The sequence below is a fragment of the Arvicanthis niloticus genome, unplaced genomic scaffold, assembly GCF_011762505.2.
Source record: "Arvicanthis niloticus isolate mArvNil1 unplaced genomic scaffold, mArvNil1.pat.X pat_scaffold_70_arrow_ctg1, whole genome shotgun sequence".
NCBI classification, from domain to species: Eukaryota; Metazoa; Chordata; class Mammalia; order Rodentia; family Muridae; genus Arvicanthis; species Arvicanthis niloticus.
This window is the reverse complement of record NW_023046322.1, coordinates 78,599-150,687: the sequence shown is the minus strand read 5'-3', so window position 1 is coordinate 150,687 and position 72,089 is coordinate 78,599. Positions and strand designations below refer to the sequence as shown.

Genomic DNA, 72,089 nt, shown 5'->3' with positions numbered 1-72,089 from the left:
TTAAACTACACTATTTCCCCGGCTATGAGAGCTCTTAACAACTTGCGGTTTCCTAGGTCATCTTCGTCTTCTCTCTCTTTCGACCAACTGCCCTCTAGCTTCGACCAACTGCCAACTCCGCGCCGCCTTTTTTCCCCCTGGCTCTCCTCGTCTTCCCCTCTTCCTGCCTCTGGCTCCTCCCACTCCTCTTCTACTGCCCAATCACTGGCTGTAGCCTTTATTTAACAAATTTGATTGGACAGAAGGTTTACAAGATTCACTCCTCCTTCGCAGCCCCTCCCAGGAGTGGAGTTACCATGACAACAAGAGGCTAGGGCTATCCACCACATTTCCCCCTTTTTGTCCAATAATAAAAAAATTTTTTTTCTTTTCACATATTAATTGAACACTAACTATATTACCATGTTGTGATTGTTAAAGTACAAGATAAACCTAACACCCAGTCCATCATTTTTGTTAACTAAATAGAACCTTTGCCATCTCTCTCAATTAATAAACTTAGTTCTGAACCTGGCTTATGTCCTGTCTTCAAAATGAATAGCATCTGAAAATCATCTTCTCAAAGTAAATAGCCTGGGTTGGCTGTGAGATTATAAATCTTCAACCCCATCAGAAATCCAGGATGACTAGTTAATTAAAGATATGGGAAGCACAAAGCGTGGCTTCTAAAACTCAACCAATTTAAATAGACCACTGAACATCTAGACAGTTCCTTATTTCAAAACGTTGGAGCATCTGGTCTTCAGCCTTCTGGCCCAGGAATCATCTGACAGACCTAGTAATGCAGAATTACTAAGGGCTGATTACTCTGTCTTGGCAGATATAATCAGTCGACTATTCTGCAAGTGTGTTTCTTTTTTGCACACTATTTTGTCTGTAGATTAAAAGAGGCAATTCTTGCCTAGTGGCTGTCATACCACAACTGGTGTAACTCCAAAGATGCTCAATTTCTTCTTAGAATCCAAGACTGGGAAGCTGTCAGGATCAGATAGGTCTCCAATAAAATAAATGTTTATATCAGAATGTTTGTAATGTCAATTCTATGGATTTCTGACGTTTTTAAAAATCAACTATGTAAGGCAATCTGAACAGTTGTCTGTTAATTCCTTTCCACTAATTTTTTTTTTTTTTGATTAAAAAGGACTGGGTCTAAGCCTTGTATTTCTAAATAATATATATAGGTACAATGCCTACATGAGAGTAATATATTAATATAAATTCCATATCAATGTAAGAGATTATAATTTCAACCTTGTAATTATTATAAAGATTTCTTACCAATGTAAGATATACCTATTTTTTTTAACTGGGTCTAAGCTTTGTATTTCTGTATGAGTTATACAGGCACAATGCCTATATAAGAGTAAAATATTAATCCCACTTAATTCCTGAGATTTAGCTCTCTAATTCCCTTCCTGTCTGAAGCTACATTTGTAAAGTATTCCTTAAATTACAACACATGTATAATTTACAAAGTAACCAGAACCATCCACCCCAACATAAGGAACTGGGGCGATGATCTCCTTTTGTCTGCTTCCAGCTGAATTGGGGCGAAGAATTCCCATCTGGGGGCCCAAAGGGAAACAGGAAAATTGGCTTAGTCAAAGGAGAGCTAGCTGGCATCATTTGCCTTGAAGTCACTGTGTACTGAGAAAGTTCATAGCAAAGCTGACACCATAACTGTTACAGTCAGAAAGGTTGGACAGGCAAGCTAGATGTTCTGGAAAAGTTCTGGAAGCAAGTCCTTAAAAGAAGAGGCTTCGATGCAGTTGCAGTAGAATCAAGCACGAAGCTGGAATAGGAGGTCCTAGTGACTCAGAATCCCTGAGTATAAATCATGCCAGGGCTGAGTTTCTCTTCTTTCATCCTGTAACATATAAAACTTAAAAGCAACAGGTAGTTTTATAAAAACATTCACATGGAACATGTAGGGCAGACAGCTTTGTCAATGAAGATCAATAAAGAAAGGCCAGTGCCCTCTTCAGGTTAGTTTGATTACTTAATCAAACTATATATAACTTATATACATGCCCTCATAAAGGATGGCATGTATTAGGTCATGAGAAATTATTACCCAATTAAATGTTCTTGGCTTTGTATTGACATTTTAGTCCTAGCCAGTTAAGTCCATATAAGAGACATAACACCATATATACATCACCCATTTGGTTGGTTGAGTTAGTCTCCCTTTTCTTCTGTGTCGACTAGTGCTTCAGGGGGTCTCCCTTTGTCATTTCTGATCTTTATCATTTTGGAAGGAACCCACAGCTTTTCTTTTCCTGTGGAAACATAAACATAACCTCTCCCCCAGCGTAACACATTTCCCACTTTCCATTCTGATGTCATAATATCCTTAATATAAACAGGTTGATTTAGTTCAGAAGTTTTTTCCACAATCCAATGTCTCTCAGCAGCTGTGGAGTTTTGTTCATTAGCATTTAAAAAATTTAGAGTTAATAAAGCACTATGTAATCTATCTTTGGGGGTTCTTATTGATCCCTTTTGCCTATTAAGCATCTCTTTTAGAGTTCGATTGGATCTCTCCACAACTGCTTGTCCCGTAGGATTATGTGATATGCCTGTAACATGTTTTATATTATAATATGTAAAAAACTTCTCCATCTTATTAGAGGTATATGCTGGACCATTGTCTGTTTTAATTTGTATGGGTATTCCCATAATGGCCATGACTTCTAACAAATGTGTAATTACAGAATCAGCCTTTTCTGATGCTAATGCAGTTGCCCATTGAAATCCTGAATATGTGTCTATAGTATGGTGCACATATTTCAGTTTGCCAAACTCTGTAAAATGAAAGACATCCATTTGCCAAATGTCATTTCTTTGAGTACCCTTAGGGTTAGTTCCTGTAGGCAAAGGAGTTTGGTTATATAATGAGCAAGTAGGGCACTGCCTCACAATTTCCTTGGCTTGTTGCCAAGTAATAGAGAACCCTTTCTTTAAACCTTTGCTATTAACATGATGTTTTTTATGAAATTCTGAAGCCTCTAGCACGCTTCCTATCAATAGCTGGTCGATATCATTATTACCTTGTGCTAGAGGGCCTGGCAGACCTGTATGGGATCTTATGTGTGTTATATATATGGGGTTACTTCTATTTCTAATAATTTGTTGTAGTTGAAAAAATAATGAGGTCAATTCAGAATTATCTTGAATAAGTTCAGCAGTCTCTATGTGTAAAACAACCCTTTCGGCATATTGAGAGTCAGTTACTATATTAAGGGATTCTTGAAAATCTGACAATACCATGATAATTGCGTATAATTCAGATTTTTGAACTGACTTATAAGGACTCTCAGCCACCTTACTTATGTCTTCTGATTTATATCCTGCCTTTCCTGATTTACTAGCATCAGTGTAAAATGTAGGGGCTCCAGATATCGGAGTTCCCTTTAAAATAGGAGGGATAATCCAATTAGTTCTTTTTATGAACTGAAGCCGCTTGCTTTTAGGATATTTGTTGGTAATCTCTCCCAAAAAGTTACTACATGCTCTTTGCCAATGTTCATCTTGTGCCCATAACGAGGTAATTTCTGCATTAGTAAAAGGTACAACAATTTCAGCCGGGTCCATTCCAACTAATTGTCTAAGTCTCATTTTTCCTTTCAGTATTAATTCAGAAACCTTCTCAACGTAGGTTTTTAACTTTTTACTCTGTTTATGGGCTAAAAATATCCACTCTAGAATATAATCTTCTCTCTGCATAAGAATTCCAGTAGGAGAGTGAGTAGAAGGTAAAATAACTAAGATGCAGGCCATCTTTAGATCAATTCGATCTAGATGTGTATCCTGCAGTTTTCTTTCTACCAAGGCTAACTCCTTCTCAGCATCAGGAGTCAATTTCCTAGGACTATTTAAATCTTTATCACCTTGTAAGGTTTGAAATAAATTACTTAGTTCTTGAGTGGTCAAGCCAATTGCTGGTCGCAGCCAGTTTATATCTCCAAGTAGCTTCTGAAAATCATTTAGGGTTCTTAATTGGTTTCTTCTAATTTGTACCTTTTGTGGCTTAACCGTTTGTAGACTTATCTTATACCCTAGATAATTAATAGAATCTCCTCTTTGTATTTTTTCGGGAGCTATTTGCAATCCCCAGCAAGGCAAAATTTTCTTTACTTCATCAAACATTTTTTCCAAGATATTAATATCTGAATCAGCCAACAAAATATCATCCATATAATGATAAATAATTGATTTGGGAAACCTTTTGCGAATTATCTCCAATGGCTGTTGTACAAAGTATTGACACAAGGTAGGACTATTTACCATTCCTTGTGGTAAGACTTTCCAATGATATCTCTTTACTGGGCAACCTTTATTAAAGTTAGGTACTGAGAAAGCAAACCTTTCCCTATCACATTCATGTAGAGGAATTGTGAAGAAACAATCTTTCAGATCAATCACTATAATGGGCCAATCCTTAGGCAACAAGGAAGGCAATGGGATACCAGGCTGCAAAGAACCCATAGGCTGAATAATCTTATTAATTGCTCTGAGATCTGTCAACATCCTCCATTTGCCAGATTTCTTTTTAATGACAAATACTGGAGAATTCCAAGGACTGGTAGACTCTTCAATATGCTGAGCCTCCAGTTGTTCCTGGACCAGCTGTTCTAATACCTGTAATTTTTCTTTTGTCATAGACCACTGCTCAATTCAAATGGGTTGATTAGACAACCACTTTAGTGATAATGTTGTTGGTGTCTTGGTAGCAATGGCTCTTTGGGGTAGAGCTAAATTGTCGGCCTCTACCATATGTTGTTTATGAACAGCTTGGACAGTGTGAGACTGCCTTAAATAACGTTTCTTAACAAATTTTAAATTTTTATTAGGAGCCTGATGAATTTCATGATTAAACATTGACACTGAGGGGATATTAATCTGGGTTTTCCACTGTTGTAATAGATCTCTTCCCCATAAGTTAATGGCTATATCAGCCACGTATGGCCTCAATTTTCCTAGCTGACCTTCTGGTCCTATACATTTAAGCCATCTGGTGCTTTGTTTTATTTTGGATAAAGTTCCAAGTCCTTGAAACTGGATGTCTACTTCATGAAGTGGCCAACTTTCAGGCCAAGAATTTGGAGAAATAACAGTGACATCTGCTCCAGTGTCAACCATCCCCTCAATCTCAATATTATTCACTAGTATTCTTAGTTATGGTCTTTGATCTTCTATAGAAGTTTGCCAAAATATTTGCTTTTGACTCCCTGTGAGGCCTTCTGAATTATCTATAAAACCTTCCTCAGCCTTATCTGGTCTTACAAAATTTGTTTTTGAAGCAGTGACATTTAATTTTCCTGGGAAAGAGAAGTCTTTTTGTCTGGCACTGGGGCCTGCAAGAGGCCCCCCTGGAAGTTTTTTGGCAGGGTATTGCCCCATTTGTCTGTTGTTGCTCTACAATCCTTAATCAGATGTCGGCCTTTGCCACATCTTTGACATATTCCAGAAGGCCTAGGCCCCCATTTCCTATTATTTTGATTTGTTCTGTAGTCATTTCTGAGATGACCCCAATTACCACAATTAAAACATTTGAAATTTTCGGTCATCTCTAGGTTTCTAGTTGCAGTTTTTCCTATTACTGACATATCAGCTGAGTGAGATCCAACATCAGCTGTGTATCTAATCCATTCATCTATTGATGCTGACCTTGCCCTCAGTGGTCTGATTACTTCCTTGCACTCAGCAGTTGCATTTTCAAAGGCTAAAGACTCAATTATTGCCTTTCTTGCTACTGAATCTGATATACTCCTTTCGACAGCCTTTGTAAAAAGTCAGGGAAGGTTTCTTTTGGCCCTTGTATGACTTGAGTAAATGGTTCAAGTCTCTTCCCGGATTCTGCAACTTTGTCCCAGGCATTTAAGGCTGACAATCTACACAATGCCAGAGTTTCTTCATCATATACAGCCTGCACCTCTATTTCAGCAAAACGACCTTCACCAAGCAGTTGGTCTAAGGAAATCTTTCTTCCTCTGGCTCTATTTTGTCGTGCTATCTCCCTCGCCTCATCTCTCCACCATGCAAACCATTGTAAATTTGCGGCATGTTCCAATATAGCTCTTGCCATATCTTTCCAGTCTTGGGGGATTATTCTATTTTTAATAGCCCAAGAAGTCAGAATTTGTTTAACAAATGGTGAGTGCATACCAAAATTATTGACACTCTCCTTAAATTTTCTCAGATCTAACACATCCACAGGTTGCCATTCAAATTCCTCATAACCCTGTGGGTAAACAACATTTGGAGGTCTTTGTTGTACCGTAACCGGATAGACCAAGGTGTGTTTTCTAATAACTCTTGGTTGACTTTCTCTATTTACTTCTGTCTTAACCTCAGTATTTTCCTCAGCTGAAAATTTAAATTCCTCCCTTAAGGTTTGTATACATGCTTCATATGTTTTTTTATATTGTAATTGTTTCCATTCCTCATTATTTTCTATCTGTTTCTCCATCTGATCTGTGAGCTGTTGCATGCTCTGTTTGATCATCTTTTCTAGCTCCTGTCTCCCAGTTTCATTTTCATCTTTCTGTCTCTTATTCTGATCCATAATTTCTTGTGTCTTCAATTCATTATTTTTTATCTGTTTCTCCATCTGATCTATTAACTGCTCTATCTTCTGTTCAATTATCCTTTTAATCTCCTGTCTCCCACTTTCATTTTCATCTTTTTGTTCCTGTAACTTCTGTTCTAAGCCCTGCTTCCATTCCTCATTATTTTCTATCTGTTTCTCCATCTGATCTGTGAGCTGTTGCATGCTCTGTTTGATCATCTTTTCTAGATCCTGTCTCCCAGTTTCATTTTCATCTTTCTGTCTCTTATTCTGATCTATAATTTCTTGTGTCTTCAATTCATTATTTTTTATCTGTTTCTCCATCTGATCTATTAACTGTTCTATCTTCTGTTCAATTATCCTTTTAATCTCCTGTCTCCCACTTTCATTTTCATCTTTTTGTTCCTGTAACTTCTGTTCTAAGCCCTGCTTCCATTCCTCATTATTTTCTATCTGTTTCCAAATTTCATTTCTATCCTGTACCAAAAGTTCTATTGTTTCTTTTAATCTCTTTTCCAAGGCAAAGAATTTTTTATCTAGAGCTTTGTCTTTTGAGAAGACATAGTATATCAAAAAAATAAATATAGCAATACTGATAAATAATAAAGTGTTCCCTAAGTTGATTTCTGTCAAACCATTTGAAATATCATCATATAAAGCCCAAAAGATATCCATTGTTTTTGTCATCTTTATCAAAATATGTTTTTTTTTATATTAAAAAATTATCTGGTTTGGAGCCCTCAATTCACTGTTTCTACCTGAAAACTACCTCGCAGGCAGCTGTTTTCTAGGATCAGCAGTCCCTCGTTACAATTCGTTACTCTAACCTTTCTATTTATCTGTTTGGCTCTCTTGACTCAGAGCAGCCTGCAATTTACTCCTCGCAACCTTAAAACCTTTTACATCTATTTATCTGTGTCTATTCACCTTTTTTTTTTAAATTTAATTTTTTAATTTAAATGACCTACTGGTCTGGCTACAATAACTTTTGTTTCACTGTTGAATTTTCGGAAGACCCTTCTTTCAGTTTTCACAGGGCAGTGAGCAAGCCCAGCTGTAAGCTGAGTGCTGTTCCTGACCTTGGCGGTTGGGGAAGTTTTTGTACTTTGTAACCTTTCTTTTGTTCTTTCATCTCAAGTTAGTTGAGTTCTAAATAATATGTTGGGCGCCAATTTGTTGCGGTAAATCTCTTGCCCATAGGGAGTCCAAAGAATAACGACACAAGTCAATAAGTATCAAATGAATGCTGCATGCCTAAATTGGGCAGATTTACCATTAAACTACACTATTTCCCCGGCTATGAGAGCTCTTAACAACTTGCGGTTTCCTAGGTCATCTTCGTCTTCTCTCTCTTTCGACCAACTGCCCTCTAGCTTCGACCAACTGCCAACTCCGCGCCGCCTTTTTTCCCCCTGGCTCTCCTCGTCTTCCCCTCTTCCTGCCTCTGGCTCCTCCCACTCCTCTTCTACTGCCCAATCACTGGCTGTAGCCTTTATTTAACAAATTTGATTGGACAGAAGGTTTACAAGATTCACTCCTCCTTCGCAGCCCCTCCCAGGAGTGGAGTTACCATGACAACAAGAGGCTAGGGCTATCCACCACAGAGGGGAAAATCTACAGGTGGCTTTCATGCTTCCCTGTCAGGACTGGTCAGTGAGTTCTGGAGTTAGGGACTAGAATATAGCAAGGAGTTAGGGGGAGGAAGCTTAAAAAGGAATGGTCTGTGGGACTCAGAGGAGATATAGGCAGGCAGAAAGGAAGACTACAGCTGGTGGTATCATATAGCTCTATAGATGACACCAGGGGATTGAAGTTGACAGGAGGACAGAATGATGAATTCTTCAGTCTCCTTAACTGTTTCCCAGCCCTTTTCTTTTGTGGTGTTCTTAGTGAATTCCTGCAGGCTGAAATGATGGAATGAATTGGGTGTAGGAAGATTGGAGGAGAAGTTCTTTGTGATCCACTGGGGTTGGTGCTGCAGTGCTGAAAATGAGAATGGGGAAATAGTAAGTGGAGGAGCGAAGAGAGAGAGAGGTGTGGATCTGCATTTAGGCTTCTGTTACCATAGAAAGAGTAGCACTTGTTTTAGTGGGTGTGCAAGCCTGGCTTGGGGGCCGAGACAGAGCAAAGTGTCGGGGGAGTGGGGTTAGAAGGGGAAGATCTATGTGATCTGCAGGACATGTGAAGAATGGGCAGTGAAGACTCCCACAGGTGGTGTGCTACAAAGGTGATGTTTTGATTGTGTGATTGGGTCTGCAAGAACTGAAGGAAGAGAAGATCTGTAAACAGTCTACCTGGTGTTCTGCCAGGCATGGTGTGGAGTTATTGTTCTCATCCTGTTGGTTCCTATCCTCTTTGGCAGCCTAATGACCCTTTCATAGGCATTGAATATCAGATATCTTCTATATCAGGTATTTACAGTAGGATTCCTAACAGTAGCAACATTACAGTTATGAAGTAGCCACAAAGTAATTTAATGATTTGCTGACCACAACATAAAGAACTGTATTAAGGGGGCACAGCATTAGGAAGTTATAGAACCACTGTCCTAGGGAGTCTGAATCGGTAAAGAATAAATCCCTACTAATATCAAAATACCTTAAAGATTTTTCATGCCTTGACCCACAAACACTTCTCTCCCAGAAGGTGTAGACTCCCTTCACTTTGCCATATTCTTCTCAGTTGTCATAAGAGCATGATGGTGGAGTTCTCATTTGCCAACATTAAACTCCAAGAAAGAAACCAAGGGTTTCTAATACTGGAAGGACAGTGAGGGGGCTGCACAAACACCCACAGCTGAGCTTAGCTGATTGGGCTACACAAGACTATTCTGAACATAAACATCTCTGGAAACCACAGACTTATTTCAAAAGTTTTATTCATATTGTATTTTATTAGGATCAGGTTTTGTCTAGAGAGCTCTTTGTGGCCATGTAGACCAGAGGAGGGCCTCAGATAATCTGAATCACTAGTTACAGGTGGTTAAAAACTCTCCTGTGTGTGCTGGAAATTGAACCAGAGTCTTTGTACACAGAACTTTTCTACACATAAACATCTCTGGAATCCATAGACTGATTCCAAAAGTTTTATTCATATGCTATTTTACTAGGTTAATATAGGACCCTAAAAGGCAGCCTGATTTCTGCTTGAGCTAGGTTTGAAACCCCAGTGACCCAGCAGGTGACCCCCCACAGTTCCCTGCAAGGGATGGTAGGCATTTGTCACATCCCCATACTCCAGTCTCCTGACATGGTGCCACAGCTCTTGATAGACTTGTGTCCTTTGGTCACGTAGGGCAACACCCCTACTAGCCTCTCCACATGTAGAAGGCATGACTACAAGCCAAGGAGCCTCAAGGCAGATCTTCATATTAATGAGGTACCTAAAGTCTAGAGGGACATAGTCAATTAAGCATTCCTTCCCAGACACCTTCTGCAAAAGGTATTTAACCTTAGGCTTGCCCTGAGAAAACTAGGGTATGGTTAATCATTTACTTTCCACCATGACAATAAACAACTTAAAATCATGGACCATTTCTCTTTCATTGAGGATCCACTGTGAGGAGCAGTGGAGCAGGCCTTCATCTATAGAGCTTCCTTCCAATCTCCCACAGAAGATTGTCTCCGCATTCCCAGCCACAGCAACCACCAACCCAAGCAAGCCAAGCAAGCTGCCGAAACCAAGACAAGAACTTATTATCCCCATGGCAAACAGCCGGAGCATCTCTCCTTTTCTCTCCCTTTTGTCCTAGTGTCAATCCAGACCTTGGCCCCCACTTTGTTCTCAGAACTTCCACAGCTCCCATAGCCCAACTTGGGTGCCTAAAAGACTGAGAGCCAGACAAACTAGCTCTGGCTCCCCTCAGATTTCAAACTGCACTTCTCACCCCCAGAGTGGGGTCCTGAGGCTTTCCATAGCCCCATGCCTGCAGGGTGCCAGCTTGGAGAGAGTGCAGTCAAACTTTCCAAGCCTTTGTCTCCCCAAGTGGCCTTAGCCTCTTGCTGGGGCAGACTCAGGACATACTTTATTCCAACAACTGGTCTGAGACACATACTACAACCCAATAGTTAAGGTTTTGTGAACAGAAATTTTTTTGTGGTCATGGAGAGCAGAGAAGGGACTCAGATCCTCTGAATCACCAGGTACAGGTAAGTTCCTAAGAACTGAGTCTTAAAAAGAAAGTCTTCATTGTCTTTTATTTCTCTGGTGAATAAACATTCATGATCAATATCTTCTTTGCTCTAGGCCCTGGTCATCTGTTCTGTTCAGTTCAATGCATACAGATTTCTCCAAATAAACTCAGTTGGACTGTGTTTAGGGCCAGCTCCTAAATTGAATCCCAGCTTTCAAGTCATCAGACAAAAACCAAACAAGACCATCAACAGGGTAGATGTCAGGTAGAGTGTCCTAGACTCCTGTGCTGCCCTTTCCACATCTGCCATTTTAATATATTATAGCTGTTTTCAATCTGACCCATGCTGCCTATTCCCAGATTCAGTGTAAATGCTCCAGCAATAGTGTACTCTAACCAGAAGTCTTTGGTTATAACACCAACTGTTGCTGTTGGAAGAAAAGTGTTGGTCATATCTGTCTAGCCCCTAAAATCATTTTAGGCATTTGAGTGAGGGCTTCAAGAAAATACTGTGCAGAAGCTAGGGAATGCTTATAGGGAATGCTTCAGCCACCAAGAGGGGTTGTGACTCCAACATTGACTTCCACCCTGAGGTCTCAGAGACCTCAGAAGCATGAACTGAGATGAAATCCAGTGCCTGAGCCTTCAGCTCCTCTCTGCTGTGGAGTCAGCCAGGATGAGAGTGTGCGCAGCATTCTCTACAGAGAGGTTCCTACAGAGGACATCCTCACACATGACCATCAAGCCCTCTACGCCATACTTGTCAGCAGCTGCCAGCACACCAGTGGCCATGGAGTGGCTGTGGAGGTGTGGTGCCTTCCCAGTGTAGATAAAGTCCATCATCTCCTTGAAGTCTTGGGGATCCAAGTCATGGATCACAACTTGATTTTTTAGGCTTTCCTTCATTTCATGTTCAAACATCGCTCTGAAAACTGGAGAGCGAGCTGCTAGGATGGCCTTGTGAACCCTGAATTCATGGCCAGCCACCAACAGGCAACAGTCTGTGAAGAGAGATTTCTCCCACAACTCCCTTAGGTCATCTGCCAGTATGTGCCATGGATCCATGATTGCAGGTGTCATGTTCTTTCCAGGCATGCAAAAGAAGTCTCTTACTATGCCCACCTTGCAGCAGAGGGTGAGCTGGTCTTCAGGGAGAAGCCAATGATGATGGGAGAGGAGGAGATCTTGGAGAATGAACTTTTTGAATCCCCATTGTTGCTTTTGCAGAAAGCTAATGATTTTTGTGCTCTTTGTTCTTTGATATTTCTCTCCTTGGGAATTTATGATCCAGAACTCAAACTTTGCCCAAACTGGTCTCTCTGGACAGCTGAGCAACACCAAGTAAACTGACAGGTAGTGTTTGCTTTCTTCATCAACCCTGTTTGCATGAACTCTTAAACACCATGCCACTTCGTCATTGGCCTTTAATGAGATCACTGGGCTTGAAAACTTTCTCTGAATTCCACCAATGCAAAATGAAAAGTTGCTAATGGTCCACACACAGCAGAATTTTTTAACAGTGATGTGTGGAGCCCCAGCTCTTGGCTTCCAGGTCCCCTGTCATTTCTGTTGAAGGTTGTTTGGTGGTTAGAGTTGATCTAAAGTTGATCTAAAAAGAAGAACTAGAAGTTATTTATTCATTCTGGTTGATTCAATTACAGATACATTTTAGATTTTAGTTTCAATTTGTCCTAAGTGCTCTCTCTCTCTCTCTCTCTCTCTCTCTCTCTCTCTCTCTCTCTGTCTTTCTCTGTCTCTCTCTCTCCCTGTCCTCCCTTATCATCCCTATTCAACTCCCTTCCCATGCTCTAAATAAACTATTTTATAATAAACCTGTCATATGGCTGGTACCTCAGGGGGACGGGATGCCTCAGCATGGGCCTACCAGATAACCAATCCCACCATCACCATAGCTGGTGCTGACAAACAGATCCTTAATTTCTTTTCATAAAACACATTGTGTAGTGACTCAGATTTAACAACTTCCAGGTCCCCAGGTTAACATCTCCCATTGCCAAATGGACTTTCCATTCAACAGATTGCATGTTAGAACTACTACCCATTCAAATCATACCAAGATGGTAAGCTCTCTCTCAGACAGTGGTCAGTGTAAACATTCCCTGGTCCCAAGGTAGGGTTGTTGAGCTAGCAGCCACCTTGTGGTGTTCTTGTGGATGAAGACATTCACAGTCTTTATGACTGGCCTCTTTGCTATATCCTTATCTTAGGACATTTTCCCTTTAGTTGAGATTTTCTCTCTCCTCTGTGACATTTCCTTTTATTACAGCTGTGAAATCTCAGGTCTGGGTAAACCATTCTCCTCACTGCCCACTCAGGTACTGGCCTGAGCTCAGACCTCAATTCAATGCTTGATGTATTGGTGATTTGACCCTTCTGTTGTTTAGTTATTAACTTATCCTCAGGATGCTGGTAGGGGTAATTAATAACTGCACTCTCACCCAGAAAGCATATGTCTTCCCAGTCACTCCCAGGTTCTATACTGGTATGTCTCTCACTCTTAAAGGATTAAAACTTCACAAGCTAAATTTGGACCCAATATCCACTAAGCAAAAACTCTGCAGGGGTGTCAAAAGGTACTTTAAAAAAAATAAACTTTTACAACTCTCTCTTCTGCCTTCTGGAAAAATGGAAATATTTCTATGTAGGGCCCCCTTCTACCACCCCATCTCTTGCTGCTTTCTTTCTTTGATCTCCCTCCTGCATATAGGCACAGTGACAAGACTACTTAGATTGTGGTATGATAACTATTGAGAAAGTGTTCCCCCATGATTCTGCCATTGCCTCTGCTGCTGCCTCTAGCCTCCTCTCTCCACTTCCACCCTTGCTTTCTTGCTCCCTGCCCAACCCAACCTCATGTGGGCAAAATTCTTGCTATGCTAGAGCAGAGTTGCAGGCACTGCCTCTTACTCCCCGCCCCTCCCCAAGGTGCTTGCTCCCTTGCCCTGATTCATTTCTGCCCTGCTCACACCAGATTGAGCTGCTGCCTATGCTTCTGTGCTCCTAGGGTCTGTTCACCACCACCACTGTAAACTCTCTGGTTTCTTTTCATTCTGTTCTGCATCAGCTCTAAACCAGGTAGGGAAGCTCAGTTGCTCCATGCAGAGATCAAACCCACTGCTCTGTTCACAGCAACAGAGGCTGACTATGGTGAAATCAGAGACCTCTTGCCCACCAGAAAAAAACATGTCCATTTATCTCTATATGTTTGTCCTTTTATATGTTTTTATCTAGTGATATACAGTCATTTCTGCCATTTCAATATGTGACAAATGTGTGACATTTCTTTAGTCAGAGCTGTAGCTTTATCACCATCTTGATTAGGGGCAGTCTTATGAGTGTATACCATCTTTTTGGGGGGCAGATAAGGTTTTCCTATGCCTTTGCTTCAGTGCCATCTTAGCTAAGGGAGGTCACATGACTGGCTGTAGCTTCACTGCCATCTTAGTTAATGATAGTCCCATGACCACCCACCATCTTTCTTATGGGCAATTTCTACCTCACTGCCTTATCACCTTAGAACATGCTGACTTAGGGTCTCTGATTTCTATCCTGCCTTGGTAAGTAGTAATTTTAATAGTAATTTAAAGATTTACAACAGTAAAAAGGTTAAAGATCACTGATTTAAGTTAGAGATTACCTAACTCAGATATGCTTAATGTATACTAGCTGTCAGTCTTCTCAGAAATCTGCTAAATGTAACAGTACATGTTTAAGGTTATTACGACAAACAGAGACTCCCAAGGCATAAGAGTTACAACCCCCCACATTCCCACCAAGGTCTCCAAGAAAATGTAGGCACAGTGACAAGACTGCCTAGATTGTGTTATAAAAACCACTGAGAAACAGTGCTTCATTTCCTTGCTGCTGCCAGAGATCAGCTTATGCTGTTGTGAAATTGAGGACACCCAGAGAATTAAATGTCTCATATTGCCTAGGTCAAGGTGAGTCATTTCTCCCATGTTCCTATTCTACAGGAAAAAAAGCTGCTTCTCTTCTGGGCCTAATTGACACACTGACTCTGCCCAGAGTTGTGATGGAGAACATAGGGACCTAGAAAACTTTCTAGGTAGTGGACTATTGACCAACCTCTGTCATTTTAATTAATGATGTCTAGATTTTAATTTATTTTTCTCAAATTTCTGTACGTTGATAGGTAAGCAAACTACAGCTAGAAAACAGACCTCTAGCTCTTTCCCCCAAGGTAATTAACCACCTTAATATCTCATTAGTCAATTTGTTAACTAGTTTAGAGTACCAGATCTTTTACCAAAGACAGATTTGCCTTACTCTCAGGCTTCACGATATAAGACACAGAAGTTCAGATGTAACCTTCACAGATACAACCTTCTGTTACTTCCTGTTCTGAACTCACTTCCCAGTGAATAAATGCTACATATTTCCTCCCCTTGTTATGACACTGACCTAACATTAATAATAGAGTTCTTATAAATTAGCCTAACACTAATAAAACATTCCATTCCATGATCCAATTTTTATAATCACAAGTTTAAATTTTAAGTTTCCTTTGATTGTCCTTAACCTACAGACTAAAAGTGCTTCTTGTGGTAAATCTATACTATCAGCTGTCATAGTTACAAATAAGTTTCTTTTGTTGGTCTTTTAATTATAGTCTTTAAGGTGTTATTCAGGCTAATCTATATGATCAATTATCATATTCACAAGGTCGTCAAATTTTTTAGTTTCTGTTAATTATCTTCAAATACATTCTTCAAAATGCTTCTGATTATACTACATCTATTTATATACATTCAGTCTTCTAGAGAGAAGAAAAAGCCCTTCTTGCTCCTTCTGTTCCATGAAACGTTTTTGTCTTCCCTAAGCTCATCTTAAAGATTGTTCTTGCTGTTAACAAATTTCTCTCTTTTGCAAACTTATACTCTCCAATAACACAGTCAGATCTACCTCCCATGGACCAAAGAGACTGAATTTGGGTGAGTACATCTGCCCATCAATAGCCTAAGTTCCCACTTGAGGCCTCTTCTAGAGGGTAGAATTCCTCTTCTGTTCCCTGGGATTGGGACTCATCTCACTTTAAACACCAAGACCTATAGGTTTCAAATGTACACCTACAAAAAGTTCTTTTTCTCCCAAAATATTCTTAACATTATTCATATATATATATATATATATATATATATATATATATATATATGTGTGTGTGTGTGTGTGTGTGTGTGTGTGTGTGTGTGTGTGTGAGTGTGTGTGTGTATACACATGTATATTATATATGTAATATATATTTTATGTAGTATATATCTATAAAGTATATATTGTATATATGATGTATATATCATATGTAGATATGATGTATTTATAGTATACATTTATTATTTTCTACAACTACTACTGCTACTGTTACTACTATTACTACTACATTACTACTACTACTACTACTACACAAACACACACACACACACACACACACACAAACATAATGTTTCATCATCTTGTCAGGTCCAGAAGTTTACTGAAAATCAACATGCAAGATAGCTCCAAAGATGCAACCCACATGCTCCAATCTACTCTCATAGACACAGATGCTTCTACTGGACCTGTTCCTTTTATCTAGAGATAGTTCCACAGTCCCTGGATAGCAAGGAAACAGCCAACCTCCTATGATTGGACCAATGTCACAATCCACATTTTCTTGGTTTTCCCAAGACATGTCATTTCAAAATCAGCAAGAAGTAACTAAAGATCATGACAAAGCTATTCTTGATCCACAATTGTCTCTTTCTAGTTTTTTCCTTTTCTTTTAAATTAATCAAAAATGAAGAAATGTTATCATTTTTTAGGCTCCACACAAAAGTTACCTGGCAATATCAAGGTACACCTGACTCACTATGAAAGTGCCTTTTTGCCCCTCTTCACTCTCTTATTCTCTTACTTTCCTACACTTCCTGACCACTTTCTACCTATGTTCTCTTCCTCCCTGCCCCTGTTTCTCCATGTGTTTCTGAACTGCCTCTTCTCTTCTTTTTCTTTCTATCCTCTCCTCTTCCTCTCTCTTTCTCTTTCTTTTTCTCTTCATCTGCCTCTACTACTTTCTCATACTCAACTCCCCTTCCTATGCTCTAAATAAACTTTGTACTATACCAAAATATCTATCTCTATGTCTATCTCTATGTCTATGTCTATCTCTATCTCTATGATACCAAACTATATATCAAACTCTATTCTATACTGTGGCTGGTACCACAGGGGTTAGGGATGCCTCAGCCTGAACCCTCCTGAGCACCCCTCTAATTCTTATTATACCTGGTTCTAACAAACCTATTCTGGCTCTTATTTTATGAAACACAACAGTTACGATTTCAAACTTTGGATGAGCTTAGAAAATACATTAACATTTCAAGTATACTGTAGTACCCTAAGGCTTCAGCTCTGCACTCAATCCCCCAAAATGTTGAGGCCCACATTCTGCCTCAACACTTTTGCCTCAACGCTTTGGTGCTAAGTGCTCTGGTCAAGAGAGAGTGTGGCTCTTGGGGCAAGAGACACGAAGAATAGAGACAAGACAGTGTGTGATTTAGTCTCTTTTATTTTCTCAAGTCTCTCTTTATCAAGTCTCTCCTTCTCAAGTCTCTTTTATTGAGTCTCTCTTTCTCAAGTCTCTCCTTTGAAGGGAATTCTGAGGTATTTAAATACACAAGCAGGAGAACACAGGTGAAAACATTTTACCATGTGCAACATACAGCTGAGGTCACTAAACAGCAAAACAAGCTATGTGGGATAAACAATATATTTATCAGAGTGTGCTTCAGCTGTTATAGGCTTTTAACAACCAAGTCTTTCATCAGGGTATATGGTTCCAGATGGCTGCAAAGTTGATCTAGCCGCTTTCTGCTTAAGTCAGCTCCCAACAGGTCCCCCTTTTTAATTTTTTTTTTCAAAAGGGAAGGCTGGGAAAATTTACGAAACCGTGCCTGTCCTAGGTTGGAGCAAAGGACCCCAGCCTCACTTAAGATGGTGAGGCCTCCCTTATTTTAGGGGCAAGGGTCTCGATATGCTCTCTTACCCGTCATTGGCTAACCGGCTAAGCACGCAAGTTAGGGGTTAATCCTCATCAGTCTTGATGACAGAGGTTTCAGAGTCCCCGACTTCCAGCCTGTAATAGCGGACCTGTATGGGTTTCATTTGTTATCTGTTGCCATACCAAAGCCATCAGTTTGAACAGCATGAACCCGAGAGACAAGAGACTTAATATCTAAACCGTTGATATAAAAGCAACACTCTTTAAGGCAACACACAACTTCCCCTGTTGGAGAAGTAAAAGGTCTAAGCCTTGTACCCACAAATTTATACCAATGAAATCCTTGAATTTTGCACCAGCTTAGTAACAATTATACAGATTAAGACAGCCTAATATTAACCACCTCAGTCCCCAAGTCCAGGGAATTGGGGCGCCGACTCTTCATTAACTTCTTCAAGCTGAACATGGGCGTTGACTTTTAGAAGAGGGATGAGGGGAAGGGTAAATTGATAAGCATCTGAAGTCTGTCTTAACTGCATCCAGCTGGAAGTCCAGGGCATCAGTGAACATGCAGGTGATAAGAAGATTCATTCACCAAGGCTGTGTATTTGGTAATATACAAATCTCAAAACAAGTTTTAGTATCGAGATAATTATTTTGTTTCTCTGAAATCTAGTGTTCTGGAGGCCTACCTCTGTCATGTCTGATCCATATAATTCTGGAAGACATAACTACTACCTTAATGACCTGATCAGAAAACTTATAGAAAAACCTTTTTTTTTTTCCAAATTAGCCTTTCCTTAAGCCAGTAACCAGAAAAACCTTTACATTGAGTTTTTATCCAGAAAAATATTATACAACTCAGAATCACACCCATTTTGAAAGTTACATCAATTAACATTATCATTCTGCTTAGCTCTCTGTCTAGAGCAGCCTTCTATTTATTCCTCGAGTCTTTAAAGCCTTTTTCATCTGTTTTTACTCACTCATTTCTTGCCCCATTTTCGTTACTATAACCTTTATCTGTTTGGCTCTCTTGACTCAGAGCAGCCTGCAATTTACTCCTTGCATCTTTAAATCCTTTTTCATCTGTTTCTATTTACTTATTTCTTGCCCCGTTTTTGTTACTATGCAATCACCTTTGTTTCACTTCCGAATTCAGCCAGCTCCGTCAGTCGACTGGTTCTCCAGCGCAGGGTGTCTTCCACTGTATCCCGCTTACTGGAGTCCCTGTTCAGGTGCCACTAATGTTGAGGCCCACATTCTGCCTCAACACTTTGCTGCTGCAGGAGACTCGAAGAATGGAGACAAGACAGGGTGTGATTCAGTCTCTTCTATTTTCTCAAGTCTCCCTTATTGAAGGGAATTCTGAGGTATTTATATACACAAGCAGGAGAACACAGGTGAAAACATTTTACCACATGCACCATACAGCTGAGGTCACTAAACAGCAAAGCAAGCTATGTGGGATAAACAATATATTTATCAGAGTGTGCTTCAGCTGTTATAGGCTTTTGACAACCAAGTCTTTCATCAGGGTATATGGCTCCAGATGGCTGCAAAGTTGATCTAGCCGCTTTCTACTAAAGTCAGCTCCCAACACCAAAACCCAGAGGAGACTGGACTCCCAGAAGCTCTAACACATAGGAACATAAGATAATAGGATCATAGGATCTCACGACCTTGGGCACACCAGGATTTTAGGAGCCCAGAAGCAGCCTGATTCCCAGGAACTATCACAACCAGGGTCTCAGGATCACAGGATCACAGAGACAGCTGGACTCTGAGGAGTTCTGACTCAACCAAAATAATAGTACAGCCAGGCTCCAGTCAGAGATAGTGAGTGAAGGTAGCACTAGAAATAACCATATGGTGAAAGGCAAGCACAAGAACATAAGCAACAGAAATCAAGGTTATTTGGCATCATCAGAAACTAGTTCTGCCATCATAGCAAGACCTGAATACCCAATGACACCAGAAAAGCAAGATTCAGGTTTAAAATCACTTCTCATGAGAGTGATAGAAGACTTTAAAAAGGCTATAAATAACTTCTTCAAAGAAATACAATAGAACACATGTAAACAGGTAGAAGCCCTTTAAAAAGAAATACAAAAATCCCTTAAAGAGTTACAAAAAACCACAACCAAACAGGTGAAGGAATTGAACAAAACTATTCAGAACATAAAAATGGAAGTAGAAACAATGAAGAAATCACAAAGGGAGACTACCCAGGAGATAGAAAATCTAGGAAAGAGATCAGAAGTCATGGATGCAAGCATCACCAACAAAATACAAGAGACAGAAGAAGAGTGTTGACAACCACACTGCCCCACGTTTTGGGGCTAAGTGCTCTGGTCAAGAAAGAGAGTGTGGAATGGAGGGGGAAGAGACACGAGGCATGGAGACAAGACAGGGTGTGATTCCAAGTCTCATTTTTCTGTTTATTGTCTCTCTTATTGTCTCCTCTCTCTTAGTGTCTCCTCTTATTGTCTCTCTCTTATTGTTTCTCTCCTTGCAAGAAAATCCTGGGTATTTATAAACACAAGCAGGGGAACACAGCTGAAGACACTTTACCATGTGCACCATGCAGCTAGGGTCACTAAACAGCAGAACAAGGTATGTGAGATAAGCAAGATATTTATCAGAGTGTGCTCAGCTGTTGTAGGCTGTTGAAAGCAAATCTCTTGTCAGGGTATATGGCTGCAAATTTGATAGCTGCTTTCTGCTAAAAGTCAGCTCCCAACAGAAGAGAATCTCAGGTGCAGAAGATACCATAGAAAACATTCCTACAACTGTCAAAGAAAATAGAAAATGCAAAAACTCCTTAGCCCCAAAACATCCAAAAATCCAGAACACAATGAAAGGACCAAACCTAAGGATAATAGGTATAGAAGAAAGCAAAAATTCCCAACTTAAAGGACCAGTAAATATCTTCAACAAAATTATAAAAGAAAACTTCCCTAACCTAAAGAAAGAGATGCCATGAACATACAAGAAGCCTACAGAACTCCAAATGAACTAGATCAGAAAAGAAATTCACCCCATGTCACATAATAATCAAAACTCCAAATGCACAAAACAAAGAAAGAATATTAAAAGCAGTAAGGGAAAAGGTCAAGTAACATATAAAGGCAGACCTATCGAAATTACAGTAGACTTCTCAACAGAGGCTATAAAAGCCAGAAGACCTGGGACATATGTCATACAGACCCTAAGAGAACACAAATGGCAGCCTAGGCTACTATACCCAGCAAAACTCTCAATTACCATACATGGAGAAACCAAGATATTCCATGACAAAACCAAATTTACACAGTATCTTTCCAAAATCCAGCCCTACAAAAAATAATCGAGGGAAACATGGAGGGAAATTTTACCCTAGAAAAAGCAAGAAAGTAATCTTCCAACAAACCAAAAGAAGATAGCCAGAGAAACATAACTCCACCACTAACAACAACAACAAAACCCAAACAAATCAAAAATACAAGGAAGCAACAATCACTTCTCCTTAATATCTCTTACCATCAATGGAATCATTTCCTCAGTAAAAAGACATACACTAATGGACTGGATACATAAACAGGACCCAACATTTTGCTGCATACAAGAAACACACCTCAGTGACAAAGACAGATACTACCTCAGAGTAAAAGGCTGGAAAACAATTTTCCAAGCAAACGGTCCTAAGAAACAAGCTGGAGTAGCCATTCTAATAGTGAATTAAATTGGACTTTCAACCAGAAGTTATCAAGAAATATAAGAATGGACACTTTATACTCATCAAAGGAAAAATCTACCAAGATAAAATCAATTCTGAACATCTATGCACCAAATTCAAGGTCACCTATATTCATAAAAGAAACTTTGCTAAAGCTCAAATCACACATTGCACCTCACACAATAACAGTGGGAGACTTCAACACCCCACTCTCAGCAATGGGGACAGATCACCATGGACTATGGCTGGTCTTCAATAATGATAAAATCAATGCAAAGCCCACATACACAAGGAATCTGAACAATGCTCTACTCAATGATAACTTGGTCAAGGAAGAAATAAACAATAAAAATAGACTTTTTAGATATGAATGAAAATTAGGACACATCATATCAAAATTTGTGGAACTCCATGAAAGAAGTACTAAGAGGAAAAATCATAGCTCTAAGTGCCCACAAAAAGAAAATGGAAAGAGCATACATTAATAACTTCACAGCACACCTGAAAGCTTTAGAACAAAAAGAAGTTAATATACTCAAGAGGAGTAGATGGCAGGAAATAATCCAACTCAGGGCTGAAATCAACCAAGTTGAAACGGAAAGAACTACACAAAATATCAACAAAACCAGGAGCTGGTTCTTTGAGAAAATCAATAAGATAGACAAACCCTTAGCCAGACTAACCAACCGGGACAGAAACAATACTCAAATTAATAAAATCAGAACTTTTTTCATGTTTTTTCCTTTTTTATTAGATATTTTATTTACACTTTAGATGCCATCCCCTTTCCCCATTCCCCCCCTTAGAAAACCCCTATCCCATGCCCCCTTTTCCTTTTTGCATTTATACATTTTTTTAAAATGTTAATCATAGGCTTTATAAGTTTGGTATTGCTCAATCAGAGGTGTAACCCACTACCCAACCTAGATATATCAACTATCTTTGACTGCTGGAGATACATGAACATCTGCCTCCCTGTCTCGCCCCGCCCCTTTCTCTCTTTCATCACCTACCTTCTCCTCTCCTTCTTCTTCTCCTCTTCTTACTCCTTCTCTTCCTCTCAGTACTCCTCCTACCTTAGCTCCTCCTAAATATCACCCTTCCTGTTAAAATGAAACTTTTCTCTCAAAATACAATTAGAGCATAATTATGCTGATTTGTACCAGTGAGGAACAAGATAGTCCTAATACCCAGTCTATCATTTTGTTGACTAACCAGCACCTCTGTCATCTATCCTAACTAAAACATTTAGTTCTGAACCTGGCTTTAGGATGAATGTCAGTTGACGACCATCCACTCAAATCTTTTCTCTTGAGATAAAAAATAGCCAGGATTGGCTATGAGGCTATAAGTTTTCAACCCCATCAGAGATTCAGAATGACTGAGTTAACTATAATTGTGGGAAGCACAAAGCATAGCTTCTAAAACTTAGCCAATTTATAGAGACCTCTGAACACCTGGACAGTCCCTCTACTTCAAAATGTTGGAGCATCTGTTCTTCCGCCTTCTGGCCCAGGATCATCTGACAGACCTTAGTGCTGCAGAATTATTAAGGGTTGATTACTCTGTCTAGGCAGATATAATCAGTCGACTATTCTGCAAGTGTGTCCTTTTCTGGATAGTAATTTGTCTGTAGAAGGAAAAAAATAAATGAAATAAAATAAAATCAGAACTGAAAAGGGAGACATAACAACAGAAACAGAAGAAATTAAAAAAAAATCGTCAGATCCTACTACAAAGGCCTATACTCAACAAAATTGGAAAATATGGATGAAATGGACAATTTTCTACATAGATACCAGGTACCAAAGTTAAACTAGGAGCAGATAAACCATCTAAACAGTTGCATAACCCCTAAAGAAATAGAAGCAGTCATTAAAAACCTCCCCACCAAAAAAAGTCCGGGGCCAGACGGTTTTAGTGCAGAATTCTATCAGACCTTCCATGCAGACCTAATATCAATTCTCTTCAAACTATTCCACAGAATAGAAACAGAAGGAACACTACCCAAATCATTCTATGAAGCTACAATTATGCTCATACCTAAGCCTCACTAAGACCCAACAAAGAAAGAGAACTACAGACCAATGTCTCTTATGAATATTGATGCAAAGATACTCAATAAAATTCTTGCAAACTGAATCCAACAACACATCAAAGCAACCATCCATCATGTTCAAGTAGGCTTTATCCCAAGAATTCAGGGATGGTTCACAATTCAGAAATCCATCAGTGTAATCCACTATATAAATAAACTCAAAGGAAAAAAACCACATGATCATCTCACTAGATACTGAGAAAACATTTGACAAAATTCAACATTCCTTCATGTTAAAAGTTTTGGAAAGATCAGGAATTCAAGGCCCAAACCTAAACACATAAAGCAAGCCTGTAGCCAACATCACAATAAATTGAGAGAAACTTGAAGCAATCCCACTAAGATCAGGGACCAGACAAGGCTGCTCACTCTCACCCTACCTATTCAATATAGTACTGGAAGTCCTAGCTAGAGCAATTAGACAACAAAAGGAAGTCAAAGGGATACAGACAGGAAAGGACGAAATCAAAATTTCACTATTTGCAGATGATATGATAGTATACTTAAGTGACCCTAAAACTTCCACGAGAGAACTCCTAAACCTGATAAACAACTTCAGTAAAGTGGCTGGATATAAAATCAACTCAAACACATCTCTAGCCTTCCTATACTCCAAAGATAAACAGGCTGAGAATCAAATTAGGAAAATAACACCATTCACAATAGTTACAAATAATATAAAATATCTTGGAGTGAATCTAACCAAGCAAGTGAAAGATCTGTATGACAAGAACTTCAAGTCTCTGAAGAAAGAAATAGAGGAAGATCTCAGAAGATGGAAAGATCTCCCATGCTTCTGGATGGCAGGATGAATTTAGTAAAAGTGGCCATCTTGCCAAAAGCAATCCATAGATTCAGTGCAATCCCCATCAAAATTCCAAATCAATTCTTCATAGAGATAGAAAGAGCAATTTGCAAATTTATGTGGAACAACAAAAAACCCAGGATAGCGAGAACTATTCTCAACAACAAAAGAATTTCTGGGGGAATCACCATCCCTGACATCAAACTATACTACAGGGCAATAGTAATAAAAACTGCATGGTATTGGTACAGAGACAGGCTGGAAGATCAATGGAATAGAATTGAAGTTTCAGAAATGAGCCCACATACCTATGGTCACTTGATCTTTGACAAAGGAGCTAAAACCATCCAGTGGAAAAAGTACAGCATTTTCAGCAAATGGTGCTGGTTCAACTGAAGGACAACATGTAGAAGGATGCAAATCAATCCATTCATATCTCCTTGTACAAAGCTCAAATCCAAGTGGATAAAAGACCTTCACTTAAAACCAGATACACTGAAACTAATAGAAGAGAAGGTGGGAAAGACCCTCGAATACCTAGGCACAGGGGAAAAGTTCCTGAACAGAACACCAATGGCTTATGCCCTAAGACCAAGAATTGACAAATGGGACCTCATAAAATTGCAAAGCTTCTCTAAGGCAAATTACGTTGTCAATAAGACAAAATGGCAACCAACAGATTGGGAAAAGATCTTTACCAATCCTACATCTGATAGAGGGCTAATATCCAAGATATACAAAGAACTCAAAAAATTATACTCCAGAGAACCATATAACCCTATTTAAAATGGGGTACAGAGTTAAACAAAGAATTCTCAACAGAGGAAACGTGAATGGCCAAGAAGCACATTAAGAAATGCTCAACATCCTGAGTCATTAGGGAAATGCAAATCAAAACAACCCTGAGATACCACCTCACACCAATCAGAATGGCTAAGATCAAAAGCTCAGGTGATAGTAGATGCTGGCGAGGATTCAGAGAAAGAGGAACACTTCTCCATTGTTGGTGAGATTTCAAGCTGGTACAACCACTCTGGAAATCAGTTTGGCGGTTCCTCAGAAAACTGGACATAGCATTACCTGAGGATCCAGCTATACCACTCCTGGGCATATACCCAAAAGATGCTCCAACATATAATAAGGACATATGCTCCACTATGTTCATAGCAGCCTTATTTATAATAGCCAGAAGCTGGAAAGAACCAAGATGTCCCTCAACAGTGGAATGGATACAAAAAATGTGGTACATCTAAACAATGGAGTATTACTCAGCTATTAAAATAATGAATTCGAGAAATTTTTAGGTAAATGGATGGATCTACAAATTACCATCCTGAGTGAGTTAACCCAATCACAAAAGAACACACATGGTATTTACTCACTGTTAAGTGGATGTTAGCCCAAAAGCTTGGAATAGCAAAGACTCAACCCACAGACCACATGAAGCTCATGAAGAAGGAAGACCAAGAGGGGTTGCCTCAGTTCTACTTAGAACGAATAACAAAAATACTCAAGGGAGCAAATATGGAAACAAAACATGGGATGAAAACTGAAGGAGGGGCCATCAGGAGACCATTCCACCTGGGTATCCATCCCATGTACAGTCACCTAAGCTAGACACTGATGTGGATGGCTGGAAGTGCATGCTGTCAGGAACATGATATAGCTGTCTCCTTAGAGGTCTGCCAAAGACTAACACATTCAGAGGACGATGCTCACAGCTAATCACTGATATGATCAAGGGTTTCCCAATGGAGAACTTAGAGAGAAGACTGAAGGAGCAGAAAGGGTTTGTGACCGCAGGAGGAAAGAACAATACCAAACAACCAAAGCCCCCCCCCCCCCAGGGTCTAAATCACCAGCCTGGGAGCACATAGGGAGGGACCTATGACTCCAGCGGTATATGTATGGAAGGATAGCCTTGTGGGGCATAAGTGGGAGAGGAGTTTCTTGGTCCCATAAAAAACGAACACAGAGTGTGTGGATGTGGGGGGGGATGTGAGGGTGGGGAGGGGGCACTGCCTTATGGAAGCATAAGGAGGGGGGATGGGATAAGAGGTTTCTGGGTGGTGGGAGGAAGTAGGGTAAGGGTATAAAATCTGAAAGGTAAATATAATACCCAATTTTTTTTAAAAAAAAAGATATAAAAAGGGGGGAAAAGGAAAAAAAGAGAAAAAATAAAGAAAAAAAGAAAGAAAAAACTAGATTTAATAACACAAAGGGAAGGATTTAGAAATTTAGGAGGCAGTTTATGTTAATGGAAACAGCATTATAGAAACTGGAAAATCACACCCTCATAGAAGCACAAGGAGGGGGGATGGGATAAGGGGTTCCTAGGTGGTGGGGGGAATGGGATAAGGGGATAAAATTTGAAATGTAAATAGTACAACCAATTTTAAAAAGGGAAAAAAGGAAAAGTTGTTAGAACCAACATCTTTTTAAAAATGTCAGCCCTCTAGGAAAAAAAATTTATTTTCTTGATACTAAAACTTGTTCTGAGAATTGTATATTGCAGAATACAATATACAATGTAGCTACTCATCAAGCATACTGAGCAGACCTGCCCAAACCTCCAATGTTCTGGAATTCCATCTGGATGCAGTGAAGACACAGCATCAGAGGCTTATCAATTTACTCTCCCCCCCCCCCACCACCACTCTTCTAATATCTCAACGCCCTTAATCAGCTTGAAGAAGTTAAAGTAGAGTCAGCGCCCCTATTCCCTGGGCTTGGGGACTAAGGTGGTTAATATTGGTCTGTCTTTCTAGGGAAAAGTAGTGGTTTTGTTGGAACAGGGAAGACTAGCTAGGACTTATTGCATAGCCATAAACTATTGGTAGAAATCTGTATAATTAATGTCAAGATGAAGGTATAATTTCTTATATGGTACAAAATTTACCTTGATTTCAAATTTATGGTTTACATTGGTACGAGATTCTTATTGATATAAAAGTGAGATGAATATTGATATTCTCATGGGCATTGTTCCTGTATAACACATTTAAGAATACAAGGCTTAGACCCAGTCCTTCTTTAACTTTTTTAACTGATTTGGGATGGTTAGCCTATGAGTTAAGGGACTATAGCAAATTCATGGCTTTGAGTTTATTGTTAGGGTGTTTTCCATATTTTATTTAGAAATAGCTGAGAGGAGTTAACAGACAACAGTCCAGGTTACCTTACATGGATAGTTGGTTTTCAAAACGTCAGAAGTCCATAGAACTGAAGTTACAAATATTTCTATATTAATGTTCATTTTGATTAGAGACCTGTCTGCTCCTGACAGCTTCCTGTAATGGATTCTAAGAAGAAATTGAGCATCCTTGGAGATACTCCACTTGTGAAGTGACAGCCACTAGGCAAGAATTGCCTCTTTCCATTTACAGACAAATTACTGTCCAGAAAAGGACACACTTGCAGAATAGTCAACTGATTATATCTGCCTAGACAGAGTAATCAGCCCTTAATAATCCTGCATCACTTAGGTCTGTCAGATGATTCTGGGCCAGAAGGCTGAAGATTTGATGCTCCAACATTCAGTAGTATAGGGGCTTTCCAGGTGTTCAGTGGTCTCTATAAATTAGCTAAGTATTAGAAGCTATGTTTAGTGCTTCCCATAATTTCAGTTAACTCAGAGTCACTCTGGATTTCTGAAGGGGTTGAAGACCTATTGTCTCATAGCCAAGCCTGGCTATTTATTTTGAGAGAAAAGATCTGAGTGGATGGTTTTCAGCCGACATTCATTTTAAAGCCAAGAAAAAAGCCAGGTTCAATCTAAGTGATTTAGTTAGGAGAGATAACAGAGGTTCTGGTTAGTCAACAAAATGATGGACTGGGTATTAGAACTATCTTGTAACTCACTGGTACAATTATGAATAAGTATGCTCTAATTGTATTTTGAGAAAAAAGTTTTATTTTAACAGGAAGGGTGATATGTAGGAGGAGCTAAGGGGGAAGGAGTACTGAGAGGAAGAGATGGATTAAGGAGAGGAGAAGATGAAAGAGAGGAGAAGCTAGGTGATGAGAGAGAAAAAGAGAGAGAACGAGAGGGGGCATGGAGGCAGATGTTCACGTGTCTCCACCAGTCAAAGATAGTTTATATATCTAGGTTGGGTATTGGGTTACACTTCTGATTGAGCATTACCAAACTTATAAAGCCTTTGACTAACATTAAAAAATTGTATAAAAGCAAAAAGGAAAAGGGGGCATGGGATAGGGGTTTTATAGGGAGGGGAAATGGGGAAAGGGGATGGCATCTGAAATGTAAATAAAATATATACAAAAAGGAAAAAAAAGAATTTAATGTGAATGAGGACACACCATACAAAAGCTCATGGGGCAGAATGAAAGCAGTGCTAAGAGGAAAACTCATAGCTCTAAGTGCCTACAAAAAGGAACTGAAGAGAGCACACTAGGAGCTTGACAGGTCACATGAAAGCTCTAGAAAAAAAATAAGCACATGCACCCAAGGAGTAGATGGCAGGAAACACTCAAACTCAGGGATGAAATCAACCAAGTGGAAACAAAAAGAACTATACAAAGTATCAACAAAACCAGGAGCTGGTTCTTTGAGAAAGTCAACAAGATAGATAAACCCTCAGCCAGACTAAGCAGAGGGTACAGAGACAGTATCCAAATTAATAAAATCAGAACTGAAAAGGGAGACATAACAACAGAAACTGACAAAATTAAAAAATCATCAGATCCTACTACAAAAGCCTATACTCAACACAACTGGAAAATCTGGATAAAATGGACAATTTTCTAGACAAATACCAGACACCAAAGTTAAATCAGGATCTGATAAACCATCTAAATAGTTCTATTACCCCCAAAGAAACAGCAGCAGTCATGAAAAGTCTCCAACCCAAGGGAAAAAAAAAGCCCAGCACCAGATGGTTTTAGTGCAGAATTATATCAGACCTTCAAGAAGACTTTATACCAATACCAATTCTCTACAAACTATTCCACAAAATAGAAACAGAAGGAACACTACCCAATTCTTTCTATGAAGCAAATTATGCTCATACCTAAACAACACAAACACCCAACAATGAAGAAGAATTTCAGACCAATCTCCCCTATGAATATCGATGCAAAAATACCCAATAAAATTGTCGCAAACTAAATCTAGGAACACATCAAACCATCACCCACCATGATCATGTAGGCTTTATCCCAGGAAAGCAGGGATGGTTCAATATTCAGAAATCCATCAACATAATCCACTATATAAACAAATTCCTTGGGGGGGAAACACATGATCATCTCACTAGATGCTGAGAAAGCATTTGAAAAATTCAACACCTCTTCATGGTAAAAGTCTTGGAAAGAACAGGAATCCAAGGCACATATGTACACATGGTAAAAGCAATATACAGCAAACCAGTAGCCAACATCAAACTAAATGCAGAGAAACTTGAAGCAATCCCACTAAAATCAGGGACTAGACAAGGCTGCCCACTCTCTCCCTATCTATTAAATATAGTACTCGAATTCCTTGCCAGAGCAATTAGACAAAAGGAGATCAAAGAGATCCAAATAGGAAAGAAAGAAGTAAAAATTTCACTATTTGCAGATATGATACTATACTTAACTGGTCCCAAAACTTCCACTAGAGAACTCCTAACCTTAATAAACAACTTCAGCAAAGTGGCTGGATATAAAAATCAACTCAAACAAATCATTAGCCTTACTTTACTTAAAGGATAAGCAGGCTGAGAAAGAAATCTGAGAAATGACACCCTTCACAATAGTCATAAATAATATAAAACACTTTGGTGTCAATCTAACCAAGCAAGCAACAGATCTGTATGACAAGAACTTCAAGTTCCTGAAAAAATCAAAGACCTCAGGAGATGGAAAGATCTCCCATGCTCATGGATTGGGAGGATTAATATAGTAAAAATGGCCATCATTCCAAGAGCAATCTACAGATTTACTGCAATCCCCATCATAATTCCAACTCAGTTCTTCACAGAGATAGAAAGAGCAATTCTCAAATTCACTTGGAATAGTAAAAAACCCAGGACAGTGAAAACTACTCTCAACAATAAAAGAACATCTGTGGGAATCACCATCCCTGACATCAAGCTGTACTAAAGAGCAGTAGTGATAAAAACTACATGGTATTGGTACAGAGATTAGGCAAAAAGATCAATGGAATAAAATTGAAGACCTAAAATGAACCCATGTACCTATACTCACTTGATCTTTAACAAAGGAGCTAAAACCATTCAGTGGAAAAAAGACAGCATTTTCAACAGGTGGTGCTAGTTCAACTGAAGGACAACATATAGAAAAATGCAAATTGATACATTCTTATCTCCTTGTACAAAACTCAAGTCCAAAGGGATCAAAGACTTCCATATAAAACTGGACACACTGAAACTAATAGAAGAAAAAGTGGGGAAAAACCTCGAACACATGGGCACAGAGGAAAAGTTCCTGAACGGGACACCAGTGGCTTATTTTCTAAGATCATGAATTGACAAATGGGACATCATAAAATTGCAAAGCTTCTGTCAATAGGACAAATTGGCCAACAACAGATTGGGAAAAGATCTTTACCAATCCTACATCAGATAGAGGGCTAATATCCAAAATTTACAAAGCACTCAAGAAATTAGACTCCAGGCAGTCAAAAAACCCTATTAAAAATGGGGTACAGAGTTAAATAAAGAATTCTCTACTGAGGAATATCAGATGGCTGTGAGGCACCTAAAGAAATGTTCAACATCCTTAGTCATCTGGGAAATGCAAATCAAAACAACCCTGAGATTCCACCTCATACCAATCAGAATGGCTAAGATCAAAAATTCAGATGACAGAAAATGCTGGCAAGGATGTGGAGAAAGAGGAACACTCCTCCATTGCTGGTTGGATTGTAAGCAGGTACAACCACTCTGGAAATCAATCTGGCGGTTCCTCAGAAAACTGGACATAGTATTACCTGTTGATCCAGCGATAACACTCCTTGACATATCCACAAAGATGCTAACATATATCAAGGACACATGCTCCTCTATGTTCATAGCAGCCTTACTTATAATAGTCAGAAGCTGGAAAGAACCCAGATGTCCTTCAAAAGAAGAATGGACACAGAAAACATGGTACATTTACACAATGGAGTATTACTCAGCTATTAAAACCAATAAATTAATGAAACTCTTAGGCAAATGGAAGGAACTAGAAAATATCATCCCAAGTGAGGTAACTCAGTCACAAAAGGACACACATGGTATGCATTCATTGATAAGTGGATATTAGCCCAAAATTTCATGATATCCAGGACATTACTCACAGACTACATGAAGCCCAAGGGGGGAAAAAAACCCAACATGTGGATGTTTCAGTTCTTTTTAGAAGGAGTAACAGAATACTCACAGGAGCAAATATGAGACAATGTGTGGGGCAGAAACTGGAGGACAGACCATCCAGAGACTGCCCACCTGGAAATCCCTCCCAGATGCAATCAGCATATGCATACACTGTTGTGGATGTCCAGAAATGCATGTTGACAGAAGCCTAATATACCTGTCTCCTTAGAGGCACTGCCAGAACCTGACATATACAGAGGCAGAGGCTCACAGCTAGCCATCAAACTCATCACAGGGTCCCCAGTAAGAGGGTTGACTGAAGGAACTGCAGGGTCTTCGGACCCCATGGGGAGACATATTTGGAAATTAGCTTCAGTTCAAGTATATTGTATTAGTCATGGCCCTGTAGAGAACTTACAGAATGAATTTCTGTATATCCATAGATAGAGGATATAAGAGAATGAATTATAGTCTAAGGTCCAGTTAATCCAACAATGGCTAAAGCCAATACTTACTTAGTCCACAAGGTTTGATGTCCCAGGTGTTCTTCAGTATATGCTGGAATTCTAAAGAAGCAGGCTCCAATGCCAGTGAAGAAATGGGCTTACTAGTAAGACGAGAGCAAACAGACAAAGAGAAAGAGCTTCCTTCTTCCATGTGCTTATATAGGCCTAGAGCAGAAGGTGTGGCTCTATTGCAGATGTGTCTTCTACTCTCAAAATCTGGATTAAAGGTGTGTGTTTTTCTGCCTCAAGAGTCAGATTAAATGTGTGTGTTTTTCTACCTAAATGTTGTGTATTTGAACTGGGTCTATCCCCATCTACTTAAGCAAAAAAAAGAAAAAAAAATTAAAAGTTATGCCTTCCTGCTTTGGATGTTACTTAATTCCAGACGTAGTCCAGATGGAAATAGGAATAGTCATCCCCAGTGTGCTTTGTATACTGTTGTCAATCTTTCATAAATCAAGGGATCATGTCAATCTCTGTACAGCTATTGTTTACCCTTGTGCTGGTCTTACATTAGTTCCTGCCATAAACACTATCAGGGAAAGGGTGTTTTCTTTAACTTTCCAGAAGTCAGAAAACTTGTCAGACTGTTCACAAAAAGGTGGGCAAGTGGAAGAGCTCCTGTATGGTGGGCAGGAAGCAGAGCCCCAACCGTCTGAATGTGGCTTTCTTCTTTCCTGTGTCTATTTGTCTGTGTTGGGTAGCAGTCCTGTTCCTTGTCTTTGGTTTCTGTTGTGAGGCAATTGCTAGCAGAAAATGACTATCATCTTTGCAGCCATCTTGAGCCATATATCCTGACAGGAGACTTGTTTTTCAACATCCTACAACAGCTGGGCACACTCTGATAAACATCTTGTTTATGCCACATATCTTGTTTTGCTGTTTAGCGACTCCAGGTGCAAGGCCCATGTGATATCCATGCCTGCAAGACACACCTGGTATCCAAGCCTACAATGCACGTGGAAAAGCATATAAATACACAAGATTTCCATTCAATAAAAGAGACTGAAGACTAGGGACTTGAACACACACCCTGTCTTGTCTCCATTCTTCATGTCTCTTGCCCCTCCATCCCCACTCTCTCTCTTGCTAGACCCTGATCTATGGACCAGAGCAGCAGCTCAGGCTGGGACACAGTGGCCCCCAAGCCAGGCAGTGTGAGCCTTAACATAGTGGCCTTCAAGCGTGAGGCAGAATGGTTTGCAACAGGTTTCCTTTTTGAATTTGTGAAGAATGTGATTGTTTTATGTTGACTTAGTTAGAGTTTGATGGCTGTGAAGAGAAATCACGACCAAAGCAACTCTTATACAAACATTTAGCTGGAGCTGGCTTGCCATTTTGGAGGTTCAGTCTAGTATCATCATGGTAAGAATCATGTCATCATGCAGGCAGGCTTGGTGCTGGAAGAGCCAACAGTTCTATATTTTGATCAAAAGGCAACAATAACCTAGAGGGGCAAGCCCAAGCTGCCCACTGCTGCTGTTTACTGGGTCTTGAAAATAACTCTTGGTTCTATTACATCTTTCACTGCCTATATTAGCTGGCTTAAAAATTGTTTTGTAAAATGACCTTGAAATTATAGTTCTGAATGCCCATTTCTCCTGAATGCTGAGGTTAAAGGCATGTAATACTAAGACTGGATCAAAACCTCTCTTTACATTTTTACAAGAGCTTTATAAATTTGGATTGTAGTTCATTCCAGATTTTGTCAAGTTGACAATTGAGAACAGTCCTCACTGCTGTCGGGCAGGCACCTTTGTTGCATATAATAGTTCTGGCCACTGGGGATTCAAGGATTCTGGGTATAGGGAGGTGACACATAGTAATGGGGATAGGTTAGAAGTATGATGGGGTTCACAGGAGGGAGGAGATTGCACCAGAATCTGCTTATTTTGTCTCCTTGGAATTTGGGGAGACAGTGAAAGCAGGTCACGCAAAAGGTTTGCAATAAAATTGAGGATTAGATTGGTAGTTGTGGTTCTACAGCAGCTTGAAGGATTGGGGAAGATCTACAGGTGTAGGAAGAGCTAAGGGGGAGGAGTAAAGAGAGGAAGAGGGGGAGGAAGGAGAGAAAGAGGAGAAGGAAGAGGAGGAGCTAGGAGAGACAGAGAACAAGAGAGGGAGACATGGAGGCTGATATTTGCTTGTCTGTAGCAGTCAAAGGTAGTTGGTATACCTAGGTTGGGTTTTGGGTTACACCTCTGATTGTAGGGGCACCTTGTTATTGATCATTACCAAATATATAAAGCCTTTGGATAATTTAAGCATTAGAGGCTCATCTTCTTACTGGGCCAGCATGGATGGTGGGAAGGTCTGGGCAATGCCCAGCCTTGTAGAGACAATGTGGAAGTTTGGCAGATCCATCTCCCATGCTGGCATCTTGTGGGAGGCAGGGCTGGTGTCTCTGGCTGGCTGTTTCTAGGTGTGGCACACACATGGCCTCTAGCCACGTGGTTGACCTGGGCAGAGCCTCCCCAGCTTAGACAGTTGGCTTTTCCAGCGGTCCCTTTTAAATAATTATTACAACATACAGACAATTTCTATTCTCCCCTGTCAGGATTTGTCCGTGAGGTATTACTGGGTGCATTCTGGAAATCAGTCTGGGGGTTCCTCAGAAAACTGGACATAGCATTACCTAATGACACAGCTACACCACTCCTGGTCATATACCCAGAAGGGGCTCCAACATGTAACAAGGACACATGTTCCCCTATGTTCATAGCAGCCTTATTTATAATAGCCAGAAGCTGGAAAGAACCTAGATGCCCTTCAACAGAGGAATAGATACAAAAAAATGTGGTACATTAACACAATGGATTATTACTCAGCTATGAAAAATAATGAATTCAAGAAATTCTTACGTAAATGGATGGAACTAGAAAATATCATCCTGAGTGAGTTAACCCAATCACAAAAGAACACACATGGCATTTACTCACTGATAAGCAGATATTAGCCCCAAAACTTGAAATAGACAAGATTCAACTCACAGACCACATGAAGCTCATGAAGAAGGAAGACCAAGTGTGGATGCCTTGGTCCTATTTAGAAGGAGTAACAAAATACTCAAGGGAGCAAATATGGAGACAAAGTGTGGGACAGACACTGAAGGAGGGGCTGTCTGGAGACCATTCCACCTGGGTATTTATTCCATGTGTAGTCATCAAAGGTAGACACTGATGGGGATGTTAGGAAGTGCCTGCTGACAGGAGCCTGATATAGCTGTCTCCTTAGAGATCTGCCAGAGTCTGACATATCCAGAGACAGATGCTCACAGCTAACCACTGATATGATCAAAGGGTTCCCAATGGAGAAGTCAGAGAGAAGACTGAAGGTGCTGAAATGGTTGGTGGCCCCATGAGGAGAACAACAATACCAACCAACCAGAGCTCCCCAGGGTCTTAACTACCAGCCTGGGAGCACATAGGGAGGGACCTATGACTCCATCTGTATATGTAGGGGAGGATGGCCTTGTTGGGCATAGGTGGGAGAGGAGAACCTTGGTCCCATGAATGCTGAATATGGAGTGTGGGGGAGAATTTGAGGGTGGGGAGATGGGAGTTGTGGGTAGGTGGAGGCACATCTTCATAGAAACAGGAGGAGGGGTAATGGGATAGAAGGTTCCTGAGTGTTGGGGGAAATGGGGTAAGGGGGGTAAAATCTGAATTGTAAATATAATAGCTAATAAAAAAAGAAAATGTATGATAATCTTGTTATAGATGTGACATTTTTATGTGTGCTGAAGCAAAGAGGAATTAAAGTGTTAAGTGTTAAAAAAGAACTTGATGAAGAGTCGCTGATGTTAATACTAGAAATAAGTCTGCAGGAGGGATCAAAAATCAGAGCCAATTGATTGATTTATCCTGAGGGATCAGCACATTGGGGTCAGACAAACCAGGGTGCTGGGAGTAGCTGAGCTGATTAAATCACTGCAGTTATTTCTGTGTCCTTTAAATTGTTTGTCTAAGACTTGAAGAACTGGAGACATGAGAGATGTAGGCAGAGTTTTCACCTCATTTTACATAAGGACAGTATTAATAGACCCTAATGTTTGATATCTCTTGAATATATGCTGCAGCTCTTAGAAAACAACAAAATCTCTCCCTTGTCAGGAAAGGCAGAAAAAGTATGGCAGTTCCAAGTCTGAAGAGGACAGAACTCACCAGTGGAGGATGCAGATTATGAGGCATTGATAAGCTGAATCCTGCCAATGAAAGAGATTGAATTGAGAACCATTTAGGATATTCCTTAAGTGGCTAGGAAAAAGGAAGTCTAAGGAGAATTTCCTGAGGGGAAGTACTAGACCATAAACCAAATTGGGAGGGGTCACCACAAGGTCTGTGGGTGTGATTGGAGTAACACACTAGAAAGAAGAAAGCTGTCTTAAGAGGGTTGGGGTTCTGCTTCCTGCCCACCATATAGGAGCTCTTCCACATGCCTTCCATTTTGTGAACACTCAGACTTCTGACAAGTTAAGGAAAATACCACTTCCCTGATCATGTTTATGTCAGGTATCCATGTAAGACCAGCAGATGGTTAAATAATAGCTGTTCAGATATTGACATGATCCCTTCATTTATAGAAGATTGACCCCAGTAAGGAAAGTACACTGGTGATGGCTATTCTTCCTCTCTGGACTACTTGTGAACTTAAGTAATGTACAAGACTGGAGAGCATGCCTTTTAAAATTATTCTTCTTAAGTTGAAGTAGATAGATCCAGTTCAAATACAGACTCTTTGAGTAGAAAAACACATACCTTTAATCAGATTCTTGAGGCAGGAAAATACACACCTTTAATCCAGATCTTGAGACTAGAAGACACACCCTTAACTTGGCCACAACTTCTGCCTTGGTCTATATAAGAATATAGAAGAAGGAAGCTTTGTGTGTTTGCCTATTTGCTCTCATCTTAGTAGCAAGTCCACTTCAACTTGGCATTAGAACCTACTTCTTCAGAATTACTCTATATACTGAAGAATCCTTGGTTCATCAGACCTCATGGTCTACTTGCTGGATTTAGCGATTATTATATTAGCTGGATCTCATCCTACAGGTTTTTCTCATACACCCACCTTCTCTTTATGTAGAGAAATTGATTGTGTACATTTTCTATAGGTCCCTGACTAATACAACAAACCTGTCCTGGCCAGAGCTACTGCTCCAGACCTTAGGTCAGGGTCTAGCAAGAGAGACAGTGGGGATGAAGGGGAAGAGACTTTAAGAATGGAGACAAGACAGAGGATCTGATCAAGTCTTGTTTATTGAAGGGAAATCTGGGTATTTATATGCTTTTGCCATGTGCTTTGTAGGCATGGATACCACGTGCACCTTGCAGGTGTGGATACTGTGTGCAACTTACAGGTGTGGATAGCATGGATAGCATGTGCACAGTGGGCCTTGCAGGTGTGGATAACATTTGCACCTTGTAGCTGGGGGCACTAAACAGCAAAACAAGATATGTGGGAAAAACAAGATATTTATCAGCTTGTGCTCAGCTGTTGTAGGCTGTTGAAAAACAAGTTTCTTCTCCAGGTATGTGGCTTCAGATGGCTGCAAAGATGATAGCAACTTTCTGCTAGAAGTTGGCTCCCAACACACACCTGAAATGAGAATGTACAAAATTTTCCAAACTCTTCTAATGTTGGGAAGAAGGGAGGGAGGGAAGGAGGCAGAGAGAGAGAGAGAGAGAGAGAGAGAGAGAGAGAGAGAGAGAGAGAGAGAGAGAGAGAGAGAGAGAGAGAGAGATTTACAGTGTCTATGGGTCTGTATTGTTTCCTGTTTCCTGTAAAACAAATATTGAAGCCTAGAGCAAAAATTGCATAGAAAAACAGCTCCATAGAATGGCCTGTTTAGGAGAAACTGAAACAAAAATCTAAGCAGTATCTATAATTGTATCCTACAGGGTGAAGTGTAAGTAACTTGTGCTTCCTCTCAGAGCAAATTTAACCTCAAAAATAACTCCAGCAGAAATTTCAGGGGATCTGGAAGACACAATATGGGGTTACACACATATCACTGTACAGAAATTCTGCTACGAGTGGACCATTATTAACTTTTCATTTTGCATGGCGGGAATTTAGATAAGGATTACAAGTCCAGTGTTCTCAATAGAGTACAAAGACAAAGTAGCATGGTGTTTGAGAGTACTCCCAAACAGGGTTGACAAAAAAAGAAAAGATTACTTGTCCGTTTACCTGGTGTTGCTCAGCTGTCCAGAGATCCCAGTTTGGGCAAAGTTCCAGTTGTGGATAATAAATGCCCAAGGAGAGAAATATCAGAGTATGAAGAGACCCACTGTGGTAAGCTTTCTGAAAAACCAACACTGGGGATTTCAAAAGTTCATCCTTTGAGATTTTCTCCTCTCTCATCGATATTGCCTTCTCCATGAAGATCAGCTCACCCTCTGCTGCAAGGTGAACATAGTAGAAGCCTTCTTCAGCATTCCTGGATAGAACATGACACCTGCAATCCAGGATCCAAGGCATGTGTTGACAGATGACCTAGGGGACCTGTGTGAGAATTCCCAGTTTACAGACTGCTGCATGTTGGTAGGTGGCCATGAATTTAGGGCTCACAAGGCCATCCTAGCTGCTTGCTCTCCAGTTTTCAGAGCCATGTTTGAACATGAAATGTAAGAGAGCACTAATGAACCACATTGAGATCTATGACCTGGATCCTTAAGTCTTCAAGGAGATGATGGGCTTCATCTACCCCAGGAAGGCACCTCACTTCCACAGCCACTCTATGGCCTTTGGTGTGCTGGCAGCTGCTGACAGGTATGGCCTAGAAGGCTTGAAGTTCATGTGTGAGGATGCACTCTGCAGGAACCTCTCTGTGGAGAATGCTGCACACACTCTCATCCTGGCTGACCTCATCTGCACAGAGCAGCTGAAGACTCAGGCCCTGGAGTTCATTTCACTTCATGCTTCTCACATCTCTGAGACTTTGGGGTAGAAATCAATGGTGGAGTCTTATTCTTACTTCATGGCTGAAGCATTCCACTTCATGATTTCTGCAGTGTTCTTTCTTGCAGCCTTCACACAAATGCCTAAAGTGAGTGGGCTTGTTAGCTATGACCTACACCTGTCTTCCAACAGCAACAACTAGCATTGTTGACAATGAATTCTGGTTAGAGTGCAATATTGCTGGCACATTTACAGTGAATTGGGAAAAGGCAGCATAGTGGCTCAGGATTAACAACACCTGTAATATGTTCAAATGATGGGTGGATGGAAAGCAACACTGGAGTCTGGGACTCTCTTCCTGACATCTACCCTGTTGATGTTCTTGTTTGATTTTTGTCTGGTGTCTAGGAAACCAGGATTCAATATATGTGCTGGCCCTAAGCACAGCCCAACAGAGTTTCTTCAGAGAAACATGTCTGTATTGGACTGAGTAGAAGAGATGACTTGGGCCCAGAGGATAAGAGAAACAAAACCTGAATGTTTACTTATCGCAGAAGAAAAAGACAATGAAGACTTTCGGTTTAAGGACTGAGAACTCAGCTGCAAAAGCAATTACTGCTCTCTCAGAGAACTCTTGTTCAGTTTCCAGCACACACAGGAAAGTTTTCAACCACCTGTAACTGGTGATCCAGAGGATCTGAGGCCCTCCTCTGATCTCCTGGGCCACAAACAGCTCTGTAGACAAAACCTTAACCTAATAAAATATAGTAGAAATAAACTTTTGAAATTAGTCTGTGGTTTCCAGGGATGTTTATTTTCAGAATAGTCATGTGTTGTCCAATCAGCCAAGCTAAGCTGTGGATGTTTGTACAGACCCCTCTCTCTCCTATCTATCAGTATTAGAAACACCTGGTCTTTCTTCTTGGAATTTATTTTTGGCAAATGAAAACTCCATCATCATGCTCTATGACAACTGAGAAGAGGAGACCAAAGTGGAGGGATTCTACTCCTCCTGGGAGAGATATGTTTGTTGTTGAAGGCATGCAAAAATATTTTATGTGTTTGAAAACATTACTAGGGATTGATTCATTGTAGATTCATAACTCCCCAAACCAGTAGATCTCAAACTTCCTAATGCTGTGCCCCCTTAAAACAGTTCTTCATGTTATTATCAACCAAAACCATTAAAGTTCTTTGTGGCAACTCAACAACTACAATATTGCTACTGTTATGAACCATACTGTAGAGAGCTGATATACAGGCTCTCTGATATTCAACCCATATTAATGTGTCATTAGGGTGTCAAAGAGAATAGGAAACCATAGGTTGAGAACCATAGACCTAGGCAAGGCCTGCCAGCACACTAGGAAAATGTATAACACTAAGCCCAATGCATCACAAAGAAAATTTTTCCATGTTCTTTCTTCCCCCAAATCAGACCATCATCTCACCCTCCAACCCCACCAGGCGTTCATGAACAACACAGGAAAAGAACAGGAGATAGAAACAGTTATGGAAAGAAATAACTTCATTACTTTCTCCTCCATCCCACCATCAATCACCTAGGCTCATCTATAGAGTTATATGTTAACACCAGCTGTATCCTTCCTTTCTGCCTCTCTACATCTGCTGTGAGTCCCACAGACAATTCCTTTTAATCTCCCTCCCCCTAATACCTTGCTGTATTTTAGTCCCTAACTCCAGCATGCACTCACTGATAACTCACTGACCAATCCTGACAGGAAGCATGGAAGCTGCCTGTAGATCTTCCCCTCTCCTTCAGTTCTTGTTTATTTGCACCTACCAGTATAATCCCCAACTCTATAGCAATCCTTCTGGGGTAACCACTTTTTATTATGTCCCCCAATTGCAAGGAGACAGAATAAGCAGAATCTGGTGTAATCTCTTCCCTCCTGTGAACCCTATCATAATTCTGACCTATCCCCATCCTAAATGTCACCTCCCTAAACCCAGAAACCTAGAACCACCAGTGGCAAAACCAATATGGTCCAAGGAAAATTCCTGCCTGACAGCAGTGATGGCTGTTTTCAATTCTCAACATGATTACATACAGAATGAAGTACAATTCAGAATTCATAAAGATTTCATAAAAGTGTAAAGAGAAGATTAGGACCAGGCCTAGTGGTACAAAGTGCAGCATTTAGGAAATGCATGCAGATCTGAATTCAAGAACAGTTTACAGAATAAATTCCAACACACCCAAGCCAAAACAGTGAAAAATGTTATAGAGCCAACCAAGGGGGCATGTTCAAGACTGGGCACATGGATCTAGGTTAGAGTCTCCTTTTGATCAAGATGTAGAGCTTTTGGACCTTCCTGAACCAAGCCTGACTACATGATGACAGGCTTCCCAACATGGTAACAATGGACTGAATCTCCAAAATGTCAAGTTAGCCCCAACTAAATGTTTACACTTATAAGAGTAGCTTTGGTCATGATGTCTCTTCACAGCAATAAAATCCTAACTAAGACAACATACAGCAATCACACTCTTCAAATATGCAGAGAGGAAACTGAAGACAAGGAAGAGAACTGCTACTCAACACAGACAAATGTAGAAATTAGGAGCTAAAGCTTTAACCATTGCAATGCCAGAATCTTAGATCCTAGCATAAACAATACAATCACTAACAGCCAGGGCATTATGTGTACACTAGAGTCCAGCTATTCTTACACAGCACTTCCTGAACATTCCAACATGGCTGAAGCACAAGGAAAGACCTTAAAATAATCTGTATGAAGGTGATAGAGGTCATTCAGGAGAGAATGAAGAAATTCCTTTAACAAATTCATAAAAGTACATACAATAGTGTGAGGAAAGAAAGAAATCCATTAAAGAGATCCAGGAAAACAAAACAGTGGAAGAAAAAGAACAAATTTGTTTAAGGCCTAAAAATAGAAATAAAATTGATAAGGAAACAAATACTGAGAAAATTCAGGAAGTGAATTCAGGAAGTCTTGTACCCACAAATTTTGAATTAATAGAAAGTATACCAATGAAACACTTGAATTTGCATCAGTTTAGTAACAATTATACAGATTTCTACCAATAGATTATGGCTATGTAATCAACTTTAGCTCTTCTTTCTGTTCCAATAAAACCATTATTTTCTCTAGAAAGACAGCCTAATATTAACCACCTCAATCCCAAAGTCCAGGGAATTTGGATGCCGACTCTACATTACCTTCTTCAAGCTGAATATGGATGTTGAGATATTAGAAGAGCAATGAGGGAAAGAGTAAATTGATAAGCCTCTGATGTCTGTCTTACCTGCATCCAGCTGGAAGTCCAGGACATCAGTGGACATGCAGGTGACAAGAAGATTCATTCACCAAGGCTGTGTATTCTGTAATATACAAATCTCAAATCAAATTTTAGTATCAAGATAATTATTTTATTTGATTCTCTGTAATCTAGTCTTCTGGAGGCCTACCTCTGTCATGTCTGATCCATATAATTCTGGAAGATATAACTACTGCTTTAATGACCTCTTCTGAAAACACATAGGAAAACCCTTTTTCCCAAATCTGCCTGTCCTTGAGCCAGTAACCAGAAAAGACTTTATATTGACCTTTTATCCAGAGGAAAAATATAAGTACACAAGTCATAATGACATCCACTTTGAAAGTTAAATCAATCTAATACAACTGATTAACACTATCTTTCTATTCAGCTCTCTGCCTAGAGCAACCTTCTATTTATCTATTTATCTGTTTGGCTCTCTTGACTCAGAGCAACCTGCAGTTTACTCCTCAAATCTTTAAAGCCTTTTTCGTCTGTTCCTGCTGACTTATTTCTTCCCCATTTTCATTACTATGACCTACTGTTCTTGACGCAGCAGGTTCCTGTGGTAATCACCTTTGTTTCACTTCTGAATTTTTGGCAGACTCCTTTTCCAGTAGTGCCCCTCACTTTGTCTCTTGTTCTTTCTGCCTTGCATTGAGTGCCAAGTGTTTGGACCCACGCTGCTCCATGCTGCCGTACATTGGGTGCCAAAATGTCCTAGCTCACACTCCTCCATGCTGCCACAAGTTGGGGGGCCAAATGACCCAGTCCATTTGGGTCAGTCAACAGGGTCTAGTAAGAAAGATAGAGAGTGGGAATTCAGGGGCAAGAGACTAGAAGAATGGTGACAAGACAGGGTGTGTGATTATGTCGTGTTTATTGAAAGGAAATCATGGGTATATATAAGCATATGCAGGGGAACACAGCTGAAGACACTTTACCACGTGTGCCTTGCAGCTGTGGGCACTAAACAACAAAAAGATATATGTGAGAAAAACAATATTTTATCAGAGTGTGCTCAGCTGTTGTAAGCTGTTAAAAAACAAGTCTCTTGTCAGGCTTGAGATGGCTGCAAAGATGATAGCCGCTTTCTGCTAGGAGTTGGCTCCCAACAGTGAAGTCCAGTTTAAAGGTGTGCTTCTCCTGCCTCAATATCTGACACTGGTGGGTCTTCCTACATCAAAGCTCCAGAATAGATGGGGATTTAAATACTCCAAACCAAGCAATAAAGATTTCCTAGGTGTATCCTGCATTTCTGAATCATATTTCTTTACAGATATAGTTAAGCTGATAGCCAAGAATAGCTATTACACAGGGCTACTGATGTATATGAATTAGATTTATTATTGTTATTATTTGTATTCATTATTATTATCACTATTATTATTGAAATTAGATCATTTTCTCATACATACCTTCTGATGAGAGTTTCCTTTCCCTTAGGTTTTATATCAAGCCAAATTGAATAAAGTGTTTATTAGCCAAGGAATGTTCTGATTCTCTTTTTTTTCACCTAACTTATGTGCACTACTTTTACTTATATGTACTATCTTATGTGCACAATGTTACACCTAACTTATGTGTATCATGTGCAAATAAAGATTCTTTCTTCCAACTTTCTAGTATTTATCCTGTTGATTGCCAGTTGCCTTATTGCTCCCATGAAGACTTCAGTTGTTTTATTGAGTAGCTTTAAGAAAGTGAGAAACCATGACTTGCTTTTGGGTTTTGTACAATGGCTTTGAGTTTCTCTCCATTCAAGTTGATACTGACTATGGGCTTGTCCTATACTGCCATAATTATATGTAAGTATATCACCTGTGTCCAACCTTCCCAGAACTTTTATCATGAAGGGGTGCCTTCTTAAAATCCTTACCTGGCCAGTTTAATGAACTTGGCTTTTGGTGGTTGTTTTTCTTTTTCTTTTTTTCTTTGTTTTTCTTCTTTTAGTTGGTTTACGTAGTCAAGTATGTTTTTGATTTTCGCATATTGAAGCATCCCTACACAGCTTGGGACAAAGCCTGATTGGTTTTTGTAAATGATATGTTTAATGTGGCTTGAAATCTGTTTGCAATTTTTAATGAGTATCTTTGCATCAGAGTCCATAAGGGAAATGGATCTGTGGTTTGAGTATCAGTATAACTGTAGTCTCATGAAATAAATTGGACAATATTCCTTATGTTTCTATTTTGTGAAATAATTTGAGGAGTATAGGTGGTAACTCCTATTGGAATGGCTGGTAGAATTTTATGTGAAATCGTCTGGCCCTGGGCAGTTTTTGATGGGGATACTCTTAATGGCTGCTGCTATTTTACTGACAGTCTGTCACTATCAGTGTATGAAGACCACCATGCAATTTAAACTGGAGTAGCGTTTCCCTTGCAAACTTAGGTGCCTTTGATTTGGTGCATACATGGAAAGAACTGAAATGTCAGCTTGGGGCCTTTTTCCTTTGATGAGTATGTCCTGGCTTTACCTACCTATCTTTTCTGATTAGTTTTTAGTTAAAGTCTATTTGGTTATATCTTAAAATGTCTACAAGAGATGGCATAGGCCAGAGAGTGCATGCTCACCATTGTGTGGCTGACAAGGCACAGCAGCTGTGGTGTGAGTGGTGAGTTCTGGCCTTCGCCATCCCCTCACTTACAAGCAGCCTTGCCATGCTCCCCGCGCTCCCCCCGCCCCACACATACACCACACCTCATCTAGCCTCAGAGAGAACACCCCCCTGCCATGCGGTTAGTCTACATAGGATGCCTGAGCTACAACTTCAGCTAGAAAAACATTCAGCTCTTTTTCAGTGGCTACGGCTGTCTCTTCGAAATCGACCTCAAAAATTGGTACAGTTTCATGGAGTTTCAGGACTCCAATGAGGCAGACCACGCGGTTTAGGAGCTGAACAGCAAGGGAGCTGTGCAGTGAGAGCGTGGTATGATCATAGAGCATGCTTAGGACCTGCGCCAGGACTGAGATGACAACCACTACAGAAGCTGCAGTGGTGGAGGTGGATACAGCAGTCGGAGAACTTCTGGCAAAGACAAATATGGACTAACTGTTCGTACAGAATACAGGCTTATTGTAGAAGATCTGTCTAGTCTTTGCAGTTGGCAAGACTTAAAGAATTTCATGCGGCAAGCAGAAGTGATTTATGCAGATGCTCACACAGAACAAACAAATAAGGCTGTAATTGAAGTTAGATCCTTCTCTGACATGAAGCGTGCTTTGGATAAACTGGATGGCACAGAAATAAGTGGCAGAAATACTAGGCTTATTGAAGTTAAGCCAGGGACAAGCCAAAGGCACTCATACTCTGAAAGTAGACTCAGATCACGGTGTAGAAGATCTCAGAGTAGGAGTCGCAGAAGCAGCTGCAGTAGATCTCGAAGTATCTCAAAAAGTCCCTCCCGACCTAGGTCTTGGAGCAAAGGTCAATAACAAACTTACTCAAAAGGCAGGAAATCCAGATCAAAGAGCAAATCTAAGCCCAAGTCTGATCGGGGTTCCCATTCACACTCAAGAAACAGATCTAAGGATAAGTATGAGAAGTCACTAGGTAGGTCACCTTCTCTGTCCCCCAAAGAAAATAGAAAGTGATCCATAAACTCAAAGTCCAGATCCCGGAGACCATCTCGATCCGATTTGCCTCTGCCTGCTCCACCCTCGAAGATTTGTTCTGTATCCCCTCTACCAAAGAACGTCAAGGTCCGCTTCTAGATATCACTCAAGGTCCAGATCAAGTTCCAGAGATTAACCCCAAACTCTAGGGTTTTGCACACTATAACAGAGCACTTTCCTACTTGTTTAGGCAGTTACTCTTCCGAGTTTGTACTCTGCCTCTTCTTCAAGAGGATTTCCTGAAAGGAGAACAAGGAATTTGATTTGTGGCCAAATTTAATGAGAAAAAGATGAGGTTCTAAAATGGTGGTATGAAGCCCTCTCTCTTTGTAGAATTAAGATAATTTTGATTTTGTAGCCTTTGAGCTAAAATAACTTTTAAAAAAGATTAAGCTCATTTAGATTTTTTTAAAGTATTGCAGCAGGATCTGCTGCAGGGTTCCATTTTGTTTTGCTTATTTTTAAATTAACTGTTCAAGCTTTGGGTAGTGCAGGCTTTAGAGGGAGAACCCAATTTTTCAATTATGTTGGCTTTTTATAAAGGTTGAGTTATGTAAGATTTAAATGAAAGTTTGCTACCAAACATGATTGCCTTCTTGATTCCCTTTAAGTGTTGATACCTGCCATTTGTAGGGACAGTGCAAATTCTACATGAGGGTAAAACCATGAGTGTAAGACCAGCGATAAATTGTTCAGTTTGGCTAATCTTATTTTGTGCTGTTAATCAAATCTTTTGTCTACCCCTTTAATAAGTTGAGTTCAAAGTAAAAAGGGCTTTGTAGTTAGTGCCACAAAATAAATAAAAGAACCTAAAGGATTACAATTTGAACTCTTCAAGAAGTAGGTCCTAGTGCTTGGGATCTTGTATCCTGTGCTCCGGAAATGGTCAGTGTAATTAGTGTTAGTGTATGATTTGGTGTTCTTTAATGCTTTGAAAAACAGAAGTAGCCTTCCTTTACAGTTAGAAATTTAGTTATTTAAAGTTGAAAGCAGGCCGGGCAGTGGTGGCAGACGCCTTTAATTCCAGCATTTGGGAGGCAGAGGCAGACAGATTTCTGAGTTTGAGGCCAGCCTGATCTACAGAGTGATTTCCTGGACAGAGAAACCCTGTCTCAAAAAATCAAAAGTAATAATAATAATAATAATAATAATAATAATAATAATAATAATGTTGAAAGCATATATGTGTTGCGCGCGCCTCCCGAGTCCCCTTTCGCACGTGGAAGAGAGACACGAGAGACGGAATTCGGGTATCACCACAGGGAGGCTTTACTTGTAACAGCAGAAGTGGAAAAAGCCAAAGGGCCAAAGACAGGAAGAGGCACAGCTTAAATACACCCTAGAGTGATGTATTCACTTCTGATTGGCTGTTCACTCATTACCCATAATACTTAAATACACTTAAATACATAATACTTAAATACGTATTCACTTCTGATTGGCTCTTCACTCATTACCCATAATACACCCCGAGATGAGCAGTGACTTTTGGCGCGCTTTCTTGCCTTTGCACCTGCGCAGTTAATTGTTTACTTGTGGAGAGGACAGGATGTCCGAGCCATCTTGGAATGGCGAATGTTGACATGCTCACTGTGGCTCCCAACATATACTCTGCATTTTCTGCTGAAAAATGATTCTATTTAACAGGTGCTTAGCAGACATTTGGTAAGCTATTTGCTGGTTTAAACTCCAATCAGTGCCCTTTATATTAGTGGGGCATTTATGGTTAGTTTGAAAAAACAGTGGCATAGATAAACTAAAACACTTCATATTTTATAAGTAAAGCATTATGAATGCTGTGGAAACCAAGTTAAAGTAAATAGTGCAAGTGTGTAGGAAAAACTAGATTTTCAGTTTCCATGCATCCAAAAGCCCAGTTAGTTGAGACTACAATCAATAATTACCTTACAACCTTCCCATTATTCAGACATTGGTAAAGTCATTTCATCCCAAATACTTGTCCTCATTCTTTAGTAAAGGTGTGGATGAATTGGCTCAGGTATAATACTTTCCTCAGCTGTTATTATATAATCTAGAAAAAGTTGGATTATAGAGTGTAATGTAGAGTTAGTTTATAGGGCTAAATAATCCAGGGGCATGCAATAAAGCAAGGCTGAGTGGAAAAACAGAGGTTCAAGGGCCTAGGTAGGTGAGGGTAACTGGGAATACTTTAGAACAGGGAAAGGGGAATGCTTTCAAGACATTTATCCTGTTACAAAATCTTAAAGACTAATTCTAGGAATACAGTGTCAAATAAAGCTACTGCTTTAGGCATCATTTCTTTGATGTGTTGTTTAGATGTTAATAAGAAATACGTTTATTTTTCCAGTATAAATTTCAGAATTTAAAGAAAATTGTGTCTGGTTATAGTTTACTATTTTACCAACTTAAAAGCAAATGTGATGGCTCTTTAAGAATTGGGTTTAACCAAAGTTCTCTTTGTTTTCTGGGAAAAGTACATAAAAGCTTTCTGAGCCACAGCCTTTTAACGGGGGAGAAGACTAATAGTAAAATTTGAGTTTCTGACTGCATGCAACTTCACCTGGGCTTGCCTTCTGTTAGTGTGGTAGTACATGACAGAGGCAGTAGACTAATTTTTAGCTTCCCTAATACAATGAATAGGTAAATGCCAATACCCATACAATTTTTCTAGTGGGGACAAAGGCCATTTTATTAAAAATCTAGGCTTTTATACCTGTAGACCCTAGTTATTAAATGCACTAAACAAAACAAACAACTGCATTTAAAGGATTGGCCTTAGCAGAATTGACTGACTTAAAGTGTTTTAGTTCTTTACTGATGAGTGAATTCAGTTCCCTACCAACTAACGAACATAATCTAAGAATCTCACCCTGTACACATTGGTTGGTGCCCAGGGTAGATTATCAACATCAACTGATGAAAAAAGAACAAGAGAAGTGTGGAATATCTTGAGTCCTGTTGGATGTGATAGTATTTCTTGATATGTATTCCACAGTGGTTGACCAAGTGTCCCTGTGGGAGAAAGAAGCATGCTTTGTGTATATGCCCAACGGTGGTATTGGCAGATCTTGGGGTAAATTGATTTTTAACTCTCTGAGCAATCACCATAGTCATTTAGATAGTGGCTATGAGAGTTTGCATCCCTTGTAGCAATGGAGGGCTGTTCTCCTGGGTGCACATCTTTGCTAGTGTGAGCTGTCCCTTGTTGTACAGACACTGGCCATTCTGTCAGACATAAGGTGGGATCTCAAAGTAGTTTTGATTTACATTTCTTTGATGACTAACAATTTTGAACATTTCTTTAAGTGATTCTTAGACATTTGAATTTTCTTTATTGTGAATTCTCTATATCTGTACCCATTTTAATTGGGTTACTTGGGGTTTTTTGACATCAAGGGTTTGGTTTCAGATCCTGGGAAAAGGGACTGATGTGCATATTTTAGATATCAAAACAAACCAGGCCTCTAGGTTCTTGGAGCATCCCTCAATCCCTACCTGGCATACAGTGCCCCCAACCTTGAATTTACCAGCCACAGGTTAGGCTGTCCCCCGAGAGGGGTCATTCCTATATAATTCAGATCTCTCTCTCTCTCTCTCTTCCACTTCTTGCCACATTCACCCTTTCTCTATCCCTACCACTCACATCCATGTCTATTTCCTTGGCCTTCTCCCTTTGTGCCAGTGAACTTGCCAGCCTCAGAGCAGCTTCCCAATAAACCTGCCTTAATATATTCTAATCTGGCTTGGATTGGCTCACTTCACCAGCTAAAAAATAACCTATCATCAAGTTTCTTAATTTAAACAAAATATAGTTATTATATTAGCCCTCACTCAGATGTGGAATTGGTAAAATCTTTTCTCATTTTGTAAGCTGCTGCTTTGTCCAAATGACATTATCCTCTGCCTTACAGAAGTTTTTCAGTCTCATGAGGTCTCACTTACTAATTGTTGATCTTAGTGGTAACATTATCAATGTTCTGTTCAGAAAGACTTCTCCAGTGCTAATGAATTCAAGGCTATTCTCTACTTTCTTCTTCTTTTTTTTTTTTTTCCAGTATACGTGGTTTTATGTTGAGGTCTTTGATCCTTTTGAAATTGAGTCTGTACAGGGTAATAGGTTTGGATATATTTGCATTTTTCTACATACAGCCATCCAGTTTCAACAGTACTGTTTGTTAAAGAGGCTGTCTGTTGTTTGTTATGTATTTCTGGCTATCTATCTATCTATCTATCTATCTATCTATCTATCTATCTATTTATCTATCTATCCATCTATCTATCTATTTAAAATACATTTCAGATTTTATCCCCTCACCCAATTCCCCCCACTACCCAGTAACCCCCTATCCCGTCTCCCCTCCTGCCTCCATAAGGGTGTGCCCCCACCTACCCTCCACTCCCTCCTCGACACCCTCGAATTCCTCCCTGCTTGGTGTTCAGCCTTCATGGGACCAGGGATCTCCTCTCCCACCCATGCCCGATAAGGTTATCCTCGCCTAAGTATACAGCTGAACTCATGGGTGCCCCCCTTTCTGCTCCCAGGCTGGTGGTTTAGACCCTGGGGAGCTCTGGTTGGCTGGCACTGTTACTCTCCTAAACCAAAAATTAATTCCTGATACTTCTGTGGGTTAATGTCTGAGTCTTCAGTTTGATTCCACTGAGCAACAAGTCTCTTTTTATACCAATTCCATGCTGTATTTTCAGTTCCCAAGCCAGATAATGGACAGTAGAGCATTACCCATATCCCGGACCTTGGGGTGGGGCATGACATGGTGGGGTGTAAGGGGCTCACAAGAGCTCAGCAGGAATGAAGCCACTCCCTACCCAAATCAGGCTTGTGCCTACTCAGCTGCATAGAGACAAAGACAAGTCATGATAAAGGCAGTATGTGTTCTATTTCCTTGACAGAGAACTGGCTTCTCAGGAATCATGGGATCAGCAGTCTACTAATCTAGCTGATAACTTTGGAAGGCCCCTATCCCCACTGCAGCACTTCTTCCCTTTTTACTTTCCTCCCACAAATGCCCCACCCCAACTCCAGCTATATAAGCTAGCCCCGTTATTTCACTAAACTAGCTGACTTTGATACCTGCTGTAGTCATTGTCTCCCGAGACCCTGTTCCCCAGTCATCCAGATCAAGAGCTAGATGAACGAAAATTGACTCCTATGAAGGCAAAAAGCACTGAAATCTTTTGCTTTATAATTTTAAAAATCTATGATAGCTCCGGTTATGCTCTGGAATCCATAGCCACCCTTTCTCCTTGCCCTGTGCAGATGGCCATCTGGCCCTGGTTCCCTCTGCTGACTTGCTAAGGCACCCAAACACGTTCTTCCATGAATACCTGGAGCTAGTACTCTTGTTCTACATGTCATACATATTCCACCATCCCCGGTGCTGTTCTGCAGACCATCAATGACCCTACCACAGTTTTGCCCTCTCTCTTGCCCACATAAATCTTTACAAATGGAAAACACCAGACAGCCTTAACATTTAATACCAGCCAGATTTGTATTGGTGAATCTCCCACCTCAATATGCCCATGCAAAGAACACACAACTCAGTTATATTTATCACCTGCATGCCTAGATTGGGCAGATGTCCCAATACACCACTCTATTCCCAAGCTATGAGATCCTTACTACTTGTGGCTCCTCTATGCTATGTAGTTCTGCTCCATCTTCCACCTCCTCTTCCTCCATTTCCTCTTTCTCTGTTCCTCCTTCTAATCTTCCTTTTCTTTCTTCCTCTCTCCTTCTCTAAAACCTCTTGCCCTGCCTTTCCCTTCCACTGCCCAATCACAGGCTCTAGTCTTTATGTGACCAGTTAAAATGGGGAGCAGGTTCACATAGAATCATCTGAGTAAGAGACCTGCTCCTCCTCCGGGATAGGATTAGCATCAAAATACAAACACCAAGGCAATCCATGAAAGGATTCCATAAACACATTCCAACTTTTTTATTCATATCAGATTTTATTAGGATATAGTTTTGTCTAAAGAGCTGGTTTTGGCCATTGTCTTAGGGTTTTACTGCTGTTATCAGACACCTTGACTAAGGAAACTTCTATATGGCAGCATTTAATTGGGGCTGGCTTACAGGTTCAGAAGTTCAGTCCATTATCATCAAGGCTGGAACATGGCAACCTCCAAGCAAGCATGGTACAGGAGGAGCAGAGAGTTCTACACCTTCATCTGAAATCTCCCAGGAGAATACTGGCTTACAGGGAGCTAAAATGAGCTTAAAGCCCATGCTCACAATGACACACTTCCTCCAACAAGGCAATACCTACTCCAACAAGGCCACACCTCAAGGTACACTTCCTGGACCAAACATATCCAAACCATCATAGCTATGGAGACCAGAAGAAGGCCTCAGATCTTCTGGATCACCAGTTACAGATGGTTGAGAACTCTCCTGTTCATACTGGAAACTTCTCAAGGGTTCTCAAAGAAAGTGACAATTGATTTTTCAAGTTGAATTTTCTTTCTAGTTTCCCAAATCTAAGTGACTTAGTCAGGGTTTCATTGCTGTGAAGAGACACCATGACCAAGGTAACTTTTAAAAAGGACATTTAATTTGGGCTGGCATACAGTTTCAGAGGTACAGTCCATTATCATCATTCCAGAAAGCATGATAGTGTCAAAGTTCACATGGTGTTGGAGAAGGAACTGAGCACCTTGATATGAAGGCAGTTAGAAGGAGACTGTGTGACACTGGCCAGGGTTTGACCATATACATTACTTCAAAGCCCTTCCTCCACAGTGACACAATTCCTGTAACACTTCTTCCAACATGGCCACGTTCCTAATAGTGCCACTTCCCATGGGCCATGCATATTCCAAATCACCAAACTGAAGTTTTTTATTTTTAAAGCTTTCTTTCCCTATCATTTCTCTTAAGACTAAACATTCAGGATTTACTTCTCCATTGCTCTGAGCCCCTGGTCATCTTTGTTGCTTAGTCCAATGCAGATAGGTTTCTCTGAAGAAACCCTTTGGGGCTGTGCTTCAGGCCAGTACCTAAGTTGAATCCCAGATTCCAAGACATCAAACAAAACTCATACAAGAATATTAATAGGGAAGATGTCAAGTAGTGTCAGATGCCAGTGCTGCCCATTCCCCCACCCAGCACTCCAACATATTTAGAGCTATTGTAAGTACTGAGCTACCATGTTGCCCTCCCCCCAGATTCAGGATAAAAGCTCCAGCAATACTATTGTCTAACCAGGACTAACTGGAAACAACACAGGTTGTTGCTGTTGGAAGACAGGTGTAGGTCATAGCTGATTAGGTCTTAAAGACTACTAAGTCCTTTGAGAAAGAGGGCCCAGTAAACACTCTTGCAGAAGCCAGGACGTGGAATGCTTCAGCCACCAAGTGGGGATGTGACTCCACCATTGACTTCCACCCCAAGGTCTCAGAGACCTCAGAAGCATGAAGTGCAATAAAATCCAGGGTCTGAGTCTTCAGCTGCTCTGTGCTGTGACGGTCAGCCAGGATGAGAGTGTGTGCAGCATTCTCCACAGAGAGGTTCCCACAGAGTTCATCTTCACACATGACCTTCAAACCCTCCAGGCCATACTTGTCAGCAGCTGCCAGCACACCAGTGGCCATGGAGTGGCTGTGGAGGTGTGGCACCTTCCCGGTGTAGATAAAGTCCATCATCTCCATGAAGACTTGGGGATCCAGGTCTTGGATCTCAACTTGACTAGTTAGGCTTTCCTTCATTTCATGTTCAAACATGGCTCTGAAAACTGGAGAGCGAGCTGCTAGGATGGCCTTGTGCGCCCTAAATTCTTGGCCACCTACTAGCAGGCAGCAGTCTGTGAAGAGGGAACTCTCCCACAGCTCCCCTAGGTCATCTGGCAACGTGCACCTTGGAATATTGATTGGAGGTCTTGTGTTCTGTACAGTAATGCTGAAGGAGCCTTGTTCCATGCTCATCTCACAGAGGAGGGTAAGTCTGTCGTCTGGTAATAGCAATTCGGTTTGAGACAAGAGGAAATCTAGAAGGATGAACTTTTTTAATTCAAAGGCTTGGTGCGGCAGTAAACTATAGATATGTGGGCTCCTTGCATTATTGCATTTGTCCCCTGTGGCAGTTAAGATACAAACATTAAACTTTACCCAAACTGGGCTGTTTTCACAGCTGAGCAACATCAGGTTAAGTGACAGGTAACCTTCGCTTTCTTCATCAACCCCGTTTGGGTATACTCTCAAACACCATGCCACTTTGTCATTGGCCTCTGGTGGGAACGTCGGGCTTGTAATACATTCCCCCATTTCCTCAATGAAACCAGAGAAGTTGCTAATGGTCCACCTGTATCAGAAGTTCTGTTCACTATGCTGTGTGTGGTGCCACCTCTTGGTTTCCAGGTGCCCCAACATTTCTGGTTGAGGTACTTTGGATGTAAAACTAGAACCTGAAAAGAAGAAATAAAAATCATTTACTCTTTACCATATAGGATACAGTTACAGATACTTTTTAGATTTGTTTTAATTTCTCCTAAGTTGCCCCTTCTATAACGTTGAAAACTTATGTCTCTCTAAAATTTTCCGTTAGACTTTAACATTAGTTTTAGAAAAAACAATCCAGGCTCCCTGTGGGGCTCTCTGTCTCTTTCTGTCTCTGTCTCTCTCTCTGTCTCTCTCTGTTTCTCTCTCTCTCTCTCTCTCTCTCTCTCTCTCTCTCTTAAATTTTAAAAGAATAGATTTTGTTATTGTTAGTGTTTTATCTAGGCCTCACCCACCAGTTACCTGGCAATAGCCAGGTAAACCTGGCTTAGACAATGGGCTGTTTGAACCCCTCAAACACCCTTCCTCTCTCCTCTTCCTCTCTCTGAAGCCCTAATCTCTTTCTTCCTTTCTCCCCTCCACTTTGCCCCTCGATCTCCACCTGTTTCTGTCCAGTCCCTCCTCCTCCTCCTCCTCCCCCTCCTCTTCTTCTTCTTCCTCCTCTTCCTCTTCCTCCTCTTCCTCCTCCTCCTCCTCTTCTTCTTCCTCCTCTTCCTCTTTCTCCTCCTTCTCTTCTTCCTGCTGCTGCTGCTGCTGCTCCTCCTCCTCCTTTTCTCTCCTGTCTTTCTCTGCCTCTCCTCCCTTCTTATCACTACTCAACTCTCTTTCCAGTGCCCTAAATAAACTTTATTCTATACTAAACCTGTCATATGGCTGGTATCTTAGAGGGAAGGGATGCCTCAGCATGGGTCCACCAGGGATCATTCCCACCCTCTCCATGCCTGGCTTTAACAAACACATCCTGGATTTCTTCTTATAAAACACATCATTGGTGTTGTGACTCAGATTTCAATACTCGCAGGTTAATGTCTCCTGCTGCCAAATGAACTTTCCAGCCAACAGATCACTTTCTAGACCGATCCATCCAAACACCAGCAAATTGGTAAGCTCCCTCACCCACACTGGTCAGTGTAAACATCCCCTGGTCCTAAGGAAGGGATGTTGAGTTAGCAGCAACCCTGTGGAGTCCTTGTGGATGAAGACATTCAGTCTTTATGACTGGCCCCCTTGCTGAATCCTCATTTTAGGACATTTTTCCTTGAGTGAGATTTCCCCTCTACTCTGAGTCATTTCCTTTTCTCACTGCTATGAAAACCCAGGACAGGGTAAACCATACTCTTCACTGACCACTCAGGTACTTGCCTGAGCTCAAATACCAATCCACTGCCTGAGCCCATGGTGATCTGAACCTAACATTTTCGTTATTAACTTATCCTCAGGATGCTGGTAGGGGTAATTAATAACTGCCATTCTCACCCCAAAAGGGTATGTGTTCCCAGTCACTCCCAGGTTCCTTACTGGGATGCCACCCACTCTTAACGGCTTCCATATTCACAGGCTAAATTTGGCCCCAATATACACTAATCTATAACTCTATGTTGCTGTTTAAGTGCACTTAGGGGGAAAAAAAAAAACCTTTTACAACTCTCTCTAGCCAACCAGAAAAATGGAAAGATTTCTATGTAGTATTCTTTCCCACCACCTCCATTTCTAAATGCTTCATTTCTTTGCTCTTCCTCCCACATATAGGCACAGCAACAAGACTGCCTAGATTGTAGTGTGATAACCACTGAGTAACAGTGTTCCCACATGATTCTACTATTGCCTCTGTGGCTGCCTCTAAGCCCTTCTCTCCACTTTCCACCTTGCTTTTTGCTCCCTGCCCAACCCAACACCATGGGGCACAAAACATGCAGTGCTAGAACAGAGTTGCAGGCAGACAGAGCACAGCTGCAGGCACTGCCACTTACTCCCCGCCCCAGCCAAGGGAGTGCTTGGTCTCTTGCCCTGCCCCATTTGTGCCCTGATTACACCAGGTTGAGCTGCCACATATGCTTCTGTGCTCCTGGGGGCCCAACACTCATTGTGGGGGACTCCTACCAAGTCAGGCTCTGCCCCTCCTCTCCAAAAGACACCAAGAGCCACCAAAGATGTGGAAAGAACAGCCCTCTGTTCTTCACAAGAGGAATCAGGTCAATACTTTCCCCCTCTTGTTAATGACTTCTCATTCATCAACAAGACCCATAGGTTTCTGCCTTCTCGCCAACCTCATACAAATTAAATAAAAAGGAGATGCCATTTTGAAAGAATATTTATGAGGTTGTCAACTTTTCCAGTTTCCACTAATTTTCTTTTCAATACATACTTCAAAATCCATCTCATTATACTACACACACACACACACATATATATATTATATATAAAACAAAGTCTCCTTTATTTTATATATAAAAATAAAGTCTCCTAAACAGTCTCCTAAACAGAAATAAAAGCCGTTCTTGCTCCTTCTGCTCCATCAAAGGTTTTTGTCTTCCCTAACCTCATTTTAGAGACTGTTTATGCTGTTAACAAATATCTTTTGTAAACTTCTAAGCCCCCAAACACAGTCAGATCTACCTTTCATAGACCAAAGAGACTGAATTTGGATAAGTACATCTGCCAATCAATAACCTAAGTTCCCACATGAGACCTCTTCTAGAGGGTGGGATTGGGACTCACCTCACCCAACCACCAAGACCTAAGGGTTTCAAATATACACCTAAGAAAATTTTTTTCAAAAAACTTTCTTAATTTAGTATATATATATAGATATAGATATATAGCATATCTATATTATATATATTAATTTTGTATATAGATATAGATATAGATATATAGCATATCTATATTATATATATTAATTTTGTATATATATATAGATATAGATATATAGCATATCTATATTATATATATTAATTTTGTATATATATATAGATATAGATAGATAGCATATCTATATTATATATATTAATTTTGTATATATATATATAGATATAGATAGATAGCATATCTATATTATATATATTAATTTTGTATATATATAGATATAGATATATAGCATATCTATATTATATATATTAATTTTGTATATATATATAGATATAGATATATAGCATATCTATATTATATATATATTAATTTTGTATATATATATATATATAGATATATAGCATATCTATATTATATATATTAATTTTGTATATATATATAGATATAGATATATAGCATATCTATATTATATATATTAATTTTGTATATATATATAGATATAGATATATAGCATATCTATATTATATATATTAATTTTGTATATATATATAGCATATCTATATATTATTTGCTACTACTACTACTCCTACTCAAACACAAACACTTAATGTTTCAGCATCTTGTCAGGTCCAGGAGTTTACTCAAAATCAACGTTTATGAATGCTCCACAGAAGCAACCCACATGCTCCAATCTATTCTCACAGACACAGACACTTCAACTGGACCTGCCCCTTGTGCCTACAGATGGTTGCACAAACCCTGGATAGCAAGGAAATAGCCAACTCTCCTAAGAACAGACCACCATCCCCATCCAGGTTTTTTTAAACAGGGTTTCTCTGTGTAGCCCTGGCTGTCCTGAAACTCACTCTGTAGACCAGGCTGGCCTCAAACTCAGAAATCTGCCCTCCTCTGCCTCCCAAGTGCTGGGATTAAAGGCGTGCACCACCACCACCCGGCCTTTTCTTTGATTTCTCAGAGACATTTCATCCCAATGTCAGCACGAACTAACTAAAGAACATGACCACTCTACTCTTGCTCCACAATTGTCTCTGTTTAGTTTTTACATTTATTTTAGATTAATTCAAAATAAACGAATATTACCATTCCTTCTATGCTCCACCAAAGTGCTACCTGGCAATAGCCAGTTACACCTGACTCACTATAAAAGGGGATTTTTGACCCTGCTCACTCTCTTATTCTCTCTTACTCTCTTATGCTCCCTGACTCTGTAACCACTTTCTCTTTCTCTCTACTTCCTCCTCCCTCCTCTTCTGCATATTATCCTGGGCTGCCTCTCCTCTTCTTTTTCTCTCTATCCTCTCCTCATCCTCTCTCCTCCTTCCCCTTTATCTGCCTCTACTCCCCTTTTGTCCCTACTCAACTCCCCTTCCCATGCTCTAAATAAATTCTATTATATAAATCTATATAAAACATATCCTGGTTCTTCTTTCATGAAACAGAATAGTTATTATATCGAACTTTGGATGAGCTTAGAAAATGTTATACACTCAAGTTTCAAGTTTATTGTATTAGTCATGTCCTGTAGAACTTATAGAATGAATTCCTCTATATAAATAGAAAGTGGATATAAGATAAAACTTATAGGCTGATGTCCAGTTAATATAACAATGGCTAAAGTCAGTACTTACTTAGTCCACAAGGTTTGAAGTCTCAGATATTCTTCAGTATATGCTGTGATTCTGAAGAAGCAGGCTCCAATGCCAATGAAGAAATGGGCTTGCTAGTAAGATGAGAGCAAACAGGCAAAGACACAGAGCTTCCATCTTCCATGTGCTTATATAGGCCTAGAGCAGAAGGTGTGGCCCAGTTGAAGGTGTGTCTTCTAATCTCAAGATCTGGATTAAAGGTGTGTGGTTTCCTGCCACAAAACTCAGAGTAAAGGTGTCTCTTTTTCTACATTAAAATCTGTCTTATAAGTGGATCTACTTCACCTTAACCAATAAAAAGATGCCTTCCAGTTTTACTTAATTCCAGAGATATCCCAGATGGCAATATGAATTGCCATCCCCAGTGTATTTTGCTTAATGTAGTCAATCTTCAATAAGTGAAGGGATCATGTCAATCTCTGCACAGCTATTATTTACCCTTGTGCTGGTCTTACACTAATTCCTGCTACAAACATGATCAGGGAAGAGGTATTTTCCTTAACTTGTCAGAAGTCTGATTGTTCACAAAAAGGAAGGCAGTTCGAAGAGCTTCTATATGGTGTGAACAGGTAACAGAGCCCGAAACTCTGAGGGTGGCCTTCTTCTTTCCTGTGTGTTATTCCAATTAGACCTATAAACCTTGTGATGACTCCTCCCAATTTGGATGATGGCCTTGTAGTCCCCCCTCAGGAAATCCTCCCTGGAAATCCCTTTTCAAAGTCACTTAAGGGTGTGGTTTAGAAATGTCCTAAATGTCAGATTTGAAACAGGGGATCCCCCTATGGAGGCCACAAAAGTCCCAGATACAGAGTCACTGATGCTTATAGTTTGCAATAAGTCTAACAGAGGAATAAAAAAATAAAAATTAATTGAGTGATTCATCTAATACTGAGGGATAAGCAATCTTGGAGCATGACATATAGGAGAGCTAGAAGCTGTCCTCTGAGAGGTTTTATTAGCAGCTAACTGAAACAGATGTAGATACAGCTAAGTATTGAGGCAGCTAGAGCCTAGAATACAAAGTCTGTGCTACAAAGGACAGAGCTGGAGAAGTGGCCCAAACCCTTTGAGAAGCCCAGAAGATCATGAGTGGATTCCACATATTGTACAGTTATGGTTTTATTTTGCTTTTGATTGTGATTGTGCCCTGATATATTTCTCTCCTGAAGAAAGTATTTTGGTGGAGCCCACAATTAAGAGACTTTGAATTGTAAAAAGTCTTTGAATTTTTAAAACACATTGGATATTTCAAAGGGATTGAATTTTTAATGTGTAAGAATTTTCAAAGACTATGAGACTTTTAAAGTTATTCAGATCTTGGGGATGAATAAGAAAGTAAGGGTTGAGGCTTAATAGTGATGTGTTTGTGTGTCAAGTTGACAAGGGGTCAATTGAACTGGCTGGTTTTGTGTGTCAACTTGACCAAGGCTGGAGTTATCAAAGAAAGGAACTTCAGCTGTTGAAATGCCTCCATAAGATCCAGCTATAAGGAATTTTCTCAATTAGTGATCAAAAGGGGAGGGGCCATTTTGGGTAGTGCCATACGTGGGCTGGTAGTCTTGAGTTCTATAAGAAAGCAACATGAACAACACAGGGGAAGCAGGACAGTAAGCAACATCTCTCCATGGCCTCTGCATAAACTCCTGCTTCCAGCCTTGTATGAGTTCCAGTCCTGACTTCCTTTGGTGATGAACAGCAATGTGGAAGTGTAAACTGAATAAACCCATTCCTCCCCAACTTGCTTCTTGGTCATGATGTTTGTGCAGGAATAGAAACCCTGACTAAGACAATTACCTTGTCTGGCCACAGTGGAAAAGGATGTGCCTAATCCTGGTAGAGACTTAATGCTTCAGGGTGGGGGAGTGCCAATGGGCACCCTCTCTGAGGCAAAGGGGTAGGGGGGTCTGAAGAACTCTGAGGGCAGACTGGGATAGCACAACATCTGTGATGCAACTAAATAAAAAAATGGAAAAAAGAAGACAGTATCAAGAGAAAAGAAAGCGAGGAGGCAGTTTTTCCAGGAGAGTTTTACCAAGACAGGTAGAAGAGAGAACAATGGAGACATGGGTACAGAAAGACAGAAAGATTCAGAGAACCAGAAAGAGCCAGAGGAGCAGAATATATTGCCAAAGTTAGTATGAGGCCAAGCAGAGCAGTTAGGAAAAACTTTAAAAAAAAACAGATTGAATCAGTTACACTGGAAAGGAATTTTAGATCACCAAGCCAGAGCTCATAAAGAACTAGGAGGGAGTGAGCTTATTCAGATATAACTCTTAGATGCTAATAATATTCTAGGCCTAGAATAGATTTTATAGAAACTATAACCTTCCAGTGCTAGGCCAAAAATTACATGTGGAGGCAGAAGGCCTCAGAGATGACAATAAATACATATGAATATTAGTTTCTTTTACAATGAACACATTAGAAAATAAACTACTAGATCACCTCTGGAGATAAGACTGGTTAGGACGTCTTCAGTTTAGATACCAGTTTCCAGAAACTGTGAAAGATGTGATTCCAGTCTTTTGAGGACTCTGATTTGAGGTTGTGGTTCCTCCCACCAAGATCTTAAAAGAACCTGATGCTAATACTAGCAATAAGTCCAAGGAAGAATCAAAAATCACAACCAATTAACTGATTTATCCTGAAGGATGAGCAGCATTGTAGCCAGACAAACAGGAGAGCTGGGAGTTGCTGATCTGATTGAATTGTTGTAGTTATGTTTATGTCTGTCAGATTATAGGTCTAAGACAGTCAAACTCGAGAGATAAGAGATGTAGGCAGAATTTTACACTTCCTTTTACATAAGGGCAGCAACATCAACTTCAAATCTTTGATAGCTCATGAATATATGTTACAGACCTTGGAAAACAGCAAAATCTCTCTCTTTTCAGGGCCAGCAGACCAAGCATGCAGTCCAAGTCTGAAAAGGACAGAACTCACCAGTGGGCAACACACAGTAAGAGATACTGAGAAGCTGAATCATACCAACTAAAGAGATTGGATTAAGAAGCATTTAGGATATTCCTAAACCACACCCATAAGTGGCTCTGAAAAAGTATTTTTAAGGAGGATATTCTGAGGGGAACTAGAAAACCACAAACCAAATTGGGAGGAGTCATCACAAATTCTGTGGGTCTAAATGGAGTAACACACAAGAAAGAAGAAAGCCACCTTCAGAGGGTTGGGGCTCTGCTTCCTGACCAATAGACAGGAGCTCTTTCACATGCCTTTTGTGAACATCCAGACTTCTGACAGGTTAAGTAAACACCCCTTCCCTGAATAGCTTTATGGCAGGAATCACTGTAAACAAGCATATGGGAAATAATAACTGTGCAGAGATTGACATGATCCCTTGATTTATGAAAGACTGATGATAGTAAGTATACTGGTGATGGCTATTCTTCTTGTCTGGACTTCCTGTGGACTTAAGTAACATACAAAACTGGAGGCATGTTTTTTTTTTTTTTTTTTTTTTTTTTAATTTCTTGCCTAAGTTAAAGTAGGTAGATCCAGTTCAAATATACACTCTTTAGGTAGAAAAACACACACCTTTAATCTGAGATTTGAGGCAGGAAATCACACACCTTTAATCCAGATCTTGAGACTAGAAGACACACCTTCAATGGGCTACACCTTCTGCTCTAGGCTTATATAAGCACATGGAAGAAGGAAGCTCTGTGTCTTTGCCTGTTTGCTCTCATCTTACTAGCAAGCCCATTTGTTCACTGAAATTTGGTCACATTGAATCTCAAGTGACCAAAACTATTAGTTGCAAAGACAACTTCCTGCCTGACAGCAGTGATGGCTGTTCTCAATGGTCAAATTGATAATATCTGGAATAAACTACAATCTAGATTTATGAAGATCATGTAAAAATATTAATAGACGTTTAGGTCCAGGCCTGGTAGTACAGGCCTTTAATCCCAGCATTCAGGAAACAGGTATGTATATCTATGAGTTCTTAGACACAATAGGGCTATTGAACACCCTCCTACCCTCTTCTCCTGTCTTCCTTTCAGAGTTGCCTGTCATCCCCCAGCTCCCTTAGGTCCTCATGGGTTTTGTGACTCCCTGTGCTTCTCTGACCCTTTCTTGTGGATGCCATCACTCTCCTAGAAATTGGTTTTTCATCCTTGCCTTCTGGCCTCCACAAAAACCCTGATGCCATTTGACCAGTCTCTCCTGGATTCACTAGGCAAAGCCCCTAACTCCCACTGAATGAGGTGAAAATACAGGGAACAGCTTCTGTCTTCCTCCAGTCTAACCTGTATCCTGGAGTCTCCCATGACTATGGGGTGCAGTGCAATCTTCCTCCAGCCCTCTCTTTCATTCACAGGAAAAGTATTGTCCATGCTGTCTCACTCTTTCTAGGGATGTCTTTTAGAAAATCTCCAGATTCTTCTGCACGAACATGACATGAGTGATCCTAAACTTATTCACTTTTGCAATAGAATTTGGACATAATACCCCTTAAATGATCAATCCAAAGTGTCACCTATAGACACTCTAGATGCTAGTATTATTAGAGACTATTGCAGATACTACAGGTAATAAGGAAAATGGACAGATATTCCCTACTTCCTATTTTTCTCTTCTCCACTCCAAGCCCTGTTTGGTTTTGTCTGGTCTCTTTCCTACCCAGGCCACTACACACACACACACACACACACACACACACACACACACACACACACAAACTCACACACACATGCACATGCACACGCACACATTGTGTAAATGTCCTGCTTTTTTAGTTACTTGATGTATCTGTAGTTTATTGTAAAGTACAAGCAGGGAGGTAGACATGACAGGATGGGGAGGAAGTAAATGAGCAGCCCCTCAAGCATGCACACATCCTGCACACACTTTCCCCCAGTCTGGGGCATATCTCAGCTCCCTCCTACACTATCCTCAATTTATAGAGCTCAGATTTTTTTCCTGTTTCTAAGTACTCTTTGTTCTCAGCTCTTTAAATTCATTTTTACAAGGATGCAGGTGTCGTTTACATATGAATGGCATTTAAATATTGTTTTGGGCTGGTCTACTTCAATTAAGAGCTGGCTCTGGGGTTTGTAGTATATATAGTGTATGTGTGTATGTATGTATGTATGTATGTATGTATGTATGTGTCTCTAAAAATGTGTATATGAAAGAGCCAAATGATCTATGTAAAAAAAATGGTATACTGGCTAGTTTCCTGTTAACTTGACATAAGCTAGAGTCATCAGAAAGAGAGGAGCCTCATTTGAGGAAATGCTTTCATGATATTCAGCTGTAGGATATTTTCTCAATTAGTGATCATTTTGGGACAGTCAATTTTATTGTTGGTGGTGCCATCCCTGGACTGGTGAGCCTTGGCTCTATAGAAAATCAGGCAGAATGAGCCATATAGAATCAAGTCAATAAACCCCATCCATCTATAGCCAGTTACCAGCTCCTGCCTCTGGTCCATTTCTGTTTGAGTTTCTGTCCTAACTTTCTCCAATGATAGACTATAATCTGGAATTATAAGACAAATAAAACCTTTCCTTCTCAAGTTGGTTTTTGGACATAGTGATTTACTATAGCAATAGCAACACTAACTAAGACAAATGGGTACACATATAATGGAGGAATGATTTTGAATCAAAGTTGTAGGAGGCCTCCTAGGGTATTAACTGTTGTCAAAGTGTTATGATTCCTATCCTTGTTGATCTGAATTACTAGTCTAGTGCCAGCCATTGCCCCACCTTCTGCATATTCCAGAAGGCTGAGGTCTTATCTTTGGGTCATTTCTAGGAAAACAGAACAAACCAACCACCACAACAACATTGTTTCTAGCAATGCCTTGCCTACAATCCATGTTCAAATGACTTGGCTTACCACAATTAAAACATCTGCCATTCTGATTTTTTGTAACACCATTTAGAAATGATTTCTATGAAATTAGCGCCATAAACATGTGCACCTATTTGCATCTATTGTATTGCTAGTTCCTCAACCTAGAACTGACCTTAGTACATGCAAGTAATTAAAATGGTATAAAAGCAGATGGAGGGGAGAAAAGAAAAAAAACAATATAAACAACAAAAAGACTTAGCATATCAGAATATATTGATAGCAATAGCAAACATATATGTTGAAATTTATATATTTACTTTTATGATGTTTAAAAAGATATTTGCCCTCCAAATCTCAAAAGTTTCAAAGTATGAATCTCAGTTGGTAGAACTGTTTCAGAAAGATTAGTAGGTATGTCCATACTGAGAGATGTGCTTTGCTGGGGATAAGTAGGTGGTCTTTTTAGGTTTAAAAAAAAAAGCTGCTAATTGCCAACCAGGAATCTAGTAGTAAGGAACATTCCTCTAGGGTCTCTGGTTGGCTTTTGACTCCAGGTTCTCACTGATTCCCTAGGTTACTTGGATGGCAGGCCATAACCTGTAAGATATAATAAATATTTTCTCTCCCACCCTGCCAATAAAAAAATCAAACTTGTGCTCCAAAATTAGCTAAATCTCTAATAAATTTCTCTATTGGTGTTGATCTTGCCTTTAAAGATTATATCACAGTTTTGCATTCTGAATTGGTATTTTCAAAAGCCAAAGATTGAATCAGCATTTTTTGACTCCTGAATCTGATATTATTCTATTTACAGTTGAAGTCAATGTTTACAAAAAAATCAATAAAGATTTTTTGGTGGCCATGTATAATTTTAGTAAATGACACACAGACCTCTTTCCTAACATTTCAAAATTTTCTCAGGTATTTAAAGCTACAAATCTACATATCCTGTGTTTCTGTTTCCCAGAACTAGTCAATTCCAATAAAATCTACACCCATGAGCAGCAAATCAGGACCTTCCAGGGACTGTGCACCGTGTGGTCTAAGTCAAGCCCAGGCCCCAAATAGTTAATCAGCAATGATTCTTTATAAAAAACTACCACAAAACCTTCCAGATTCTTGACCCATCTCAAAGTCACCCACTGCACGGCAGATAGAACCAACCAGTCATGGAAAAGAATCATAAATGTCACCTGCTCCTACACTAACAGGTTTTATATTAACCCTACGAAGCACACACCTCCATCTTCCTGCCCAATGTATGGCAGACCCCTACATGTTGAATCTCTGCAAAATAACTGCTTTTTGTTGTTGCACATCATTTGAGTTTTTGGTATCATTCTTCAGTGAATTGCAGACCCTTATATATGAGGGCTCATCTGGGAGTTGCTGAATACCTCTGACCCAAATAGTTGAGGGTTTTGTTTGTTTATATTTTTTCTTTTCTGATCATTAAGTTTGTTTTTTGTTTTTATCAACTGTCACTACAGTGTTTTCTTATTCTGTTCAATCTAGAGGCCAAGAGGGACAGAGCAGACTTGGTTTTGGTTGCTCAGTCTGGGACTATGGAGGACTCTCATGAACCCCATCTGGAAAACCTAGTAGTTTTCAACTGATTTATGAATTGGGTGTGTCTGTAGACCTTTGATTCACAGGAAGGAAGATTATCTGAGACAGCCTATTGTTGAGGACCATTCTGTCCCATGCTTGGGGTCTAAGTGCTCTGGTCCAAGGGTATCAGACAACAGAATCTAGCAAGAAAGAGAGTGGGGATGGAGGGGCAAGAGATGCAAAGAATGGAGATAAGACAGAGTGTGTGATTGTGAGAACAAAATTTGAAAGCAGCATTGAAACAATAACAGAAATTCATGGTCAGCGAAGACCACCAACGACTTATTAAATATAGTCATAATAAAAACATTAAGTCCCTCCAGGGACTTATGAAAAAATGAAAAGGCATGCAAGGACATGCCCAGACAAGCCCAAGTGAGTAATGGGCTATCTGGTGTTTAGTTTTCTCTCCCTGTTTCTGAGAAGTCCTAGGTTTCATGGTCAAAATAATTAGTCATCCTGCCAGCTCACACATAGCCACTTCTGCAAGTTGCTGATGTTTGAAATATCCAATCATATGTAACAGCACCAAATTTTCCCACTCTCCCCAACCCCTACCCATAAATATCCCATTTCCTGTGTTCTGGGTCGGATCCTCTATCTCCTGCCTGAGATATGTTCCAACCCGAGGGCCCTCGCAATTAAACCTTCTCTGCAATTGCATCAAGAAGGTCTCTCGTGTGTCCTTGGGTGCATACAGGTCCGGACATGAGTGATGGTCCCCTTGCGGGGGTCTTTCATGATCAAGTCACAGGCTTGTTTATTGAAAGGAAATCCTGGGTATTTATAAGCACAAGCAGGGGAACACAGCTGAAGACTCTTTACCACATGCACCATGCAGCTGGGGGCACTAAACAGCAAAGCAAGATATGTGGGAAAAACATGATGTTTATCAGAGTGTGCTCAGCTGTTGTAGGGTGTTGAAAACAAGTCTCTTGTCAGGGTATATGGCTCAAGATGACGACAAAGATGACAGCCGCTTTCTGCTAGGAGTTGGCTCCCAACAGCCTATTCTTTTTGGTTTTGCTTTCCTGGGAACATTATTCTGTGTCTGTCCATGTGTACTTTGTTTATGGTTTCTATGCTAGTGCATCTGTTTTATTCTGTGTGTATTTTGTCTGTGGCTTTTGTTCCTGTATACAAGATTTTTAGATCCCTAAGAGTGGACAGGAACAGAGTACCTCACTGGGTTTAGTGTTCAGACATTTCATAATTTCCACCAAGTCATAGTAGGTTGAGGTCTGGCAGTTATTCGCAGGAAACTGATCATCATTTATAGGAATATATAGCCCACTTATGAACTAGGATGGACTAAAGAGGGAACTTTTCATTCCCCTACAATCTACAAGGTGAAGCTTTTTGTGTATGAGGCCAAGGGCCACCTTGACCAAATGTCAAATATTTCCACATGGCAGTAATAGTAAAAAAGCCACCTGTTTGGTTGAAATCTTGCACAACTCTCCACCCTCTTCCCTTGGCCTCCTTCCTGCCTTGCTTCTTTCCTCTTCCCCCAAGGAAGATTTCAATACTTTTCCTTATATCCCTGTCCCTGTCCCTGTCCCTGTCCCTGTCCCTGTCCCTGCCCCTGCCCCTGCCCCTGCCCCTGCCCCTGCCCCTGCCCCTGCCCCTGCCCCTGCCCCTGCCCCTGCCCCAGCCCAACAAGTACAAGAAGAGGAAGGAGCAGCCCATAATTTACCTGACTCTCATCTGGAGTTCACTTCACACTCAGGCTGTACTGAGTGCTGCTTTACTGTACCAGACTGCTGACTCTACTATGACCTTACTCCTCCAAAATTCTTAACACCTAGATGTACTGGGTGACAGTTTATGACCTATGTACCACTGGCCAATAATGACCTTTATAAATGGAAATTGTAACCACCACCACCCCTTTTCAGAAAGACCCTCAGATATTATAGGTCTTTTATTTTCAATCATGCTGACTCATTAACCTACCTGGGATGACTGTCAGCAATTGCTACAGGTTCTCTTCACAACAGAAGATATAGAATTTTGGGAGATCCTTGCAAATTGGTTCTGGGAGCAAATGGACTGCCCACACAAGTCTAGGCTAATATTGATACAGTCTTACATTTGACCAAATCTGACTGAGACTTAACACTGTTGAAAGTTGAAAGAGGCTGTGGGTATAACACCAAAGTGTTTTGGGTGGGCCACAGAGAAGCTGGTAGGTAGTTTATATAAGGGAAACTAACCCACAAATCTAAGGTAAGCCAGGTGAATTAATGAGAGCCCTGGAGAATATCTAGGAAGGGTTTTTTGAAGCCTATAGGAACTACACTCCCTTTGACCCAGTAATAAGAGAAACTAATCAGTGGCAAATATGGATTTTGTTAAACAAACTACCCCTGATATCTGTCAACAAATTCACTACCTGGATGGTTTTGCTGGTAAGCAGATTCATACATTCATATAGGAAGAACTATATGACTGAGAGTCTTGGGGCTCAACCCTACTCCACTAGTCATTGGTAACCCTAAAGGAGGAGGGGAAACCCATATACTTTTTGGTGACTGCAGGGGTACAACATTCTGTCTTGAAACAAGCACTGGGGCCATTTTTAAATTTAAAAAACATGGGCACAGGGACAATGGGCACCAAGACCTTTCCATGGACTAACCAAAGAAAGATAGACTTGGGAGTTGGATAGATAATCCTTTAATTCATGGTTATCTCTGGGTGCTCATATGCCCTGATAGGAAGAGATTTTTCTCACCAAATGGGAGCCCAAATTCGTTTTGACCCAGAGGGACTGAAAGTGCTGGATAAGAATGGCTTTTTCCATGTTCTCACTTTGGCCCTGAAAGGAGAGTATTAATTGTTCCCTCAATCAGTCCCTATCTAAGCCTCTCCTTACCTTCAGAGATTCCTAACAGGAGTCCTTGAAGTCTGGGCAATAATAGTAATAATAACAATAAACACCAATACTAACACCAATAATAAATCTAATTCATATACATAGGTAGCCCTTTGTAATGGCTATTCTTGGTTATCAACTTGACTATAACTATAAAGAACTATGATTCACAAATGCAGGAGACACCTATGAAATCTTTATTGCTTGGTTTGGAGTATTTAAATCCCCATTATTCTGGAGCTTTGATGTAGGAAGACACACCAGTGATTCAGATATTGAGGCAGGAGAAGCACACCTTTAAGCTGGACTTCACTGTTGGGAGCCAAATCATAGCAGAAAGCAGCTTGTTTTTCTCACATATCTCATTTTATTGTTTAGTGCCCACAGCTGCAAGGCACACGTGGTAAAGTGTCTTCAGCTGTGTTCCCCTGCATATGCTTATATATACCCATGATTTCCTTTCAACAAACAGGACTTGATCACACACCCTGTCTTGTCACCATTCTTCTACTCTCTTGCCCTTCTATTCCCACTATCTCTCTCTTGCTAGACCCTGTTGACTGACCTGAATGGACTGGGTCATTTGGCCCCCCAACATGTGGCAGTGTGGAGTAGTGTGGGCTCGGACATCTTGGCACCCAGTGTAGGGCAGCATGAAGCAGCATGGGTCCAAACACTTGGTACTCAACGCAAGGCAGCAAGAACAAAAGACCCAGTGAGGGACATTACTGGAAGAAGAGTCTGCCAAAAATTCAGAAGTGTCAGAAGTGAAACAAAGGTCATTGCCACAAGAACCTGCCATGTCGAGACCAGTAGGTCATAGTAATGAAAATGGGGCAAGAAATAAGTCAGCAAGAACAGATGAAAAAGGATTTAAAGATGTGAGGAGTAAATTGCAGGCTGCTCTGAGTCAAGAGAGCCAAACAGATAAATAGATAAATAGAAGGTTGCTCTAGGCAGAGAGCTGAATAGAAAGATAGTGTTAATCCTTTGTATTAGACCAATTTAACTTTCAAAATGGATGTGATTATGACTTTTGTAGTTATATTTTCCTCTGGATAAAAGGTCAGTGTAAAGGCTTTTCTGGTTACTGGCTCAAGGACAGACAGATTTGGGAAAAAGTGTTTTCCTATGTGTTTTCAGAAGAGGTCATTAAGGTAGTAGTTATATCTTCCTGAATTATGTGGATCAGACATGACAGTGGTAGGCCTACAGAAGACTAGATTCCAGAGAATCAAACAAAATAATTATCTTGATACTAAAATTTGTTTTGAGATGTGTATATTACAAAATACACAGTCTTGGTGAATGAATCTTCTTGTCACCTGCATGTCCACTGATGTCCTGGACTTCCAGCTGGATGCAGTTAAGACAGACATCAGAGGCTTATCAATTTACCCTTCCCCTCATCCCTCTTCTAATATCTCAATGCCTATATTCAGCTTGAAGAAGGTAATGAAGTGTTGGCGCCCCAATACCCTGGACTTGTGGACTGAGGTGGTTAATATTAGGCTGTCTATCTAGGGGAAAGTAATTGTTTCATTGGAACAGGAAAGAAGAGCTAAAATGGATTACACAGCCATAATATATTGGTAGAAATCTGTATAATTGTTACTAAACTGATGCAAATTCAAGGGTTTCATTGGTATAATTTCTATTAATTCAAAATATGTGGGTACAAGGCTTAGACCTTTAACTTCTCCAACAGAGGAAATTATGTGTTGACTTTTAAAAAGTTTGCTGGTTTTATACTGATCATTCAGGCATTGGTAAGTTTCTTGTCTCTCAGATCCATGCTGTTCAACACACTGATGGCTTTTGTATGACAACAAATAGATGCTATTCAAATAAAACCCATACAGGTCCATTATTACAGGCTGGAAGTAGGGAACTTTAAAACCTCTGTCATTGAGACTGAAGAGGATTAACCCCTAACTTACATGCTAAGCCAGATAGTCAAAGACAGTAAGAGAACACCTCAAGACCCTTTCCCATAACTGGGAGGCCTCACCATCCTAAGACAGCTCAATCAAATGGATATTGCGTATCCAAAGAGGAGAAACGGGGGCTGGGGGTCCTTTGTTCCAACCTAAGGCAGGCATGGTTTCTATAAGTTTTCCCATCCTTCCCTTTTGAAAAATTTAAAAAATTTTTTTCTAGCAGAAAAGTTTTAAAAAGTTCCTAGCAGAAAGTGGCTATCATCTTTGCAGCCATCTCAAGCCAGACAAGAGATTGTTTTCAACAGTCTACAACAGCTTAGCACACTCTGATAAACAGCCTGTTATTCTCACATATCTCATTTTTTTGTTTAGTGCCCACAGCTGCAAGAAATATGTGGTAAAGTATTCTCAGCTGTGTTCTCCTGTTTATGCTTATATATATATACCCATGATTTGCTTTCAATAAACAGGACTTGATCACACACCCTGTCTTGTCATCATTCTTCTAGTCTTTTCCTCCTCCATTCTCACTCACTCTTTCTTGCTAGACCTGTCTCTTTCGAACAAACTGGGTCACTTGGCCCCCAAACATGGGGCAGCGTGGAATAGTGTGGGCTGTGACACTTCACATTTTACTAGAAGTCTATATAAGGACATGGATAAAGAAAGTTTTGCTTTTTGTTTGTTTTGGAGCACACTTCTTCAGAATTCCAGCATATACAGAAGGCCACCTGAGACACTCAGCCTTTGGAACACAGCAACTATTAGATTCTTGGACTTAACAATTCATAGTTATCAATGGTTGGATTACTTGAACTGTGGCCTGTAATTCTTCTCTCTTGCTTTTACTCTCTCACTCTATTGCTCTTACTCTTTCTTTCTTTCCCCTACTGGGTTGGCTTGTCTACCTTGATATGAGACTTTGTACTAAATTAGGCTAAGATCAGTGAATATCCCTGGGAGGCCTCCTGAATTACTTGAAGGGAAATGAAAAAGGAGTGTACCTGGAGAGAGAAATAGTGGTAGAAAATTGGAGAAGTGAAGAGACAGGGTCAGGTGAAGAGGGCCAGCCAGGGGGTCTAGGTCCATGTTG

The 72,089-nt window shown here is 40.2% G+C and overlaps 4 pseudogenes; 2 read left to right on the top strand and 2 right to left on the bottom strand.

Moving 5' to 3' along the window:
* Positions 1-9,543: 9,543 nt before the first annotated feature.
* LOC117702329 (TD and POZ domain-containing protein 2-like) lies at positions 9,544-12,267 on the bottom strand (annotated as a pseudogene).
* Positions 12,268-20,302: 8,035 nt separating this feature from the next.
* LOC143433986 (TD and POZ domain-containing protein 5-like) lies at positions 20,303-39,272 on the top strand (annotated as a pseudogene).
* A 5,838-nt stretch (positions 39,273-45,110) lies between these two features.
* LOC117702339 (serine/arginine-rich splicing factor 6 pseudogene) lies at positions 45,111-46,128 on the top strand (annotated as a pseudogene).
* Positions 46,129-53,261: 7,133 nt separating this feature from the next.
* Positions 53,262-54,362, bottom strand: LOC117702328 (TD and POZ domain-containing protein 4-like; annotated as a pseudogene).
* Positions 54,363-72,089: the final 17,727 nt, after the last annotated feature.